Source organism: Varroa destructor, unplaced genomic scaffold, assembly GCF_002443255.2.
Source record: "Varroa destructor unplaced genomic scaffold, Vdes_3.0 BEIS01000007.1, whole genome shotgun sequence".
NCBI classification, from domain to species: domain Eukaryota; kingdom Metazoa; phylum Arthropoda; class Arachnida; order Mesostigmata; family Varroidae; genus Varroa; species Varroa destructor.
The window spans coordinates 27,235,140-27,307,228 of record NW_019211460.1 but is presented as its reverse complement, the minus strand read 5'-3'; the positions used below and the strand labels follow the sequence as shown (position 1 = coordinate 27,307,228).

General features: G+C 40.0%; 1 protein-coding gene and 2 long non-coding RNA genes across 20 annotated transcripts; 2 read left to right on the top strand and 1 right to left on the bottom strand.

Annotated features, from left to right (window-relative positions):
• Positions 1-16,804: 16,804 nt before the first annotated feature.
• LOC147754521 (uncharacterized) lies at positions 16,805-27,667 on the bottom strand. 2 transcript variants are annotated; one of them, XR_015317045.1, is made up of 4 exons: positions 27,527-27,667; positions 25,076-25,273; positions 20,906-21,090; positions 16,805-16,992 (listed from the first exon to the last, which is right to left on the bottom strand). It is a non-coding gene; the product is annotated as an uncharacterized LOC147754521 (long non-coding RNA). The 2 variants fall into 2 exon arrangements; XR_015317044.1 differs by lacking the exon at positions 16,805-16,992 and having other exon boundaries at positions 19,244-21,090.
• A 357-nt stretch (positions 27,668-28,024) lies between these two features.
• Positions 28,025-48,647, top strand: LOC111254542 (uncharacterized). 17 transcript variants are annotated; one of them, XR_015317033.1, is made up of 5 exons: positions 28,025-28,414; positions 28,869-28,987; positions 30,012-30,099; positions 32,074-32,193; positions 32,415-34,974. XR_015317033.1 is itself a non-coding variant. In XM_086974794.1 (4 exons), exons 1-3 carry the CDS (start codon positions 28,186-28,188, stop codon positions 30,060-30,062), a joined length of 399 nt encoding a protein of 132 aa, XP_086830920.1. In that variant the 5' UTR covers positions 28,025-28,185; the 3' UTR covers positions 30,063-30,099; positions 32,074-32,408. The 17 variants fall into 17 exon arrangements, 6 of the variants coding, with proteins under 6 accessions (XP_086830920.1, XP_086830921.1, XP_086830919.1 ...); XR_015317037.1 differs by lacking the exons at positions 32,074-32,193; positions 32,415-34,974 and adding exons at positions 47,550-47,705; positions 48,376-48,630 and having other exon boundaries at positions 28,038-28,414; positions 28,869-29,000; XM_086974794.1 differs by lacking the exon at positions 32,415-34,974 and having other exon boundaries at positions 32,074-32,408.
• Positions 48,648-51,117: 2,470 nt separating this feature from the next.
• Positions 51,118-53,919, top strand: LOC147754520 (uncharacterized). The gene is made up of 2 exons (XR_015317706.1): positions 51,118-51,279; positions 51,529-53,919. It is a non-coding gene; the product is annotated as an uncharacterized LOC147754520 (long non-coding RNA).
• The last annotated feature ends 18,170 nt before the right edge of the window (positions 53,920-72,089 follow it).

The window sequence follows — 72,089 nt, the reverse complement described above, 5'->3', positions numbered from 1 at the left end:
AGCTCCTGCCTACGACATGTCATGCACTACCCGCTTAACGCAGTTGGTGGGAAAAAGATATATATGTACATCAAGACGGTCGGGAAAAATGTCATATTAATGCTGATCTCGTAAAGTTTAATTTTCATTCGTTGACGACGTGCTCCATCTTCAATTCATTTCAGCGTGGCGCAGTTGCAATAGGATGGCAACAGTGCGGCAGACCCGAGAACATCCAGAAAGTGGCTAGCGAAAGGATGCTTAAAAAGTGGACATTTCAAACAATGGCTCTTTAACGTCTAGTCGCAAGCGAAACGCTCCAGCTTCGTACGGCTGCCTTCGTATGAAAACAAAAGGCGATAGGGAACAAAGGCATTCCTTAAGCACCGTAGTTGAAATGAACCGTACCTCCCGGAAACAAATTCATTCATTGCGTATTCGTTCTGGAACGTTCTTTTATTTCGATCAGTTTGTCTATTAATTTGTCAGTGAGCGAAAAAGATTGTGATTTGTCAATGCGAGGTTTAAAGAATATGCTGGCTGCAAAAGAACCTACTGAAACTGTTGGAGGGCAGCCTTGACAAGTTTTGCTGCGTGTCGCTTGGAATTAAAGAGAATGGTAGTTGCGTCTTGTTCATCGAGTCTTTTCTGTTGGATAGCTTTGTTTACTCTATGCAACCAAGCTATATACAGACCCTTGTTGACAGTCTTAGTCCTATCAAGTATTCCCGTGTGCAGAAAACTCCTCCGGTCCTGCTAAAAACAAGTCACGATTCTTTTTGGGTAAAGATCTGAGTTAAATCCGGGCTTAAACGTACCCCATTTTTTTTTTCGTTGTTTCATATCAAAATGGAGACATAACTTTTCGTTCACCCGTAACCGTTGTATCTAAAAACATATCATTGTAGCTACGTGTTACTCGGTGTCGGAAGCGACATTCAAAGACAATGGAATGCTGTGTTTCCCTGTGCTTTTCACTTAGTTCATAGGGCACCCAGGCTCCCAATTCCCCAGAACGCCCCATAAATTTAAGGTGCCTGCCGATAGCTACATAAATAAAGTTCATCTTCTAACCCCATTCACAAGTCTGCCGGCGGCTTTTCTCCAAAAGCATCTTTGGGTGGACTCATCGACCTCAGAAAACCGACGGGGGCGAGGTGCATTCTGCTGCTTCAAGAACATAACTGGGTTTTCCGCATCACCTTTGAGCTGAAATCTATAAGAAATAAGAACGATTGAAAGAAAAACCGTCATTTTTTCTGTGCAACGCAATATATGAAATGAATCTTGTACCAAATTAGTATGTAACTGTAGAAAAACAGAAACAGACTCCAGCAGAGCATAACCGAAAATCCACGACAGGGAACAAGACAATGCGAAGTCCAAATTTAATCGCCGCGGTCGAGAAGTGCATTTCCAATAATCCTTCTGGTTCGATTAAGGCGTAAGTAAAAACAGAATGTGTACGAAGGCCACAGGTTGAGAAACTCAAACAGATGCTCTCTAAGGACAATGAAACAGAGAAATTTGGCCGATGCTGTTTGCTAGTCAGTTTTCTGTTGCCTGATACAACAGGTCGCCTTAATGTTTTCTCTGTTGAGAGTTCTTTTATTTTTAATGCAAAAATAAACTACAGAAATAATTGTTGGCTCGTTCACAATTCAGAGGATGTGCCTGTTGTGTGTAAAGGCAAATCTTCGGCCGAAGTTCATGTTCCGAGTACGCGGCATCTGATAAAGGAAATGTTACACCAGCATACTTCTTTCCGAAAGCCGGATGCATCGCTAAAGAAATCTATATGCATGTTTTACAAAGTACTGTGTAATCATAGATAGCTAAAGTATTTGAAAGAAGATTATACGTCTTCCAACAAGACGGTGACATCCATGGTAACACAAGCTGGTTAATGCATGTTTGGTTGCTTGAAAATACAGTGCTAGAAATAAAGCGCAGGACAAGATCCCAATTTAGGTGTCCTATATACATACATATATATATATATATATTTGAAATATTATCTAAATATATGAAATCTCCGGCTTTATTTAGGCGTTGGTGGTTTAGGTGAGACTAGCTATAGGTCTAAACCTACCGATTCTCGTGCCGTCTACTGGCCGGCAAACCAGTCAACGTTGTAAAGAATATTTCACTATCAATGCCTCCTTTTGCAGGCAAAATGTCCTACTTTCGCTCAGTTGCACAAAGTAAGCTTTAGCATAAAGTAGTAATTTTGCGTGAAGGACATACAAATAGTTCCAGAATCATGACCCGGCTGCACTACTTATCAGTTTATTTTACGTTGCCAAACGCCCATTTCCTATCTAAGAAACTCCGGCTTCCCCGCAATCCGTCCTCCTTGAGAAGTTACTTTAATCCTATTTCAATGGCCAAAGCGAAAAAGATTAATTTAAAGTATTTTGTTGAAAACGATGAATATACTTTAAGAAAAGCGACGCATATGATATGAGAGCTATTTGGAAAATTCAAATAGGATCTTGCCGCCTTAAGGATATTGCTATAAGTGTAAAGCCGTTCTGGAAACCGCTAAAAAAACAGGGACTCTGTAATTGCTGACCTAAAATCCAGCCTTTAAGCGGGCTATCGTATTTTAGTGTTTCGACAAGGGTAGATACAAACGTTAGGGCACGCTCATTTCGTAGATATGCCTCTCCTATTTTGTACTTAGCAAGATGTTTAAAAGGACTAGGATAGCGTACCATAATTAGGTGTATTGCTTTGCTCGACAATGCTTTGCTGTCCTCTAATCATTATATCTCCCTAATAGACTTCTATTACTATAACCTACAGATTCGTATCTTCCATTAAGCTGAGCAATTTTATCACTTAATATTATTCGATAGTTCAAACATCGCTTCTAGCCAATATCCCGTAAGTATTGTTATATTTTCTTATTATGTCTGCTCGATAAAGCTTTCGATATTATCTTTGTTAAATCATACTCTTAAGTATTTCAGTTAGCTACTACTTAAATTGAAATGTAGTCAATTTGCCAAAAAATACCGTTCGAAGCTAAATTGGCTACTAGTCAAATAGTTTAGTGTCTTCGACCAATTTGAGGCCTATGTATACCGAGTGCAGTGGCAGTCGGAAACCTGACAATGGCTAATTTTTGACGACTAATATTTTAAGGCTTGTCTTATTTATTTTTGTCCTCGTACTTATTTATTAAATGTTATCAATGAAATGTTTTTCCAAATCCTATTTCGAAGTTTAGTTAAATACAAATACACTTATAATGCGTTAATACACCATATCGGAAGGATTATTACATACGATATATTAAAGAAAAACAGAACCTGATTAAGCGCATTGCTTCCATATAAGGTTGAATGTAATCGATGCAAGCCAACATAATATCAACCGCAAATAATCAAAGTCCGATGTTTTCTTACGAGAGAAATAAGTTCACTAAATTAGTCTCCTACCCCCTACTAAACAAAACAGTTAGTTAGGGCCGGTGCAATTTTATTTTGCCCTTTTGACAAATTCGACTGTCACAAATATGCAGGTATTAGAGCTTACTGCGAGGTTAACTACGGTGCTATAATTAACGTCGGCCCATTTTAATTTTGACACGTAATTCATTAATGTGATTGTTTTACATTGAATTTGGATTTCACAAGGACAGCGCGCCTCCACTCTTGTGCTGGACGTAAATTTTCCCTTGACCATACCGAACCCTTTTTGGCCCGGCGCCCGTTTAGGGCAGGGCATAAATACAACACATTAACCATTTTGTACGCTTTTGTCTTTCAATCATATTGTGGTCCTGTTTAAAGACCTTCCAAATTATTCTCCTTTCTTATATGGTAAACATACTTGGATCGTACGCGATTCGGATACGGCTTGCTACATTGGTGGAAACCCTATCCGCAAGATTGCATCGATAATGACGAACTTGGAATAAAAACTTGCACATGTCTTCTCAACACATTTAAATTCGGGCTTAAACTCGATGGTCTATTCATCTCCTGGCTTTACTCAACTTTGCCTTCAGTTCTTCTCCTTTATCATTAACATCATTAAGTGTTTACGTAGGGCTCAATGTAATGGGTCCACAATGATAATCAAGACCTTTGCAAATCCGCTAACTCAAACGTACTTTGAAAAGATATTTCTGGTTAATTTTGTTCAACCGCCGCTGGATGGCTTCAGTTATGGATGGTTGGTAATGAAAGTGTGGGTAATATTCGGTACATTCTCTTCTCAGCCACGTTCGTTTCAGTTTTTTACATGAAAATTCTAGAAGGGAACACTCAGATCGTTCTCCAGAATGCCTACAGTCGAGGCCCTGAAACAAAAATCGTGACCTATTTTTACGTCTGCTCCTCTGGGGGAGGGCTAGCTCTATTCAACGGTGGGGCCAACGGCCTAAAATATATCGTAATACATGAGCATTTCAAGGATAAGTTGACCGTCCTAATATTTAAGCGTTGCCTTTCTAGCTTTTAGGTTTTTCTATCAGCATAAATCTTCATCTTGTAATGATTCATTGATTATTTTTAGCTATCGACGATTTTATTGATTCTATAACGGATAGGGCAAATTTCTAATCCTTAGTTTTGTTCTTCAAGTACAATTTGATATTGACCATCAAACGATCGATGCTTTATGTCATCGTGTTAAAGCAAGAGTTAGCCGGAACACCCTTTTTCGACGAATCGGCGTACTAACCAATCTACGATCTCTTAAGGAGGCAACAATCACGAATTAGAAATACCACCCTGTAAATACAAACTATCTGTCGGTAACTTTTCACTACTAAACCCAAAAAAATTCTATGGTGCAACTGCAAATTAAGTCTTAAAGCAATGTCACTTCAATGCATTACGTGAGTAACATGATTTAACGGGCTTTCCTTAGAGCTTCGATACGATTTCCAATACATTATTGATAGATAGCATCTGAACTCTGTCTACCAGTAAGTACTCTGGCTTGATCGACTGCCAAAAAAGGTGCTTTTTCTAACTTTTTGTGCCTCACTTAATACGTTTTGAAGTATGTCTTCTCCAGTCAAGTACTCTTTGTTTTTTCGGTTGTGAGTGGGCGGACAATTAAGGTGTCTCGCCTCATCAATCCCAGGGCCGCATCGCGAGCCAGGCCGACTCGTTAACTCTGGCAGTGCGCGACATTTTATGCAGATTTGTCTCTACGAGCGATGTATGTATCAGGAGGTCAAATTTGTCGATCACCAGCTGGTCAGCGTTCTGCACGTTTGTGGCAAAAGTCTTATACGATCCGGGGGTAAAAAGGAACATTCATGTCAATCCTATAGCTGTAGGTAGTGACTCCAGTCCGACAAATTCGATAGTCGGTTCGAGGGTTAGAAAGCAGTTGACACCGCTGTGGAAAGCAAACATTGAATTGACCCGTAGCAGTAGTAGAAACACGATGATACGAGAAACCCAGTTTGACGCATGGGTCATCTGGTGAATATCCGACGAGGCAACGAAAGCCTGCCAAAAATGAACCGAGAAGATACAATGACTGTAATTCGCAAATATTGTTTGCAGTAAGAAAGCTGATATACCTTCACAGGCCGATGCTGACAACCACCTAGTGCTGGTTCTACACGATGCATTGCTAAGGAAAAAAAATTATCATCAAGGATATTTATCGATCTGCTTTAATGAACAGGGTAGAAAAGGAGCTGGGTAGGGGTAAATATAAGCGTTCGAACATCGACCGCAATGAGAAGCCAGAGCCTAACGGTAAAATTCAGCGCGGGGACGACGAATGTTGATCTTGTTGCGCATGGAGCTAAAGGCGGTGGAGCAGCACCGATGATGATCTATAGTTCGATGGCGGCCATTCGGATTCAATGGACAAGAAAATTTTTGACTGTTCGTATCATTATAGAAACAGGAGAATCATTCTCTATGAAAAACGATCCTGTAATTTGTTTAATATTCATTAGTAATCTTGTCAAAACGGACTTTACGACCCATATAAAGTGTATTTTAATAAGAATAGACCAAGTGGTTGACAACGCCTGTATTTAAAGTTGGCCTCATTTTGTTTACACCCTGCAATTATATATGCATTGTTTAAGTCTTTTTATACTTTTCACTATGAATGAACAAACTCAGCTTTGCTGTTTGGCTTGATCACTACCAAATTAACGCAGTTTACTCGCTTAGGACAACGACGGGTTTCTGCAATAACAAACGTCACAATAATAGCACCGGCTATAAAAGTTATAACTAACGTTGTGACTAAAGTTGAAACATTCTTATAGCATTAAGAAGCGAGGCAACGGACGTCAGCAAAAAAGGTACGTACTACGAGCTCAGTTCTTGCACGTCTTATGCTCGTGTCATCGTTGCCGGCAAAGTCATATTTGCATCAACATGTATTAGTACCTCTGAATTGGAATCTTAATATGTGTACTATATTTATGTAACTCAATTTTAACATGCTAATAGGTGTAACTTTTTGTAAATACATATCATAACATATACACACACACACACACACACACGATAATTGCGGAATAAACATAATCCATTAATAAAAACTGTGCATAATTTTAGTAGTAGTAATAAAAATTTACTGTTATAGATGCTTATTCTCTATAAATTTGAAAAATCCCTTTGATATGTAATAGAAATTTTTTAGTTGATTAATTTGGCTAGTAAAGCATCAAACACCAAATCTGTGTTGGTCTTCTAACATAAACCACCTTTAGATACTCTTTTATCTAATGATAAGTGTCAAATAAGAATCTGCTTTTTTATTTTCAGTCTTGCTATTCATACTTTAAAGCTAACTCTATTTTACCATTGTACGTGAAAAAAGTCTATGTCAAAAATTATTTCGAAATATATTGCTCTATCATGTTTAAAAAGTCAAAGATAATTTCGTTCGACCCACACACAGTCGTGTTTGCTATTTTATATAGATTATTATAATATAGTGTATATGTAACCAATAGAGTAAATGATAAATTCTTAATTTTTTTTTGTTCGCTCGATAAGAAGCAACTGTTTTTTTGGAAATATTTTTCTCATAGTTGTCTTTTCATAACCTACGACTACTCGGCGCTTATGGGAAGTTATCGTTGTTATTTTTATACTGCTTCATTTGGTCATCCTATACTAAAGTAGAAAGATATTAGTAGAATGTTAGATTCTAATGAAAGCTTTTCGGCAGTCTTCTTCAGTGGATGTACGCGGGACCTTTATACACGTGACACAATAAAGTCTAGCATTTGTCCCCGAATCACATGTACTTTGTAAAATCCTCATCACTGGGGTTTTTTTTTTCATACGGAAAGAAGGCAGTACGACATCATCGTACTAGCTTAGCTAGAAGAAACAAGGTGGCCGAAATTAGATAGATTATACAAGGTACCATATATAAGACTGTATTTCTGCATACTAGAAAAGACTTTAAAATAACGACGTGCCAACGCTAAGTACATAATCCGAAATAATCAGGTGTGGGTTTTAAGAAGCTGTACGATAAATTCGTGGAATATTTTGGCCGCATGGGTTCGTAGCGGTTTATCTCATAGATAGGCTTCACCGTGACGTCAATTTTGAGAAAGTAACGAATCAAAGATCGAGATGAGCGCCTTTATCAGGATATGTGTAACTCGCTATTCAGTATAGTCGCTCTATTGACTTGCTATTTGAAGCACCTATTTTTCCATTATTCCAGCACTAACCTGCGTCCTCTTTACAAAAATACCTAAACAACTGTATATTTATATACCGTTCCCTTCATAAAACGTCAAAATTACTATATTTGTTTTCCATATGGTTGATTGTCGGAAAATCACAAGCAAGTTTTACTGAATGAGAATTGTATTACTATTTACATAGTAGGCATTTTATATGGTACACTACGACAATGTGCTGGCTATAACTTGTCTCAAGAAGGAAAACGCCTCCCAAAACAGGACCTTCGGTAACTTAATGCTAAACCAATTGCTACTTGTTGTATACCTATTACAACCCAGTCAAACTGATCTTTGAAAGTAGTTATTGTTTCAATTCAAGTAGACGCAGATTGCCAAGAGCCTAAAGTTCGACGGCGATGTGATGACGTTTACACACAGAATTTTGCAGAAGGTCAAAGTAGTAGGTAGAGCTAGGTTCAGTGTAGAGGTTCCTAATAAATATATTATTATACCCTATATGTACTCATGAGCTGCCGTTTTTATCATTAAAACAGAAAATACAACAAGCGAAGGAAAATGTGTTAATCTTTAAGTATAGCACATTTACTGCCTTAAGGCTCTGATCAACCCTCAACATATCCTACAACTTCAACTTACAACAGCTTGAATATTGTGCATTGAATCGGTATTCTTGGCAGTTGTTTTTTAATACAGGGACGAAATTCACATCTTGCCATTCCTCCTGACTTCACAGTCCCACATTTAGCGTGGCTTTTGTAGGAGTCAATAGCGAACAAACATCTGTAGCTTTTATCGAAAAAAGGAAGTTCTGCCAACTGCGGCTCTACTTTGCAGCTGATATTAACTGGCCGGTGGTTCTGCCCCTGTGCAGGGGGCAACAAAGCCGAAGACCAATGGTTTAAGAAGAAAGTATACATGATCATACATTTATTGTTGGCGTATCATTACGGTAATGACAGCTACAGGTTAATTACTACTTCATCCGTTAGCAAACCGCGATAAATAGTAAAAACAAATACGGACCAGTAGTATAAACTGATTACCGTTCGGCCTACGCTTATTGCGTTTACTTTATCGCGGCACAGGTTCTGCTTGGTTTCCTTCCTTAGTCAACTGGTAGATAGACCGTGCGTCTAAAATGCTTCCATTAAAATAAAAATGGTAAATAAAGTACAAAGACCTAGAATCAGTTCGTAAACGCTGACAAAAGTTGCGCCACGAATACCTATCCCGTGTCCTGTGATCTCAATCATAGGTCAGCACTTCCCGTTTTTGGGCTTTATCTTCGCTTGTTAGAAGCTTTCTTTACAATAGTTCGTAGTTACTATTTGTCTGACCCATATGGGGTTTGTGCTCCGCGCTTTGTAAAACCTCAGCAATATACCCAAAGCCCAACATTCAGCTTGATGAGGAAGAGCAATTTCATGTCACTTGACCAGCTAACAAATAAGACAATCGTCGACAACAGTTGACGGCCAGTTGTTGTCTTATGTCCTTACACTTCTGGGACTTCTAAATGCTGATCCACATGACGCGAACCCTTAATGAAGCCCCTAGTGGTGTTATTTATTTCTCGGAGTCGTCTAGTTTCGAGTACATTGACATCGAAGGTTCTGACATAGAGAGCAATAGCAGTAATTCAACGGCGGAAGACACCTAGAGTAAACAAATGAATGACCGGATCTCTGCGAAGCCAGCAAGTGAACTAGATAATGAAAAGCATCACCACACCGTGGCAGTGGCAACCAGGAGACCAACGACGAAGACACTAGTCTTCGTCGTTGGTCTCTAGATGGAAATGAAGACAAACTTTAACACGAAAAAGACCCATATCGCGACGAAAAGCATGATGAGAATGAGTCCGGCTACGATCAGTCCGGGTATAAATTCGAACATGAGTTGTCTGCTGTCGATAATATGGATTTAGAGTATTATGAGGGCAAGTCCATTAGCCGCGAGTACAAGAATATCATTGACGGCTAACGCATAGCTGGTAATCGTGCTCCGACTAATGGAAGTGCCTCCGATCGTCTGTCATCAATGGAAAAAATAACGTCGTTATTGATGATAATAGCAAAACGTAGCAACCTGATTCCAGTCCCGCCTTTTTTTTCTCAGCTTTCCCAGCTATCAATGCTTGCCCGAACCCCACACGACGAACCGTGGTAGGTAACTCACGTACAAGTGAGGTTGAATATAATTTGCTTTATTTGTAAATTTACCTCGACGATCCTATTTCTTGCTAGCGGTCGCTTGCAGCTATTTCCCAGCTTGCATTTAATAGTTAGCACGTTCTTATAAGTTGCCAAATATTATCTTTTAATATTATTCGTTAAACTTATAAAAAAAGAGAAGTTAATGTAAGTCTATTTCGATTGGTACTTACGTTAATAAGAATGAATATTAGTAATTAAATAGGAACAAGTGCAGAAATCGTGCGAGATTCAAGAGTAATCTGACAGCCGACTCTAGACAGCTCTGACAAAACGTTTCATACCCAAATTGAGTACATATTATAGCTTTTTTTTCGTGGAAAAATCCGTAACAACGATCTGAATCAGTTCTTAGTTTATGAGTATTTATTCACCTTTGCCGCTATATATAATCTCGTGTCTTTACGCAGTGCCAGCACATAGCAGCAGAAAGCGACTACATTTATCTTAGAGGTCTACATGGGCTTAAGGCTAAGGTATCTTCATCGGCGCGATGTACGCCCACTATGTTGTGGCCCTTCTAACTTACTATGAACTACGCGTTCAAAAATAATGGAAGTAAAATGATAACTATTCTGCAGTACATGGTAATTCTCATTATTAGTTACTCGATAGCCGACTAGATCTGTGCCCTCATGAACTCTGTAGTTACAAAGCGCGATCGCCATAAACGAGTACGAGTTTGATCATGAAACGCGCACCTCTTTAATCGCGTCGCTAATAGAGGTTTTTTGTTGTAAATAAAAAGTGATTATGATAGGTATTTTGTTCTACGTTTATAGGTATGCATGTTTATTTAGATATTCTTAAGTGTGAAAATAGGTTTTTGGTTTTTTACTTTACAACAAACAAAATAATAAAGGGATTTTTTACTTGAGTTTAATGTATTCTTCTGCCATCGATGCTCATCTCAAATTTAGATAGAATGCTAAGTTTGTTATCGAAAAAAAAATACTGCAAATTTATTTTTCGATTCGATGGTTTGAAGAAGTTTATACAAGTTTGATTCCAAACCAGAAAGAGTGCTCAGTTAACTTTCGTATTTTTTAAGTGTTTACTTATTCGTTGTAACTTATTTTCCATTGATAACTTTAGTGTCATTCCGAAGCTTGTTTCCGAAGATAGCGGTCTTTCATCCTTCTATCTTTTCTGTTTCCGCCATTCAGCCCTCCGTTCGGTAACTCTGATTACCCTCGAGTCCGCTGACCTCGTTTGTCTGACCAAGCGTTGCGAGGTGGACGCATAATGTCGCAAAGCCCTACTAACTGCAGCACGGGTGGCGGAAGCATCACTATGACATTTCATGGACGAACGACTGCACAAGTCTGAAATGCCGAATCGATCCGGCCGCTCCAAATTCTGGGACCTCAGGTGGGTTCAATAGAAGTTCGAGCCTCCAGGTTCAGAGTACACAGTTCTATTTCCCGTTACGGTAGTCACGGTTCGGTGCAATCCCGCGCTTCTAGGGTAACTAACATAACATAACACCTTATTTAATGCATTATATTAAAGAAATATAATTTTGCTACCGTATTTACTACATATATATTTAGTGAAACTGTTCAGCAATGCCACCAGGCAAAACTTGATCAGGCAAATGTACGTTATGTATGACAGATCGTAGGCCGCACATTATGAAACACGCGTTCCTGATCGGCATGAATGTTAAATATGGAACATTCCAAAGTTAGAGATAAGATAGTCAAGCACAATACTATTTTCTTTTTCTCTCTTGGAAATTAGTCCAACTTAGCACAGTTCACAGTTGTAGAACTTGTCAGCTTTCATAATTCTTTTCTTTTTCACAATATTCCGACGTCCAGTCGCGCTAGTCGTCGGCGAACATGGCCGTCCCGGTTATGCTTAGTCGTGAAGATAGCAAGTAATCTGAACAATCAGTATATATTTCTTTTTGGTAGATTATCTTTACTTAAAGTCTGTAGTATCATATGCTTGAAGCAAAACATCAAGCACTCGCCTACCACTGAGTTATCCTAAGATGTATCTTGCAAGACTTATTTTGGATTCTCAAAACAAAACAAAGCCCGGCATCGCTACCATATAAGCAACTATTGACTTCGATAATAATTCCATATTTTTCCTTAATTAATTTTTATTATATCGGTTATTAAGTTCTGCCCGTTCGTTCACCATAATCCTCAAGCGGTAATGTAGCATTCTCTAACTTGACACAGCTTTTGCCCGCCATACTTATATCTACGATAATTCGAGGTCTTTGGCTGACACTACTGTCTACGTTACTTCCTGATAGCCCTAAGACGTTATATTTGTGGAAAACCACAGACCTCTCCTCAGAATTTGTTGGTTTTGCGACTCGATTTCAGTCTAGCCTAATTAGCATGTATAACGCAATAAAAATGACGTCTTTTACACATGGATGTACATTGACATTAATTAGGATGTCCCATTTACGAATCGTTTCTTCCACTTATCCAGCTTTTTCTGTATGAACGCCCGAATATTGATTGCTGACCTAATCGTAACGTGTTTGTCGGCACATACGTACAATAACAGGTACTTTTGTGTTCTTCTCTATGCAAACTCCAGCGCGACGTGCCAGACAGACAACACCGCGATATGATTAAACGTAACTGTTCTCTTTCGCTGTATCGCCAAGGTGATCGCCGACCTTATGCATGCATTGTCATATACTTGGTACGTTTTTATGTTGAAGGTAGGGGAGAAACGGGTCGAAGGGTAGGGTGAACAAGAGGCGGCGGTAGGATAACAATGATTGCGAACGCTAGCGGCGTCCTACGTGTTGTCTCCTATGGAGACAAGCTTCCCTTACTATTTTCTCTACGTCCATAATTTTTGCTTCTCGACCTTCCTAGGCTATTCTTCCTCGGCTCTTTTGCTATTTCCCTCACATCGTGGTCTAGCCCAGTCGTACTGCACGCCCGGTTCCTTCTTCAATCTTAGCCAAGATACGCTACAGCTAGTGGGTGTTACAAGAGAAACGTCTCGAGGTACCTCGTACTCGTCCAATTGCGGAAGTAGCAGTAGTGGTATCGCCATGCTGCGTCTGCCTAATCCCATATAAAGAACATGGCAACTTACGCAAGCGACAATCATCTCCATTTGTACCGCTCCACTTCGATTAGGTTGGTCTATAGTGGCTGATTTTTCGGCTTAAATCCTAGTCTCGGCCTTAGTCTACCACAGAAACCTAGAAAAAAAACTACAGACCAGCGACTGATAAAAAAAAGTCGGGAGACATTTTAGTCCTGCCAAGTAATTCGTTTCACATCGCTTAACGACCTTGGCGAGGCAGCATGTCCCCCATCTATTATTTCATATCCGCATTATCTCACGTAGATATTTGAAGTGTGTTTAAACAAGCGCTCGAAGAAAACTGAAGGGCTGTCTTTGATTGTTTGATTTGATAGTTGATCGATAAATAGTCTCAGAATAAATTATTCGTTAGATACAGACAAATTAAGAAGGGTTACAATAGCATACAAATTGGAAATTAATGTAACGAATAGAATTGATGTTTCTGCTAAATAAAAGCGAAGTAAAACGAAATTATTCAACTGGTTGTTCAGGGAGACTCTTTCGGGCTTTCTATGCATTTGAATGGTATGTTTTGGGTAACTGGTAGAGTTGACCGACAGCTTTTTTTTCGTAATCCTAAAATTCGGCTCAACGCAAGCTTGTGACCAACGTCAACGAAAGTTCTTTTGCGATTATTCTGCATGTTATCTTATTTTAATGCATGACAAAAGACTCTTTATAAAAACCCCATTTGATATGGTTGTTGTATCTGCGAAATGTGTCTTTTCGAATGTTAATGAAATGTAAAATCTTAACGGATCGGAATAGTCTATAGAACGAGTTATGGCCTGCCTTACACCATAGACAGATTGTTACCCTTGGATCACACTGACTCTGCGCTCGTTCAATAGAATTAACATGTTTCCTCATAAAATCGCCATGATTTGGAGCAAAATACGATACTTTTTTAAAGTTTAACACAAAATTATATATTTTCAATTATAGAACGGTTAAAAATAATATCAACGGTTTCATTGTTAGCTCTGGATCTTTCTTTAGGTATGCGCATTTATCGTTAGGTTGCTCAAAATGAATTTATGAAATTGTTTATGAGTGCATAAGGCTATAGCCTTTTAAACAGAAGTGGTCATGTCGCCGGCAGCACAACGGGTGGGCACATTATTTACCGCTCGCTCAAGTAGTCAAGAACATTGTCGTTGTGAAAAGGACCATGCAACTTCAACTTATAGATTTAAGGCGTTCGTTGAATCCCGTCTGAAAAAAACATCCTTTATATTCGAAATAAAATTGTAAATATAAGCCGAGATAATCCCAGTTACCGACCATTATCATTAACGGTTGTTTTGCCGTTACTTTATACCTCCCGAACTTACGTAAATCTATAATAAATCTATATAAAAATAATCGATAACAAAAGGTGGTTTCGATGCTAAATAAGTCACAATATAATCTGGCTTTCCATGGCTTATTAGGACCAGTAACCTTTGTGGTCAATTATTATTTTTTGAAGTAAGCGAACTCTGAATGCGTGAGCTACCGAACGGTAGTGATTGGCTTTGACGCTTTTTTTTTTAAATTGGCGTAATTTGTAAAAAATTAACGTTAAATCAGGAGAAACTTCTCCCTATAGGACCCGGCCACTATCATGCAGAGTAACTTGATAAGAAAGTATGGAAAGTTTCAATAAAATACAGAAGGGTGGAAGTACAGTCTCCATGGCAACAAACACAAAATCGACAGGTGTCTCAGCTTTAGCCGGATCATTAGGGACTAGATAATTATCGTCTAACTATAAAGGTGCGACTGCTAACATCTATTCGTCGGTTTGCGTAGGGAAGGGACTGCTTCAGCGGGAAATCGTTACCGCAAAGGGACATTTTTTTTTGGAATTCTGCGCCGCTAGAAGGCTTTCTGTAAGAGAAGTCAGCTGTAATTATTCCAGCTTACGGCGCGCGACAGAATATGTTGAAACGATTCGAAACACGGTAAATGATACCGTGTGGTATTTTGAAATAATTCTAATTGTCGATTGCAATTGTAGCTGCTCTGAAAATCATTTCAGCCCTGGCAGAAAACTACCCCGAAAGTGGCTTTTGTAGATCGGGTTTTACCACAAGCGCGGTAACCATTAGTCGTTACGTTAACCTAGTACTAGTACGCAATAAATATAGTCATATTTTCAGAAAACCACTAGTTAAGCAATAATATAATCTGAGATTCTTCCGTTGTTTTTTTTTTTTTTCTATATTTACCTAATAAAATTGCTACAACACTCAACTTCCAGTAAAATAGAGGATGTAGAAGCCATGATCTAATTGTTTTCGTTCGCGCTGAGTGGCAAAAGCGAAAACGCTTAACCTGTATGATGAATAAATTCGAATGGGACTAATTAAAAAGTGCCGAAGAACCAAATGTAGTCCGGCATCCAGATGCAGAAATTGGATCGGTTTCGAAATTCAATTTGTCGTTGATGAATTTCAATCGTGAAAGGAGGCATAGAGAGAAATTCAAATTCACAGGCTTTACACGCTTGGGAAAAAGATGGCCCAATAAATTGGTAGGAAGCGCCCGATATAAATGCAGCTAGTAGAAATAATGGGCGAAAAGGAAAACGAAATAAAGGTCGGCAGAAGAAAAGTCGAGAGTTTGCCTCGTGCGCTGAGTCTCCTAACAAAGAGCTGGTTCGCCGTCGTACCGGTGAAAAATACTCGACATGTTATAGGTATAAGAAAAGAAGAAAGGTGGCGAGTTTTAAAAACAAGCGGAATGAGTGTTTAGGTGTTGGAAGGGAGACAGGACAGCAGAGAAAACGAAATAGGATTCGGTCACAAACTGTGTGAGAGGGTCAAGGCAATGATATTTTGTCTACAGTATGTTGTGGTTGCATATCTACGTGGAGCACATGCTGATGTGGGCAGTAACGAATATGTGCAGCCAATGGCTACTTCAACAGGAAAACAGTCTCAGGCTCTTATTGATCAGAAGGGTATGATGCGAAGAACTATTATTTGAATCATGCAGTCACGACGTAAGTCGGCAAGTATTATTGTGTGAAACGTCACTTATAGGTTTCAGTTGGCTTTTGCTAAGGTTAAAACGATGTTTTTTCTGCTAATTACAGCGCTCGGATCTGGACTTCTGTTAGATTAGACGAATACGAAAATTCGTATTCGTTTTTGCCATTTATTGGGAAGAAAAGCGGATGCATAAGCCTAGCGTGGTGGAATGAAGCACGTACGTTATTGCTAATAGGGAAGCAATCTATTATCCTATTTGAAGCGTAACTGTTAGAGAGGGGCAAAACAATGGTTAGGCATAGATGAAGACACAACCGTACGTAGTATAATAAGACGTCAAATACATCAGCTGATATACTTTATAGCAAAATTTTACTGTATTTGCTTGGAGTGTCCTCACATGTGCTACTCATAATATATCTTGTAAACTGCTTTCCAGCACTCCCCGGGCGATAAGTTCTGTAGATTCTGACTGCCATAGACCTTCGAGCAGCACGCCTTAAATACAGATTCTACTCTTTATAAACACGCTTGAATAAAACTATACGACAGGCGAATTGCGGAACCTATCTGTTTCAATTCTTCTCTAAAACGTCTCGGCGGTGTCAGTATGTGTTACGAATTAAAATGACGTTTCAGTCAAAACATCGAAAAACTGACCAGACGTATTTTGAAACAAATGAACGACGCGCAAACGCCTCGTGCCATAATAATTAATTGTGCTAATAAAGTGCAGCCTGCAAACAATCAGGTACCTGTACTAAGAATAAGCCTTACTTTAGATATATCCATCAACGGCTACGTTGCACTTGCGACGCACAAAAACTGCGACAATTTGTTACCTCAAAATACTAAAAGTCTTGAACGAACGTCTTGAGCAAAAAAGACAATGAAGCGACAGAAGATTTTATTATTACTCAATCTTCAAACGTTGGATGCCGTGATATACTTGAAGCGAGCGCGGTAGTTTGTCTGCAAGAAGGAGCCATCGAAAACTGGCTTTGTTAGGAAGACCAGGGGTGAGCGAGACTGAACATTATGCACGTTGTCGGTTTTGTAGATCGTAGAAACTCCGGCTCTGAAAAAGGGTAAAAAGGTGTGAATTGACCACTTGGAAATCAAAGCCCACCGGATAAAGATATCGGTTTTCCCTACACTGCTACATAGCCATATTCCTTGAACTATTAGTAGCTCCACCGCTGCCACTGCTGGCGCCATTGTTACTATTTCCGAAAGAAAGACAGCACGTAAGTCGTACCGAAATATAAATGTCAACATTTCATAGGCCTGGAAAGACTCGCGAGTAGGCTAACGTAGAAGACATTGGATTGCACACAAATTGATGTGTGTTTTTTGGCCATTTTTATACATCTGTTAGGAGGCTGTACTTAGCACTAAAGCCCAAGTACTTTTTGAAGTGGTAAAGTTGCAGTGAGGCCTTCCTAATCGTCCCGCTCCGTACATAGAGTGATCTGCTTACCACAATGCATATCATGGAGATGTATAAACAGAAACTACATACAATTGATTAACCGTTAGAAATAGCACAGTTTCATCATGACCAGAAACGGAAAATAGAACGGTACCCGTCGCTAGACAAGAGGTCCATAGACTAAAATAACATTCGTTCGGTCAATATTTGATTGAACTTTAGTAGGGGGGGGGGGGGGGCATTATTACATTAGCTAATGTTTTATATGTATATGATCAGACTACAGATAAAGTTCAACAAAACAGAAGATATTTTAACTTAAGTTTTATAGTTTTTCTCAAAATCTAGCTCCTCAAAAATTGAAAACTATAAACGAACACTTTATTAGGTAAGGGGCTCTTATAGTCGAAATGAGATATCTTCTTCGTTATACCTGCACTTGCATATAGCTAAACGGTGTGCTTTTTGGGCGAGTCTGCACATTCAATCGCTAGTCTTTTTGTACTAAAATGAATCCCTACCTCGCCACAAATTACAAACATTAAATGGCAATATTGACGCCGCAATGTTTCACTCCTAGCAGAAAAGATCGTAGATGAAGTTGAATCAATTAGCGCCATTGTAGCAATTTCTATTGTCGTGGTATTCGTACGAGCTATATAATACCGATAATATCTCTATAGTAGAAGAAATAATAAATATAGAAGCTAAGATCTGTCGAAGTATATCGAGTTGTCTATTCTGAAGCGACAATATCTGGAGGCAAACTTTCACTGATAGAGTGAACGACCTCTAATGACGAAGCGTTTTGAAACACACTGTGCCGTGCAGCCTTTTAACAGACAAGGCCAAGAGAATGTGCTACTGTATGCCGCACGTCGGCCCCCGGTGTGCGAGAACTTCTGGCAGCTAAGGTTCTGCGGATCCATGAGGCATGAGAGCCATTGAGACACTTTTCGACAGAGAAAGGCTATAGTCAGACCTTGCCTCTTTTTCCTTATTTTTTTTTCGTTACTTCAAGGCAGGCCTTTTCCATGGCACTGTCGAATGGCTACGAAAACGTTTAGCGTCTATGAAAGAGGCGTCAGTCGTCGCAGCAGCGAACGTCGCTGAGTTTCTTACTGCTCACTCAAAATACTCACCCTCGTTGCTTTTCATCTGCTTTTGCCCACTCTCGCTATATATAAACGTGCTATAACCGTACTGATAGAAGCGGGTGATGTACGTTAGCCGCAGCGGCCTAGATGAACGAAAAGAATGATCAGCTCCCACCGAAAACTCATATCGCCTGACCTTGAGCTTCGTAGAGGAATGTTATATTTCGATCAATATTCAAACCTCTGAATTAATAGGAAAAAGTAGGATTTCATATTAAATAAAGCAACTGAAATGGTTTTTTGTCAGAAGTAAACGTACATTAGAATGCTGCAGATAAAGGGGTGGCAGACATCGTCCAATACGGAATACTTAGTACTTGTAATGTCTGCTCCAACTAAAAACATTGGTTAAATATTACCCTTCTTCCAATCGTGGGTCTGATTTAGTTGCCTGGATCGGTTTAGCCAAAAGTTTACTTCGTTCAATAACGGATTTCTCTCGTATCATGGGTATATATCATCATGGGGCTCAGATAGCAATACCTAAAAACTATTTCAAAAGTACGAGTCAACTGAATGAATCTGGCCGCCTTCAGTAGTACTCATTGCCAAAAGCTAACAATCTATGAAAATTACTCGGATTTGGATAGTTACGCTACATAAAATAGGCTCACCGAATATCAAATGTTTCGTTTTTTAGCAGATTAAATTGAAAAGTATGTATTTTTTAATTTTTCATTCTCTGATACGCTGGCAGAGAAACACAGCAGGAATTAGAAATAACAACACAAATGACAAAATAATCGTGGAACACCGTATTTATACGAAACCCAAAATGCCCCAGTAAAATACTGACTACTATTCAGCTCTTGTTCATTTTGTCGTGACGCTCAGGTTAAGAGACTTTCCAGTTCTCAGGTTGATGCAATGGAAGGTATACACTCCGCTCCTGTGTATGCTGCATAAAGGACACCTTCGAACTGCATTCCACCTCTGTCACTCGTCCAACTACTCCGACTTGGCAGAGAGCGACACACAAATGCACACTTATTATCAAGGTGGTCATTTTTTTCTACATTCGCCAAGTATCGTGCGTGTGACCTGTGTACATCTCAGAAATTCTGTGAATGCCCCTATCTTTCCACTCATCGTTATTGCGGCATATACGCGCTGCCGGGAGTTGCAGGAGCTTATGAAAAATTTGACGGGCAAATTATCGGCACTTCTGCCGCGGTGTACACGAGTTGCATTACATGTGATATTTTCAACAAGCAGGGATCCCTTCCCCCAAGTCCATTATTCGCGCGCTTAGTTATAAGCTTTAGGCTTAGTTATAAGCTTTAGGCTTCGCAGTACTAAACCCAGCAGAAGTGATGATCGCAACAGCAGTCATTGTATCAACAAGGGCCTTTTGAGTGTCTGCTTTGTTGGGAGGGGGACGGGGGACTCAAAACGAGACAATGATGCGTTTGTGTAGCGTCTGTCGTAAGCTTCTGGTGCATTGTGCATATAACACATGACGCCCCGTCTATCCGTCGAGTTGTTTTAAGGGTGGTATGCGTATGACGAGCCCCAGAGCAAACAACTGACTGCTTGCCATGCACTTATTTTATTTCTGAAATAAGAACTGGAAAACATTGGCGAACTTCAAGCTTTGCTGATATTCTTGGTATGCGTAAGTTAGACGGGGGATAGGGAGAAGGAACATGTCGTAAACATACCTGGAGTAGGAAATGGAAACTTGTCTCACATCTAGGTGGTTGAGAGCTCCAAAAAAAAGCTGACATTTTTCAGTTTCCATGAAATTCGGGCATGTAATTCTGTTAGATAACAGACTTTTAAGCCGTTTAAAGTGCGGGAACTTCAGACATTCAGAACATTGTACTCCTCATCATCGATCAAAAGACTACTAGAGAATTTGAAGGTGATGTTATATATGTAGACTTTTCACGGCAGCTGTCACTATATCGTGATGTCAGCTCAGCGATACCATTCAAGCCGTCGCTACCAGAAACACTAACAAGGACTAACACCAACAGACTGCATCATAGTGTAACAGTGTAAACTTCTAGACGTCGTTAATAACAATAATAGTTAATCCTGCAGTCTCACAATAAAAACATAATGGTAGATTATGTTGTTGTTAAAATGTGAAACGATTATTATGTATTTTAATATTTTACTAAGAAATAATTTACTAGAAAGTGAATTACGCTTTTAGTATCCTCATTATATATTATACTATTATATAATGTATATACACTATTATATAATATGAGCATTGACACGTAAACATTCAAGGTCCTGCACAGTTTGCACAACAAAACCTCATAAAATGAGGCTAGGTTTAGCAACATAGGATACTTGTACACAAACATATAGCGTTAATTTTTATGCCTGGTGGATTCATAATGGACAGGGTGAAATATTAAATAATAAATTTGTGTGCAGAATTATATCACCTATGCGTTCTCTCAGTACTGATTTTGTCGTTAAGGTTGCACGAGCTGTCCGTACAACTAAAGATTAACGTTGAAAGGCGCTTCTTCATAAGCCTGGTTAATACAGTATCGTGTCATGAAAAGTAGAGTCAGAAGAAGAATAACCTCAAAGACACGTCAACGTTGTCGATAAAGTCGCAAACCTCCTGAAAATAATTAGAAACATAGAAATTATGCATGAAACCGGAAAAATGATCAGTTACAATATTTCGATAAACCACGGACCTACACAGGTCAGTACAAATATCAGACGGCGCAATTACCTATTCATTCAAACTGATGCCACTCCGGGCCCGTTGGGAAAGCGTGTCAGGATAGGTGTATGTCACGTTTGTTCCTACATTGTATTTAGAACGAAACTTTAATACCTTGCACCCATGCAATTAGCCATTTGTTGTTTGTTTGTTTGATGTTTATAGTAGAAAACAGAAACCCTTAAGTGGGTTCCCGTGCTGCTCTTTAGATCTCGACCAAACACGACGCTAACGCACAAACTCACAGCGGATAACCAATTCAGATAATACAAGTGAGATGCGTCAGACAAACTTATAGCCTGTTCTAATTAACCATATCTGAAAGCTTTGCATTGCTGTTATCAAAACTCAACTACAAAAGTAAAAAAGAAACCATCGTAGTTTATATGCATGTCAGCGTTCTACACGGTACAGCTTCTCGGTACCCCAGCTAGAAAAACATCATGGTATTCAATAATTAGCTAACTGTGGCCACTGCCTCATAGGATAAACACTTCATATAATTAGACCAATATACGTTATTTATTAGGCAAATGAGTCCAAGTTGTCTAGGACCTCTTAACTGACGGCATCTCGTCTTGCAGTGCTTAGTCTCCTAATCAAAAACTCATTGTTCTTTCACTCCAACGCGGTATGCTACTTCTCAACAGGCGCACCATGCCATTTTTCTTGCGCTGTCAAGCTTTGTAACAACGAAGGTGAGCGATTTTAGGCTCCAGGCCACTTCAAATAGCAGCATTAACACATTACGATGTGTAGCCGTTACCTGTAGAAATGTAAGTGGTCGTAAATGCACTGCAGGGGTATCACCGTAACTGGGATGAAGTGCTGTGAGCAAACAAAACACTTGACAATTGGATACGTTTTTTATGGCAAAGGCAAATTGAGCTGCACATGGAAAATGTGTATGTATATTTCATGTAATCCTATGGACTATCAAATTCCACTTCGAGCCAAAGCAACGTTGGTTCGCATATAGAACCAGCGAACGTGATCTTAATTAATTTATCTGTAGAAGCTAAGAAGACTTTCCGTTCCAGGTACTAACGTTTGATCCCAACGATCAACCCTCACCAAGATATTATTGATGAATAGAGCTGAATATAAATGGGATAAACTCTCTGAAGACTATACTAATTTTTTAGATTAAGTAAATGCTAGCTCATTATCGCAATGTATAGTAGTTTGCTAGTATAGTAATTTGAATGTCAATTTTTCACGCGAACGCGTATTTTTTTTCTAATTGCTATCTTTTCGAGCCTGTCTATTCGTTGCGGTAATGGATTAAAAGATAAAGCAACACTCAAAACATCATGGATCTTGAAAGTGCACTCACTTACTAGCTTACAACATGGATAATATAAATTTCGACGGGACCATGGCTGCTTGCAGATCCGCTGATATGAATGGATAGCTTGCTTTGCTTTGTGACGCTTAGCGTGAAGGCGATCCAATCCTGCTAATGTTTGAAGAGAGCTAGGAAATCCTCGATGCGACAGTATGTACAAGCTGATTTTTTTAATTCTTATGCGTCGTTGTAGGCCTTGAGTTCCCGTTCTTTTCTCTTATTACGTTCTTCTCCATGGCCTCAAACCGTTCATAGGACAACTTTACCGCCGCTATCAGGCACAACGGGTATCTAATGGGTTTCCAGCCAAACGTTGAAGCTCAGTGACCTCGAATCGCTGTACAAAGGACTGCTATCACAACATCGCGAGCGAAAGGCTGATGACGAAGGAAACGGAAATGCAGATTGAGGAAATGCATACAGCAGTATTGAAAGGAACAGTACCATTACCACGGAAGAAGTCTACCGACCGAACCAGTTGTCGTTTTCTCAATGAACTATCTTTTTCGAATGGAAACTTCGTCTCAATACTGAAAAGTGTGCCGACACCGAGCGCGACGGGCACGCAAATGCGGTATAAGAGAAGAACGATAGAGAGAGAGAGAGAGATGGAGGTGTCAATAGAGTGCACCGTTGCAGGGACGATTTTCAAACAGTTATACAAAGAATGCGCGTGGTGGTGGTGAACGTGATCTATGGTGATTCGATGGGCGGACGGGGGTCGGTAAGTCGTTCCTGCTTCCGGTTCTCTTTGGTAAGGCCAGAGCCCTTTGCCCCAGGAGACAGCCGAGATAAGATTGGAATAAGTAAATAAGTCGAGTTTTTCCGAGAAGTGGGGCTACAGAAAGGCGGATAAAACGACATACGTTGTTTATAGTAACAAAAGGTACACATGGTAGGTAGGATAGCAAAGCGTGTGCGAATATTCAAAATTAAACATTATTTGACGGGCTACGTCACATGTTGAGGGCATGGCTTACGGCAACGACCGCCTGACCCTTTAAAACTAACTTTTTTGTGATAAAAGACACTAGAAGAAGGGACGTTTCAAGACGGGATGTCAATTCTCTAAAAGGTAATAGAGTTTGAAAGGACAAACGTTTTTCCAATGAGTTCTTTTCTGCCGCTAAATGTCAAAATGTACGGCATGAAGGATAGGCGAATAAGTAATTGCATAATGTATATTGCTTTATTAAACAGAGAAAATTCATAGGTGCCTAATACCCGTCGTATGTGGGTAAATAAAATTAAGCAGTAGTACTATATTAAACTAATTGTAAAATTAATCAAGCTTGATTTGTTTTGCTCTTGAAGTGAAATTATTCAAAAGCTTCCCGTTTTGATCGGAAGCTTTTGTTAGTGTCTGCGTCAAGCTAAAACCTCACTCTTTCCCTTCTAAATCATCCAAAACGCCAATAAGATTAGACACAAGACGAAAAGAAGTCGCTTATGGTATGTTTTGTTGCAGCCATTTTCCCCAAAGATTTTTGCAACCAGATCTGCAAAACGTCAAAGAAGGGCTTAGTTTGTGAACAGCACTCATTTAAAAACAGTGAAATACGAACTTGAGAGATATGACAATAGAGCCAATCGGACATCATGCTCATTAGGGTTATGGAAAAATCCGGAATTTTGTGCCACGTAGGAACGCACAACAGCATCAGTGGATTAGCTTTATGTTCTACCTATCTGAACTTGATAATAATAACTTCAAAAACGTCTCTGCAAATATGCGTAATCCTCATGTACTTTCGTCGGTATCAGGCAGCTCATCGGTTACTTCTGATACCGCATATGATATTACCGGGAAGCACAATTAAAATCACTACTTTCTAAATTTGAGCAGTACACTCAAGTCCATCGAAAAGAAAATATGCTACAATACGCCATTATGCTGGAGATTTAGTTAATTTATTTAAAAGAAGCGGGATACTAGCTTAGATAGTTGAGGATTCGAACAAACTTCCACAACTATCTTTATGAACCTATTCCAAGTTGGATATGAAGAACAGTAAGCGTCCAATAATATTTGGCGCTTTCAAAGGTGTCTTTTTGAAAATGTTCTCTTCCTTTTTGTTCAGTGAAAATTATATATATATATATATGGTGACTTCCGCTTCAATGAGTAAATGACAACGAGACATAGGAGTGTGTCCCATAAGACGTCAACGTTTAGTTAAAATCCCAGCGGCGACTGAAATTGAAATCCAGAAAATTTGATACGTTCTATATTACGTGAATTATTTTGTGTCCCTTATTTCAGAATAAGTGTCACTATCAAAACATATACTTAGAAAAACAACAAAGGAAATGCGTAACTCTTTTTAATTAAGCTTTGATATATGCTCCAGAGGGTTTCGTAACTTTACGATCACCCTAGATAGATCATTATAATATAACACATTAGCTTCATCAGAGACCGCTATGGAGCAAGCCAAAAATTTCGTTCGGACTTTTTTACTTTAATCTTGAGAGAACTTTTCCATTAAAAATATAGCAATCGATCTAATCTAAGTTATGTGAACTTACGAGGTCCGCACGTGCTGTCAATGTTCGACTTGTATTCCGCCGTTGTGAAATGTCTCCTCCGTACGAGACCTACCACAGCGGGTACCGTGTTTGTTCGCTTCAGTTAGAGAGAGACACGTATTAGTTTAGGCTTGAATTCGAGCATAAACATACTTCATTCCCTGCAAGAAACCGGCCATTTGAGGTAATGCCTAAAAGCTTAAGTAGCAAACAAACGACATGAAAACGTTTTAGATAACGTCGAGTTTTAAGTAGTTACACAATTATTTTCTAGGCCGAATAACTAGAATGAGACTGCGTATGATTAGACCACGTTACTACAACAGGATCTATATATCGTACATCAGAACGAACATGGTCATCTCATTCTTTATTCCCGCTTCTAAATAATTCTTTCACTTTAAGAAAAATGCCATTTTTTTCTGTCCTGAATGGTAGGTTAATCCAGTTACGTTAAGAATTTTTGATGTTTTGTTTTATTGTAAAAATCATCTTTTGCAAATGTCCACGATGCCGGACTGCCTTCATCTACCACTTGATTCCGAACACGAAGTAACTCGTAATGGTATAAACATTCATGACTTTACAGAATCGAAGATTTTCCTAGGTCTTCGCCATGAATGGCGCTAAGACTCTAATCGACTGCGTCGATCATGCTAGCCTAAATTCTCATAATATCGTTAGCCGTACGAGACCTATCATAGAATCCTTCCGGAGCATTGCTTGATGCCAACGCAAAACATCTACACCCAACGTGCCCATGTACGCTGTTACATAATAAGCGGTTGGATATATAGGCAGTCAGTTCGGCGGTAACTTAACTGATCTGACATTTCCATAAAGTGTATTTCAGCCAACTTAAAGCGCTAATAACAATAAGCACGTCTACTTTTGAGAATTCCGAACTGGCCAAAATTTGGCTTCCTTAGCCGTCCTCTAGCCGTCTGTATATTTATTTAATTTCGCTTCTCACAACTAAGCTATATTCAATTTATATACAATCGTTTTATTTAATACGACTGCATCCATCTACGGTTGTGAGATATTAAGCCGAATAAACCGCGCAAAACCTTACAAAGAGCTTCGCACTAATTCAGTATAACAATGCCGTACCTTAGCCGGCTATGCACAAATGTACTAAAACCAAAATTCATTGAAATTAATTTAGAGACACGTGCCTACAAGCACACATAGCTCTTCGATATCGGGTACTGCGAAACATAAATGTGCATCAGGTAGTGGGCTAGATATATTTACTGCGCACGCGCAAAAAACGGACTAGAGCACACAGCCGACATATATTATACGCTATTCGAACGTAACCGCCTACCTTAAATAAAAGCCATTCTCGCTGGTCGGGTTTCTGTACTTAGGTTTCGACCATATTATACTGAGATGCATCATAATGATAATCGACCATAGTATGGGGTAGTAAAATCTAGCGTCATCTATTGTGATACTTCTTACGCTTGCGATTCGCGTTACTTTAACGAAGCAGAAGGAAATACGCTCGTCGCAATTTATATTCGAAACTTGTCGAAGGTGACGACAAAGGAAAGCGAGAAGGACTGCGAAGCAATAAACATGGGCGTATTACTATCTGTAAACAAACCACAGTAACGAGCAATACTAAAATAGACACCTGCCAGACCGAAAGCGGGCGAATCGAGCTGGAGTAAGCTTCGACAGCTTTTTGTCGAAAAACGGCATGATTTATTGAGTGCCGATTTCAGTCCTTATACTTATTTCGGCCCGCCAAGTTTCAAATATGTTGTGTCATCCATCCGCCTATTTATTTGTTCCGAATAACCCGAGGATCAACCTATTTTCTACTATAGAGCCGCATTATTTAGATGGATGACCATAATGGTACTTTGCTAAATTTATGGGATTCATATTGTGCTGGTATTCACTGTTGAAGTAACTATCTCAGATCTATCTTCCGTGGAATACTCGTCGTCAAGGGCTAAAATATAACATACGAAGAAGGTATCCCGCACGTAGTAGATTGCAATAAATAAGAGAAACAAACGGCAGTGGAAGACGTGTGACTTTTTTTTCAACTAGTAAACACAAAGAGGATTTGCCCTGAGATCACAAGCTATTGACTACAACAGGTTTAAAATGTGCGTTACATGCTAACTTTCAAATGTCACAGGAACAACTTTACCTACGATGCCCCTCTTACTGACGTTTGTCGACGTCAGTAGAACGTATCGATTAAACTGAAACGTATTAATGAGAACGTTCCTATTGGACCATTGACGCTTCGTTGGCTACAATTATACATGTTTGGTATAGACGACACGATGGCATAACGGCGCCGTCTCTACGATGACAGTGTGCCACAATAAACTACACAACTGCGTCCAATCGTTTAAACATTTTTCACACAGCGCCGCTATAAAGCGAACGACGCTGAATCGAGGCTAGACGAGAAACAACACGTACCACATAGTTCTATTTCGTATCAGCAGTACTAATGCTAATCGTTCCGGCGAAGGCGACGATGCAGTCGAAGGCGATCACGACAAAGTAGCGTAACGTAATGGAGCGTTTTTGCTACATCACAAGCAATCGCATTGTCTTTGACTAGCCCAGACATCGTTTTATCGGGATAGTCATCCAGTGGCGGGCAGCCGACCAAACCAGCGACCCAGTTCAGCGTGCTAGCGCAAGCGACGATGTGAATGAATATTGCAAAAAAAGCAAGACTTCCGTGATGCTTCTTGTTCCGATACACGGGGCCTAATTGCGAAGCTACCTTCGTGTGCAAATAATTGAAAGACCAACGATATTTCGTTCCCTAGTCGGCGAGCGGATAACGACGTCACAGCGACTATCGCCGCCGATGCCGCTACGGTCAATGAAAAGCGATAAAAGAGGGTAAACGTACGGCCTTCGCACAACTATAACATCAGTGGTCCTAACAATGGCTGCAGCAACACGGGTGGCTGAAGGATCGAGAGAAGGTGAGAAGAAAGGGTGGGAAGAAAGACCAGGTTAGGACGACAAAGCACCGCGACCAGCACTCTTGCGCATATAAGCCAGCAGGGCGCGGGAATTGCTTCGTTGGCAAACAAAAAGGAACTACGTAGCGTATCTTCGAAATGAGAGAGCAGAAACAATGTACTAGACCTTACACAGTCAATGCTGCTGCCACACGGCGGCAGTCCATTCTCATTCATGTCTGCTGGTGCTATTCGAGTCGCGGCTGCTCCTGTTTTGTTAAGTGGAGAACTATCTCGTCCGCCCCACCGTCGCCGGTGGATTGTGGCGGGCACTGGCGACAGTGTCGGCCTCCAAGCGGACCCTACTGGAAGAAAATGCCTGAAAGAGGTTTGTGTTGGTACAATATGTACGAACGCTTGACGTAACCGTCAAATGGCCTGCTCTCACTTTTATCGAAACCGTTCCTGCCCTTGATGCAGCTGTATGATGCAGTTTAAAGTCATCACTCGTTAGCTGTTCCCGTCTCGGCTTCGGAGGCCAGTCGAAAAGAAATGGGTCAAAAAAACGAGGCAAGGAAGAATATAACTATAGAACGATTGTAAGAGTTCCAATTCGACTAATCTCATTATGAGGCGTTCTCATAACTTGAAGAGAACGGATGTCAAGTCCAAGCATTGTCATATAGAACTAAGCGCGAATGACCAGCCATTCGCACAGTGCGTAATTTGTGCGCAACGGAACGTGGTTTGATTTGGTGTATTTGATTTGGAACTTTTATTTAAATTCTAAAAATATGAATCGATCAATCGTAACAAACGTTCGGATGGTTATTTTGTGTCAGTCAATCATCGAACACATGGCCAGGAGTGCTCGAGCTTCTGTTCCAGTAAGGAGCGATGTCAACTTGAAGGGAACGACCATTTAGTGAAGGCGAGTAGTTTTCAAGAGGCCAGAGGAATAGTACGTGTAACAGGTATAAGCGATTCAAATCTTTACAATATCAAAATGTCGATTTGTTGTTCCCTTTTGTTTTACTAGGTAAACCGCCAGCCTTATAAGACGATCTATTATAGTTATAATCTCCAATGTATTCTGGAATTTTTTTTTCTTTTGCCTAAGCTGATATATGTTGCTTAGATATAGTCCGTATAACTCATCTCCTTCAGACCCGTGGGATCCACACGGCGCCGACGTTGAAGGATTTCCTTCGCAGCCAATAGTGATTCTTAAAAAACATTTTCTCACGATCAGCATCGCTTATATTGATGCAAGATAGGATTTCGCCTCGTGTCGTTTTTTTCCACATTCTCCTTGTTACGATAGGATTTAATAGCTCTATTCTAGCACTAATTTACCTTTAGAACATTTTAATGAATTGTTCTTCAGCATATTTATGCTTAAGAACAAATTGCGCTTGTAGAGTCTAAGGCTGACACGTCCAATGTAAAGATGTAGCTGTAAATAATGTATTATAAAAAGTCCATGTGTTTTGCCTAGCGTTAGGGCATTCTTATTTCGCCAAACTACCTTTTTTTTGTTGAAATAAACAAAGATGATAAATATCAACTACCTATATTATATGCGACTAAATGAAGACAGTTTTGCTGAGTGAGCCACCTTAAACAGCGGCATTTAATAGATAATAATAATAATAATAAACGCTATTTGCATAGCAGGCTGCAATGCTTTCTTGTCAATTAAACATGTCGCATGTAGACACACACTGATATTCCGTTTTTCTTCTTAAAAATCAGCTCGCGATTTCTAGCATCGATTGTGTTTAAAGCTAACTTACATGCAGTCATATAGGACAATCTTTTGAGGAGTTGAAAAATACACAGTATAAAGAAAAGGTTCTCTAAATCGATCCGCCGGTCCTTAAGCGGGCTACCGTAACATAGACAGGTTAAATGAAATGTTAGTCATTTATTTTACTGCAACCCAAGATATTAAAATAATTACTTGATTAATTCGTTTCTTTTAGGTGCGGTTGGCTTTCGGTCTGTTTGAGAAGAAATTGCTTCCGAATAGATAACAACTGGACTGCATCTTCATAACTCAAGCAATACAATGTAAAAAATATACACCTGGCTCAAGTTGATCCTAGTGAAATTTATCAATCCGAATAGCGGCAAACTTTAAACTAACATTACTCTCAATAAGGTTGATGGTCTTAATAAGTTTGCAGGTATTTATTTCCAAGGTTCTTTCAAAGGCAACAATGTTTCCTGTAAAGCGCCTCATACTTAGAGCAGGTTGAAACGAATTAGATACAATATCTCTGTATCCACACAACTTTTTGACGAAGCAAGGCTACTTGCAATTTCTGTTAAAACAAACAGAAAGTACAGCTGCACACTTTTAGGTATACTTCCCTGATTACCAATGTCAAAGTTTTCCTACACGTAGAATATAGTTGACATATCGGCAATTAGATTTTGTATGGTTACGCGAAAAGGCCACGGAGGTACGTAGGGTCGATAAAATATAGCTTGCCGTGCTGACTACTAGACATCCAGCAATTATAGAGGCAACATAGAAATACGTTATATTCGGCGCATGACGCCGAAACAGGTTCAGTCGAGGCATTTCTTTAAAGCATGCCCACGGAGCACAGACTACGAGGTCGTTCCATCCGTTGGAAAAGCGTTGGGCAACAAGTTGGAATTCATGTAGAATCACCGTTTTCGGTACGGAACGATGACTCGATTCGTCTGTGACATAAAACACTTTGAAAAGGTCACCACAGAAAGGTCACACCATTTATGCGCTGCACATGGAGGCGTGGAAGTTCACATGCGTCATCTTATCACTATTTCATTATTCGGTGCAATGATATGCTTTTCATGAAATTTTATCTTACTATAGATTGCACAGGCAAAATGAGCGTGCACTATTAAAGCGGTGTATTTACATCCCTGCACGTTGCACGTGTACCTTATACTAGAAAAACGTCCGGTAGCTTAGGTTAAACTAGCTGATATTTGCATTTTACCCCCGAAAGTAAAATAGTCAACGTGGATCAACATTCGCTATGAATGATATTGTCAGTGGCGTTGTCCCGAACATGTTTCCAGTGTACGTAGTACGTCGAGTACTATTACCAGGCTAAATAAGCAGAAGTTCGCACTCGCATATTTGTTCGGTTATTCCCTTCGTTCCACGCTGTCCAGAATATCCACACACAGATGAACTCTTATCTCAGCCTTCCTTTAATACCGATCATGATAAGCTAGCTGTCAGATAGCAAATGCTTATATGACACAGTGCCCCAGCGACACCCGCCCCGAAGCCTTTCCCCACCTCCCGCGATCGTGCCAGCCCCAATTACAATAATAATCAGTGTAACAATGTCTGCACGGCATGAAATAACAATACAGTTGAGAGATAGTTGAACTGCGCCCTTGTCGTACGGAACAATGTAACGTCAAGTGCATTGTAGACAGCACCCCCACAATTAGGTGAGCACAAGGTAAATGACAGAAGGCTATGGGAGCAGACGTTCGTGCGCTGTGGGAACGAACGCCTATTAACGTAGGCAGCATCTATACGACGGTAGTCTATCTAGAATACTAGAACGACGACATTGTGGTCAGTGACGAATAGCAGCCAGTAGAGCTCGGTCCACAATGTTTACATGTTGGTCGACTACATACAAATATACACACAGCCCTGACGCAGAAAGGATTCGATGAAGGCAGACAGGCATGCATAAAAGGAAAATTTGGGTAGCACAATTTCGCAGTTCGGTTACGTAAAGCTAGATTAGGATAGAGCAAGTCTCTGTGATAGTTTAGTAGGTAACGTATTTGCCTAATAACTCCTGGGACACGTTGTGATCTAGGTTCGAACCTAGAAACCTAGATGTTTCTGTCTGAGCTAATGTGGTTCACACAAAAACTTGCGCATAACAACAGTGCGTGAATCAAGGAATACAGGTTCAAAAAGCTGGAATGCGTCAAAACAATCGTTGTTCCACTCCTCGACCACACAATTTAGCAAAAGATGCCTTATCGTGCTATAACGTTTTAATTCCCATTGTTCAGGTCGAAAACGGATTTAAGTTGTATGTGATAGCAGCTGACTTTGAAGGCATACACCATCTAATGTGTCTCGTGGTTCAACCAAGCTATTCAAAGCAACATGCTGAATCCTAGATGAAATCGGTGGGTCGATTTGCCCTTTTCTATACTAATCTTCGTAGAAATTTTAAGTGCTTTAACGGGTCCCAGCTTTGGACCACGGATGCATTGCATAGAAAACCGGAATTCCTACTAAGCACTAAGATCTCAAATACAACCCGCGCCATATAGTTTTCGTGGCTACAGCTCTAATAGTTCATATCATAAATATACTTTCTATTATCTTGGCTATGGTTTTATTGCAGACAGTATTAGCTGGCACCCATTTTAGTGAGGCGCTAGAATTCACAATCGGTGACGACGAGGCCGTTGCATGAACTGCGGATGGCTTGGCCTTAGGCTTCCGCCTCGGTGCCTGTGATGACGGTGATCGGTGTGATGACTACTGAGAAATAAATGCAAACGTCTACTGGGAATGTATGCACCCATCTGTGGCAACTTCTCCCGATTTCCATAACTGCCGCCTCTGAGGTTCACCGTGAGGGGTCATTTGCATGCATAGGAGACCTGGCGCCTGCCCTAGTAACTGAAAGGTGGATGGACAAACGGCGCCCGGGCTTTGTTCTCCAGTTAGGCAGCTTGACGTATTTTCTTAGCTACCCCCTCGAAAAATGATTGAGACAAAGGCTACATTAGTTGAAGGGCCTTTAACTACAAAGGTTCAGCTCGTCCTCATTCGTTCTGTTGCTGCTAATCGAAACGCAGGATCTTTATAGGGTGGGACAATAGGGGCAATATAGTTAGAGCCGTAACACTCACCAATGAAGTTATAAATTTAAAAATAGCTTTTCTTCGGATGATACCTCCTAGCTTTTCATTTTGTTATGTAGCGCCTAGTAACATGAATATTTTTGTTTAGATCTCCGAACAATACGAAAAATAAATAAAAGAAACTTCTTTCCCTAAGCTTGTCCTAGCTCCGTGTCACCAATCGTATTGAGCTAAAACCTGATCGAGTTAATTAGCTAAAGGTAGAAGCATCTGTAATTGGACACACATTTGGAACAACTTTCATTACAAAAACCTAATGAGATACATAATGCTAGCCTATAAAGGTGCTAGATAAAGTCAATCTAGACGCCTGAGAGTGGTAGACGAAAATTAAGTCAAATCTACGTACATATATAAGATAAGAATCAACGTATGTCCTGATATTGACTAAGCCTGAGTCCCATATGATATTACATAATTAGCGTACAAAAGTAATCATCAGTAAAAAAAAAAAACATGGATTATAAATCTAGTTTTTCCGTCCTAATTCAGCTCGACTTCTCACACTATCGATGCCACGGAACCGCCTGCCGCTATAAAATAGTTCTCTTTACGTTTTTTTGCAACAATAAAAAATACGTATCGTAAAATTGTAGGGTTTGGGGTGTTGGCCCGCTTTTCCTCTCACCAAGTTTTCCCTTCCAACCTCCAATGTTTGCGTATCTAAATTTAACTCAGATCTTATGTTATCTCTGGCTAAATATCCTTTATATATTCTTAAGGGGATCCAAGAGCTATTATTTTTAAGTGGCGGTCTTGATGAGATACGCGCCTTATTACAGGCAACGTACCTACTGCTTGTGCAGGAAGAGCGTTTTTATGGAATTAGATGGATAAGCGAGAACGCAAAATGCATAACCTTATACATTTATAAATGTGGGCGTTTGCGTCTAGCCGTCTACATACGAACATGTCAGACCGAAAATTTAAAAAAAAAAGACCAAGAGCCGAATCACATCACCGCAGCTTACGTTGCATATATATATATATATAGCGAGAGAAACATAGATATCGCAATCTAAGGTCTCTATGATTTTTCGTAGCTTTCAAGATTGTTCCGGCCCTTTTCCACAGAAAAGTTACTTGTAAATGATTCACTAGATCTTATCGATATTGTCGCAATGTTACAGTCCAGTCTTGTCCAACCTAGATTCTTGCTTCTGTCGAATGACATATGTGTAATATTCCATATATATATATATATACACTTTGTTAGTATTATTTACCGAGCGAAAAAGGTCAATGACATTAACTATAAGTAACGGTATTATTACATTTATTAGAATAAGCATCCATAGTTATAAAAATTGGACGTTCGATTTTTGGAGCTCGTATGTGCAACCAACATTTTACTGAGAGTATGTCTATATATTATACCTAAGACAAAAAACACAATACATCTATAATCCTTTTTTTTCAGTTGTAATATTATTTTGTCTAATGGCGGCCTGCAACCGTGTGCGTGTCCGCCATTTTGTATTGGCTAAGAACCTCATGATCGCATTACAATGACCCGACATTCAATAATCGTACGTTTTCATACCGCAGTAGCTAGAGCGCTTCTCAATCGCACGCGGCGTGCAGCTGTTTTTGAATTGATGCGCATCTAAATACGCTAACGAAATCTATTATTAAGTTGTTCTTCGAATTGGTCCGGAAAAGTTAAACGAGACAGGCATGGACTGTATCGCCTGATGTTTGCAACGAATTCAAGTAATTCCACGATGAGGACGCTCTGTACATTCTGAACAAGCCACAGGTTCGTGGCTTGGCATATTCATCGATGCGGCACGCGTCTGTATGTATTCCACAAGCTACATCCTCCTCCGCCATGTCTCAGCATGTAGCTTTTCACGGAAAGCATCAGCAGAATTAAGATCCTGAGGAACATCTACATTATACAGATACGACTTCGTTCATTATATAACTATAAAATAAAATTTCTATCCCACTGCCCTTTCAGTGCTCAATTGGGCAGTCTTTAGCTACACTTATTGTACTAACGTTTGTACAAATAAATTTTTATTTAATTTATTCCTCCGCTTATGAAAGCTGCTGTTTATTATATGTGGTTGCTCTTGGCACCTCTTGCTATTCGTAATTATGATCACTAGTGATTGACATTGATTAAATCATAAGCGAACATAATTATCGACACCTTCGAGCATTTAAAATGTGCCTTAGTTCGTCGTTGGCCCAGGCTAGTCGACGTAATAGGGTTAGAGCTTTGACTATCCTGAGGGATTCGAATTTATTCAGGAGATCTTTATGCAGATTACGAGGCAGATCCACACTCCTCGGCTTTTTCGTTGGCCTATCGATAAAGCTTCTCCCCAAAGCCAGGCCTCGGAAGTCACTCTACTCGTGTAAGGGACTGCTTAACGTGAGCAACAGAAGTTTTTCAAAGCGTACTGATAACGACTACTGGTATTCATCGGCGTCCAATCTCAGCCCCTTCGAAGAGATAACGTGGCGGACCCGCCGAAAAGTTCAGCTGTTTGCTGTAGCCGTACGAGCGTACTAAACATGTATGGTTATTTAGATATTGAGTACTGCGGATCAGTTAAGTTAAACGAACACAACTTATTGTTTAAAACTGTTATATAACCGTTTGACTAAAGTTATTTCGAACGGAGAATATATAAACAAACTACGGAAGCTCGAAACGAATCATCCTGGACTTTCATCACTTATTGCAATCATCACTTATTGTAACAATCCTAACGAAATAATTTCTATGTAACGTATTATTATTGTATTCTAATAAACATCATAATTGCATTATAGTTAACGATCGACTGCTGGATATATATTGCTCACGTTTGTGATTTTTTTTTTATCTTTTACCGAAAAAAAGGTCAGGCCTCTGGCTTTTGATCTCTTGAGAACTGTGGAGGAGGTCAGAATCACGTAGCGCAGCTATTAGCATTCCAGTGTTGCTTAAATTATACCTTTCCTTCCTTATTTTGCCCCGGCTTGCGAGAAGAATCAAAAATAGCATATTTCTTTTTCTATTGCAAACTTGAATTAGTGGGCCTCCGCTGAGTTTCGGTCAGGCGGGATTGCCAGTATTTGTGCAACGGTGCGGGGGAACGATGAGAATGTTTAGATCGACCGAAACAGCCGAAATCAAAAGGAGTGGGAGTCGACTTGCTAACCACGACCAGAGATTAGGATAGCACTGGCAGCGCTGTCCGCCCGCCCTGGCCAAAGAGCGTGTGCTGGCTGGCTGACTGACTTTTCTAGTCCCTTCGCTTTGAGTATGTTGTTCCGCACGCTATCTGGAACAGCGAAGAGAAACCAAAAGGAACGTCTCATCTGTCTTCAGCTGTTTTTGGCTGCAAACCGAGTACTCAGATGGAGTAATTTATTGTGACAGGAAAGACACGCCGTAATGATATGACTCTGCATCGAGCGGCAAAGCATAAGGGAAGTTATCCCTACCTTGATTATATCCCTGTTTTTTCATCTGTGTTTTCGGGGATGTGGAACTTGAAAACCGAGGAGTCATACATATCCGTGAGAGAGGGATACAAAACGGTGTCTGGGGTGAAATTGACTCGTTTGCACGAAGCGTCTCTATTTTTTATACGATGCGCTGACGAAGCTATAGAGCGAACTTACGTATATGATATACCGTTCACACATTGCGCCAATGTGCAATTATAGCTATGGGCTGAGAGAGTTAGTACAACAGAGGTTTCCATTGATTTTCTGGCCTTTGACCTAGCTTGTGCTCTCAGCTAGATTTTAGAAATGAATGTAAAGTTACTCGGCTTGCTCCGTTTATGATCGTACGCGGTGCTGTTCGATTTGGGAAGGACTGTCAATAAGTGTTCCTCGATTCAGCAATAACACACACGTTCAGTGGCATACACGTGAATCGCGGTGTTGCTAAGTGCTTAATCTGCAAATAGCGATGCTTTTAAAATTGTAATTCATTGAATATTAGTTAATTGACCGCTGCGTGCAGCATGAAACCATAGGGCATTACACATACATGCACATGTGCCATGGACGTATTTATAATATACAGTCGGATGAGCGAAATTGGTTCTTTACGTCGCGTTTGTCGAACAAATAGAAATTATAACGGTCGTTCGTTTCCAGATATTACGTATGGACAATCGAAATTTGTTTACAGTATACGCTTGAAGCGAAGAGGCTGTTATCGGAAAAAACCAAGCCCGAACATCGACACAGAGGAGCACCTGCCTGTCTAGTGCCAATGGTCGCATACGCTTTTCATTTTTTTGCGTGTTTTCTATTTTCTGGCCCAATCTGTTGAATGAGTCGGCTTAGATTTGGAATTCCACTGTATTCCGTTCCTACCTTTCTGGACGCATTTCCTGAACACAAATATCCGGCCGTCCTCCACCTTGTCCCTGCAACCCCTTAGAAAGAACAAATAGAACGGCGCCAGCGAGCTGGTTAAGGCAGCAGATAAACGTGACCGTACGCACTGTTTTTTACTGTTTTTTTATGCACGCCGAAAGGCATCTAGGTTACCGTATTTGAGCTCATTCGCATATTCAGCTTAACTCACCGGCATTATTACCATTCCGAGAGTAGAATCGTGCGCGAATGGCGCCGGATGTATGAATGAAGGAAAATCATACCCTCCAAGAAACCAAAAGGCCAAACAAACCCGCAGTCTCCATGAAAGCTACTAAGGAAAGATATAATCTCCACTTGGGCAACTATATCCTTCAAGCATGCGTAGATACGCTCGTAAGGACATGCATCAACGCTGCCACATTTATAGAGGCATCTAGAATTGCTTCCTGTGCACGCGTACCTCTTGATAAATGCTCGTAAATATGGAATTACGATTAAACCTTTAACTTCCCTATAGGTAATACTAAGCACATGTATTCAACGAAACACTCTGTGATTTGTTAGGAGAGGTATGATATGTACGCAACTGCGGCGCAGGCGCGCTGTGTCGGAAGTGTACGTGCACGAGAACATTTGTACACGTTTACGATGCCACGAATGTAAGTTTCATACAAAAATATAACTACTAATCTCTTTGTCGAGAACGAATTTGTTGAAAATGATCCGCACAGTTTCCTGCTTAAAGGGCAATATCGACTCGATATCAATTTTTGCAGTTATGGTTTATTGAGCGTATCAAGTAAATTACTAAATCTCTAGAGAACGGAAACTTTTGTGTGTTTTTCAAGGAAAACAGAAATTAATTTCCCACATATTGCCCATTCCTCTGGACAAGATAGTAAATGTCAATATCTCTGATAACATTTATAGTGTAGCAAAACGCTGGCTATCTAAATAGCAGAATTTCTTCAACGATCGCGTGCATTTTTACGTGCGTATTTTCAGTTGAAAGCGGAGCAAAGATGACTAATTGGGTTAACAGACGCAATTAAGATGCTAAAGTTATTGCTGTTAAGTGTTTGTAACATTGCTGACAGCATGATAACAACTAGAAAATGATGGAACCCAAAAATAGCATGGCAGAGCTTGCAGCAAACATAAATAATAATGTCAAAATCAACCGTCTCAACCACTTCCACTTACTATGAAAGAGCTGGAACTTGAGAGGTGCTTTACCAAAAAATCGGCTTATACATACTTAACAACGGATTTAGCGGGCCACACGTTATTAAGATGCAAGAGCTAATTTGTCACTAGAACGACTCGTTACTAGCGACAATAGACGGACACGAAACCGCTTGCTCCATCTAATAGGAAAAAGGAAAGAATTAACCCACACAAAAAGAGCATATACCTATATATATATATATATATATATATATATATATATATTTTTTTTTTTTTTTTAATAAAATAGCCGTTGAAGAAGCCAACACTAGAGCTTCTATGAGCCACAGTTGTCTGCTTCGTTTTGTAGATTGTACGGAAGCCTCTTGACAGCTCGTTTTCACAGGCGGCTTTGTTTCGCCAATTAGTACAACCACAGAGACACCCAGCACAGGCCTAGGCCTCGAATCACCAGTACATAGTGGGCAAACGGAAGCCCACGCTATACGACCCAAAAAGGTGAGTGTTTTTTCCTTGTTGTGTGGCCTTCATCCATACCAACCTTCTTCATTCACACCAGACTCCTACTTACTTTTTTGTAAAAGCCAAGCCCTGTTGGCTGCTAGGGTGCTTGCCGTTGAGGGTCCGACAGCGACATTCCCTGCAACCCAGTGGAGTGCATCGACGACTGCTGCTATGCAACGATAACGCTAACCCATGACTTACCGTCAGCATTTCTAAGTGAGGAGGAACGGATACCGGATGAGTGCATTGGTGGCTCGTTCCGCCTACTCGATCGCCGGAATTGCCGTAGATCGAACAGCATCAGATAGATTAAGGTCATTAAGGTCAAACTTGTCGTTAACTGAGCTACGAACCCTTACGTCGCCCTTGAAGGCGTGCGGAGTTTATGCTAGTGTGCACACGGGTACGGTAGCTGCCTTTTGAAGGTAGACGGATGAGTGTCTGATGACTCGCACACTGCTTTGGTAACCATTTTAGAAACTAGCCACTATTTAAGTAAAAGCGATCATGTTGATTGTCGTGGTACAATAAGGCAAGAGCGAACCGCAGAAAGGGGGTTAGACGAAAACGGGCGCAGGGTCACTACCGTGTTTCCCGAAGATGTTACACCTAACGCAGCAAACTATCTATAAGGAAAAAAGCTAAATGAAAAATAATACTATAGGCACTGCCGTTTAATTCATAGCCCAGTGTACAAAGTACCAAACTAAGCAGCTAAAATTTACATAACATAGTAGATCATGTATAATTGCGAATGGCTTGGGCTGATTTAATTTTCAAAGGAAATGAAGATATATTAGAACAAGATCATTAACAACTTAACGCATAAATGCCATTTATTAAGACAACAATGCGATAAAGTTTTTTTATTTAATATATATTTGTATATATATATATATATATAGGACGTTTCTAACCGGCGATAAGGAGTAAAATAGATTATATCTAAGAATTATATAACTTACATAACCAACAACCAATTATATAACAACCATGTGACTTTAAGTGACATGAACACAGTTTATGGAACTCGGTTATAATACCTAACATAAGAAATATATTTTACCAAATTCACTCTGCTAGAAAAGCACATTTTCCAGCGAAGTAAACAGGTAATCTGCCATGACCATGAAATGTTCCGATAACCTGATCTTTTTGGAATCACCCGTGTCTTTAGTATAGTTAAGTAATCAAAATATGTAGCAGAAGAAATGCGACTTTTTTTTCGTCATATGCATTAAAAAAGTAATGAACCATGAGTGAACGAAGAACGGACGAAACAATCATTTCAAGAAAAAGACGAGTACCATGTGTGCCTGCGCGGCCTGAGTGCAATAGAATCACTTCCAGAAAGATTGGAAGCAGAAGGTATGTGCGTTTCAAGAAGACTCTGCATTGACAATTGCAGCGGGAGCGACAGTGACGAAAAAATAGACGCATCTCATTTGTGTCGATGTGGATACTTTCATCATGGTGAGTTCAGGGTGTGAGAATGCCCAAGGACGATTTCTATGCGACTTACAGTAAAGCGGGCCAAGTGGCTTCGAACATGTTCGCATCGCCACTCGTGCCCCGCTCTCTGAGTTTTTTTTCTGTTCTCAATTCGTTCGTGCTTCAATTGCAACGTATACAGAACGTAATTGCCATATCCTTGAATGTGACGTTGTTGTATCACTAATTATTCTTCCTGCGATCATTATGAATGTTGTTCAAGTGGCACTAGCAAACGCCGTGGCCTTTTTCAGGACATAATAATGATATGCTTTTCTGGCGTGTCGCCTAAGTAGCTCGCATTGGGAACATTGATTATCTTCATACGTTAACATTTTTCTTATCGACAGTAACTCGCCTAAGTCTGACGCTAGATCGGGTTCTTGTCTGGGTTAAGCAACTGAGAATGCCAGCAAAAAAAAAGAACGTTTTTGCTTGTAACAACAGTCCTCTAAGTCCTCGTTATTCTTGTTTAGCGATATAAGCCCTGTCTTATTGGGGATCTCTCTGTCATCTTTGTCTTCGTCGATTTTAGGAGGTTGTTCCTGATTTTGTTTGATTATCTCAACGTTCATCTAGTTTCGGTCGATGCTGCCGTTTTGTGTTTTTATTATTTTTATATATTATCTATATATTATTAACGGCCCGTTAAAGCGGTGCAGTCTACTGAGAAGTAGGTTCCGCCTTTTCTGGATTCACCCCGAACATTATGCAGCGGCGTCGCTGTGGTTTCAGGTGACTAAAACCAAAACCGCTGCGGTCGAGAAAAACATTATTCAACTTGTTAATACTGTTTGCACTTAGTCTGAGACCATACTGATATATCCTATGACGTATTTCTATATACTCCATGTAAGTGCTACAACGAACAATCTGCCATATTTCGAAAGAGTAATTCGCTTCGTTCGATTACAGCTTTCAAATGAACAATTGGGAGTTCTTCTCTGAGCAGTTTCCATTTGTACAACAAACTGAGCATGCAATTTACCCTGTTGAATTTTCGCGCCTTTTGCCCCTCTATGTAAGATTGACTATAGGATAATTCTGTGTGTCAATAAATAGGTGCGTTTTCTACTCTATCTGTACTTCCGGATGCCACTCGGTCACTCTGTCGGTGAAGCCAACGCATATAGGCGCCGAGTATTTCATATATATGGATTCTAAGAAGCGACGATACGTCATTGTCAAAATAGCCGCTAACCGCAGCAGTTTTACTATAATAATTATCATAATGGTAATAACAATTGTCATTGAACGAGGACTCGTATTCGTATTTGAGTTCTTCACTCAGTCTTTGTAACGTGTCATAACTTTCCCTATCAACACAGTTGTGCAATACTAATATTCATCTAACAATGCATAGTCACGTGCGATGATGTAGGAACAATTTAATGAATCCACGAAGTTCGTCTACATATTCTTTCCTAGATTTCCCCTAGGCACCGACAACTTTCTAAGACCGATCCTGCTATTTAAGAAGTAATTCTTCGTCTCCATTCAACTGGTCAGGGTCCGCGTAGAGTTGACGTAGACCACAGCAGCTCGAATGTTGGCATCGAAGCTCATTGCCGACAATACAGATGCTTCCATGTTGATGTTTCGCACAACACCAAGGTACTGTAGCTTTTGAACAAATTGCACTTCTTCAGTCATCAACGTCATAACCGTAAAAAGCTCCATCGGGATGGCTTTGGGATTCGTAGAAACATGTGGCCCACATGGTCTTTCAGCTAGTAATCGAGAGATGTACAAGATTCTTGAAGCGAGCTGCTGCGATATCCGTCGCGAGTTTCTCATCTAAAATCCATGGTGGGCTGACAGCTTTTCTTCGTGATTCTCCCGCAAAAGATCATTGATCGCGCCCACAGCCGTTTCTGCTGGAACGCCGATGTCTCCGCTAGTGCCGACTCGATCCATGGGCACATTTTGACGCTTTGCGTGCTCCGTCAATTGAAAGATTTCGTGCATTAGAATGCTAAAGGATGGACTGGCCGTTTCGTGATTTAAACATCGCAGATCAACACTCATGGCCGGCAATGTCCTCCAGTTCGTCGTTGACTTCAAGCGGATCTTTCATGTTCGGCAAATGCTATCATCCTGGACACTGTTCCACTGATACAGACGAAATGAACCTCAGGAAATAACTTGTCGAGGTGATCGACAGGCCGATGTGGTAGGGGTGATCTACTGGATGTGAGTTTCGAAGTTGCGCTTTGTCGCCGCTGGCTTCGCTACCTGTTGCTATTGTTCAGTTGACAAATGGCAGAACACGCGAAGTTAACATACCATTTAACATGACAAAGCGAGCATTCCTCTTCTATTGAAAGAAGAAGCACCGCATTTTGAAGAGACTTCCAAGTTGCCGCGGTTACGACGCCAAAAATATTTTGAAATTCATTGGTGTATCGCGGATGAGTAACCTGTCATACTGATTCGAGCAAATGGCAAAAGATCTGATCAAGATTGCTTTTTCGCATGGATTCGTTTAGTTCCCTATTTATAATATTTGATTTTGTATTAATTTAGGTGTTTTATTAAGCCAAACAGAATATTTTTCAGGTCAGTGATGGATAACTTACATTTGACGTAGCTAATAATGAAAGAACTCCGTAAAACTATCGAATTGGAAAGGCACCGCATATTAGCTGAAACAAAATGAACGTTCATTACTCCTTATCAGCGATGATCGCACTAATAGCCCTAAATCGATTAACCTTCAGTAGTGCAATAGCGGGATGAACAGGGCAGTTGTGCGCAAACCTGAACGACAATTTGGCCGGTGTCGAATCCCGTAGGGTTCAAAAATCGAATTTCATTATTTTTCTATACGCCTTGATGACGGTCTCGGAAAGGGGAGTTATTTCTTCTTTTTTTTTTTGATAGGATCATGCATAGAAAGCCGGTAGAGATAAGGTTCGAGAGAGAGGGAACTTTACTTCATCGTGTCTATGTACAAACCCCCAACTGACATATGGGATGTATGTTGAATAGCGGGAGCGAGCATGGTGCTCGAGTTGGAAGGCCAGCCATTCGATAGCGCGTCTAACGGCCGACGGTTCGGAACGTAAAACTCAAAGCATTGGACCTATCTCATTAACGGGTAAATCTAATGCCGCTCTTGACTTCCGCTAGAGTGCCGTAGGCAAACAGCGACGGCAACAACAGTAACGTCCGCTGAGACTGTACAAAGTGTAGTTAGGCTGATATCTTACGGCCTCAATAGGCCAGCGTGCGCATATGGATGTGGTAAAATACCAAATGATACTCATTTTCACTAGCTCCAGCCGGTAAAATGGCGTCCACACAAGCATATATATCCTAAAAATTTCCTTACTTTAATCTTAACATAGCTATCACTATAGTCACACGAAAACGCAATCCTTCTGCATGTATTGCCGCAGGATAGTACCCATGTCAAGCGCGAAATGCCAAGATAGAAAAAAATATATTTAGCATTATGAATATCCAACGGTCGATCACAGCGCAGGAAGTATATTGGCGAAACGTTCTCCGTAAAACGCACGGCAACAAATAAGGACGACCACTAGGTTTCACTCCTCGTTTATGTGAAACTACACATACAATAATAATAATTACTCTTTTATTACTATGGGGAAAACATATTTTCCAGTTGAATATCTTCTTAAAACTTTTGATAAAGAACCGAGATGATGGGAGTTCAATGTGATAGTTCATTCTTTAAGGTCTAAAAGGCAGATCCAGGCACAGCCAGCGGTAGTATGATTTGAACTATCCGAGACGAGTAAGCTCCTTCTTGAAGGGTTCTATTAAGATGAAAGCAGTAGAATTTCGAGTACATATTATTAGTCATGTCATATATCAAAAACAATTTCAGCGTACAGCGGCCCAGTGCTGTATTACTTTTTTTCAGGTAGTCGAGCTCCAACTCTACTACACACCAACTACCGTTCGTTTAGTTTGACTTATGAACAAAATTACAATGTTCACTGAGAGGAAACTCTGCCGACACCGACATCAACTTTTTTTCTGTTCTGTTGGACAGATTTACGCTCTGGCGTCTCCATTCTTTCCTTACTTGTATCCCTTTACAGCGCTCCCGTCCTCCCGAATGAAAATTGCAATGTCCCAGCTCAACGTTCGTCATTATCGTTGTACATTCTGCGCTTTCTCTATCCCTACGCTCGTTCCAACTCTGAACGACCGCTCGGGCCACGTTCTGAGCTTTGATCTTCGTTCTTCATCGCCAGCGCTAGTTCGAGTCAGTCAGACCTTGCCCCCCGCACACACATGAGCCCTACGCCAGCTTCGGGACTCTTTTTGCCTAGCAGCAATATCTTTTATATATTTGTGTATGTGTGCGTGTGTATATCGTAAGCATCTAAATTCGTTCATTTTCCCTTCTACTCTTCCTTCTGGTAGTTTTTTTGTATAGTTGTGTGCGTTTCATCTCATACATGTCCCATGTTCACGCTCCTCTTACCATTGAAACGGTAGTGGTGCTACTGACTGCAAAGAAAGATACTACTAAGTGCAGTTTCTTTAGTAGTCCTACAGGCGGAAGACCTGTGATTCCGTCTGAAGAGTTGTCCGCATAGAAAGATAACTGGACGTTACCAGCCGGAAATAACGTACGATAGTACTATGTGCCCAATGTGACGAGCCAGGACACAACATGCGATTGAAGCAGTAACAACACTGCTCTCTGATAGACACGAAGCTCGCTTGCGTGGATCAGTGCTGACCCCTCTATCTCTTTTTTCGTTATGAATCAGCGTTCAGTTCTATTTAGAGGGGAGCAGAAGGAGCGGGGTGTTGAAGATAGTTGCGCAGTCCTATGAGCGAACGGCTGCTCGGTCGGCGCTCTGAAGAGCTCCGATTTGACAGAGGTGGCTGTGGCTCCGTACAGGGAAGTCGGACTGACTGCGATGTCGTCGTTGTAAGTCGATGGTTCTCAGAACAGAGCATTTGGCCGATGCGGAGCTCTACGGACCGTCATCATGTTTAGTCTTATCGGTTCTCGTTTACGAACGATTCGAGGATAGACGAAAAAGACGAGGAAAAGGCAAACGAAATAAAAAACCTCATGAGTGGGCGGATTACTAGTGGCGATTGTTGTAGTAATACAAAGAGAGGAAAAGGAAAGGCTATTTTCTCAGTTACTTATATATACACCTATCTACACAGACACATAGATACGTACGTTGAAATCGGCCCTCGTAGAATTATTAAAGTAATACGGTCGGCGGGTGGGAGCTAGCGGTCTTGCTTAACGCATTTGGGCGAGACATTTAAGGGAGAGGGCGGATAACCGACGAGTTAAAATTTACGGTATCGTATGTTAAACAGCCCGAAGAAAACTTATTATTAGGGACGGATGAAATGTGCGCAATATGCGATGACGCTCCGCTGTTATAGGACACTAGCCCTAGTTACTGGTCTCAGATCAGGAGAGGTGGAAGATCGCGGTTGTCAGCGTGGGTGTGCCAAGAATCGAGGACGAAATATTGGGTGTGCATGCCAGCTAATTGCCTACTGCTTTTGGACGATCAGAGCTTTCGATGTGGATCTGTTTTGGGCGATGATGTTTTAGCCGCAAGAAAACCATACCTCGATTTAGGTACCCCGACTCAGGTCGTACTATTGGAGCATTCTCAGGAGCTACATGGCGGTTTCACCCCTGCTTCTTCGATAGACATAATGGTGTGTGCGTTCGTTCCCGGCTATATCATTTTTGCCGGTTTTTTGTCACTAGGTTATGGAAAGCCGACGCCCAGTTTGTTGAACAGAATGGCATAGAACTTTCTATTAAAGAAAATACAATTGGAAATATAGCGTTGGCTTTAAATATTTATCGTCATCTAATTGCGTGTTTGCGAGTGACCTGACGTACTACTGTTGATATTACTATAACTAACTTAGATAATTTTTAACGAAGTGAAACCGTATGTGATCGTTTGTGGACTACACGTTTCGGTAGGATAATTATAGTTTCATCACAGTTAAAACGTTGAACTAGTTACGAACAATCGACACTTTTGCCTCACTGGAACAAGGAGGAATGGTTGAAGAACAGAAAAGATGAAACCCTTCTCTGGAAGTGGGGGGCTGCTTACGCTGGCATCGCACCGACAACATCCAGTAATAACAACTTGAAATAACCTCTGTCCATATCACAGTAACTGATATTCGACACAACGTATAGCCTGCCAATACGCGCATCTGTTTTCTACTTGAAAAACAGACGTTACTTCAAACAGATGTACTGGAAGTAATTAGGGATGCTAGTTTAAGTTTTTATGATAATTTCGAGTCAAGTGGCCGTTTGCCCTAAGTAGCATGTTTTTCATCTGAAATATTTTACTTCAATCCGTTTGTGTATATATATGGAGTGTACGTACAATAACATGGATCGTTCAAGCCTCAATGGTAAAAAAGAGACTTTAATCATTTGACGGTAAGCTGAGCCGAATGCAGAAACTATGCGGCTGTGGTAAATCTCTACGACTTTTGTAAACTGATAGAATAAAATTCCGCGCCATTGAAAAACTATCAAAGTTTCGAACATCGCAACAAATTTACATCGTACCTACCAATTTATCTATACGCGCGCACTAGAACCTTGTGGCCCTTATAATATGTAGCAACTCTTACCTACGAAAAGTAAATACTTTTGCAAATTGTAAAACGTAAGGTAAATGTTGCAGATGAACTAGCTTCTAATTCAACAAAATTATAATATTAATTAACCTAATTGATCATTTTCCATGTACTATTGCTACATCACTTCACTATATCCGTCTTGAAAGCTAGGCAAACAGAACAATATGTCTAATGGCATTGTCTGATTGAACATCATCTTATTTAAAAGGTTGACAATATTGGCCCGGCAATTGAAAATCGAATAAAACATTTGCTACTCTTCGCGTCTGATATGGGTTTTGCAGCTCATGTGCATTCTGGAAACTCTTTTCCAGGAACTGCACAATTGAAATAACAGAAACAGTTTTCTTCCTTCAATTTGTTTGGTAGGGCCATAGAACAGGGTGATATATCGAGTGATTTGAGACATACTAATGAAAGCAATTCCTTTATTATACTTATTTCAGTTGGGCTATCTTGTTTCTAGCGGTACTCTGAAAACAATAAAAAGGCACGGTTTAGTTGTATAACTTGAAAATTCTTGGCTACATAGGCCCGGATGGAGATTTATCGCTGTTCACACGCCAGTTTGAACGAGAGTATAGACAAGAGTTACGAACCAGGTAAGGTCGTAGTTTGAACATTTCCTCAAAGCTTGTCGTTGCCATAACTGCAAACGGCCCGCCAGCCTACAGTAACTTGTAACTTGAACTCAGCCATGCAAAGGCGCTACACAGATACGTGCGCTGGATAATAATACTTAGTTGAATTTTATTCACTATGTGTCATTTGGCTTGGACCAACTCGCCGTACTCCATGATGGCGGTCACTGATCTGGCTTACTAAGCAGACGCGCAACAGACATATAAAATTCACAGTTACAGGAGCACATGGGCCATTTTATGATAACACTTAATTAGAATCTATTGAAAAACGATCTACGAGCTTGCGATATCACAGTCAACTTTAAGATTTTACAAAGGCTTCAGAATTTTACCAATACCCGAAAAACAGTCATGTCCTGTTTTCGTACAATAGCTGCCTATTTGTTTGCCTACTTTTAACGGAACAGGTTTTGTGAAGTTCGTATTCAATATCGAGCAAGCTGTTCATTGAATAAACGATATCCAACGCAGATCCTAACAGGATCTTCTCAAAACAAAGGTTACAAAGTAAAAGGAACCCAATAAACGGAATTTAGCTTCGATAAGTTATGCCGTAATACTGTGATGTTTATAAAATTAATGGAATGTGTCCTAACACGTCACTTGGATGTTGGCTTCATTTTTACAGATGCAGATTAATATTTCCAGCGCATTCGAGCTACGATACAGAGGCAAGAAAAACCATCACTTATTGACTCGTAGCAGCAATTCTTAAATATGACTGCCTAATTTCAGCGTACGCACGCTTAGGGTAATTTAGGGTAAGCTTTATACAAAACCAATGCCAGCAGCCTAGCGTGAGTCATTGTAAGAAAACAAAAATAGTTTTCATAAATAGCAAATGATGCGGCAAAGTCACGTAACACTCTGATTGATTCTTTTGTTATTATTTTTACTACTGATCACCCCTCAAATGCAAAAAGTATCTGTGAGGTGAATGTGAGAAAAGGAAATAAATAGATTTTTAAAGCTTTTTACATTTAGTGTTGATTGTATTCTGTGTCAATTAACGATATGGGTTAACAAATGTATCAATTAGAAATTCAATGGATTATACCGGATACTTTGCGAATAGTATATACATATATATATATATATATAGCGCGATAATCTCCGATTTGGATTCATGAGCTGGGTTGGTGATGTCTGTGCGTCGTAAGATTGAATTGTCACGTAGCTCCTTGCTGCTATATTAGGTAAGAAGGCATAATTCAAATCCATGGCAGTTATCATGAATATCATCTGCTGTGTATACGACTGGCTGGTGCCTTTGTTTGCTTGAGTGTGAGCATCCCCTAACAGGATGCCTTCTAAAAAAAAAAAGCAATATACTACTTTGCAGGTACATGTGAAGCGTTTTAGCTGAAGCGAAGAAGATAAGCGCTTTCAGTGTTTGTCTTGTTCACAGCTAACGCTGGTTGCGGTACAATCTATCCGTGCATGAATTTACATTACACCAATCAACGCAGATTTCATGCGTGTGAATTTGATCAGTTGGCTCTTAAGCAGATCAGATTATTGTATCAGTAATCGAAAGCGTGTACGAGGCTATGTAATGGACTAAGAGATTTTGTTACAGATGAAAGTGGACGTCGTAACATTGACCCCTCCCTACGTTTACTACGCTTCCATATATTGCCTACGATAACTCAAGTCAAGTTAGAAGCATACGTGTATGGGCACATATATTCGTGATCTCACAGTATGCATAGTTATTGAATTAAGGTATACAGCTTTAGATTTGTAAAAATGCATAAAATACAGATGCCGTCTTGCTCCATTCTAAATAATATACCTATTATAGTCAGATATAGAAAGATTACCTTTTTTTTTTCCACCAAAAGACAACAGGACAAACATTTGACCTGAATCTCTAATACAGTAAATGTACCCTAGATTTTTCGGGATAACAAGTAAGCGGGCGCATGTCATCAACGATATGATACTATGGAATGAAAATCCTTTCATTTTTCCCGTAATGCGTGCCTGCTTTCGAACTTTTGAGTGTACGGTTAATGTGCATTCTTTTAGTTAGCTTGGCAAAATTTTCCCACTGATGAAATCGATGACTGAACCTATCTATCCATTACAAATAGATAAGTAGGGTAGCTCTAATATACATTTAAGTTACTAATTACTACGTTAAATACTTTTCGCGTCCTGTGGCTGTTATTACTGCTTAATACATGTGTAAACAAATAGGTGGTTCGAGTTGTGCGCCCGGAGCTGCGTTTGTATTTTTGGCTATATATGAAACAAACATGTTTGCAGCGCGAAACAAATGCACACAAGATTTCAAGACTCGAGCTCACGATTCGTACTAGATCTTTTAAGGATTACTAAATAGAGTTGATACACCTGCGCTGTCTTATACATACATCTAACTTATGGCATCATCTTCCACATTTTCACAGGGTTCGTAGAGACACTTCCATATACGCTCCCAAAATGGACGTACGTTACATGCTACGCGTCAGTGCTTATTGTAAAACATCAATTTAACCCAACCCCGAACGTATCTTCATATGTTTTGGCATACAACAATAAACAGATAGAACCAATTCATAACTAAGAAGCCCGAATGCAATATGTGTTGAACGCGTTTTCTCTCGGATGCTATAGCCCCATAAATGCTCCTTAAAGATGTAAGCATATATTAAAACCCGCCACTAATTGGAGGTTCAGTTCAGTGTAGGGGCGTAATGAAGGTCCTTTTCCTAATGGTGCGGTGCTGAATAACGTTCGAATACCTGGGGTTAAAAATCATTTAGACTTAAACTCGGCTCTTCCATGTTTCCTGCTTATGATGCTTACGCTTTAAGTCAGATTTACTGCGACTATGGGCATTTCCAGCCCTGCTGATCTCTGTTCTGAATATGTTTAAGGAGCGAAATTGTGTTATCGGTCAGGTTGGACAAAGTCAGAGGCGTTGTCATTCGTAACACGGCGCGACAAGGAAGAAAGCAATTGGTCCTGTTTTGAAGCCCCTCCATCGTCACCGATTATGTCACAATGACCAAAATCTTCACAGTGTAAATCATTTAAATGTACCATCGCGCTTGTAAAACAGACACTTTCACTGATTACGACCGTCGATGCCTTGGCCCATCATACATTCAATGGAAATAATTTAACATCAATGGCGATCTGTTAGCGTAAGTTACTTCCACGGGCGGTAACGTCAGCTTGAACGTTAGTTATACTTATTCGCCGTAACTCACCTAATCGCGATGCCTTCATCTTTTTTATTTACTCCGACCTGCTATTAATAATGCAATGCAACGATTTATCGGCTTTATAAATTGGTCTAAAAAACGTTAAATTAAAACTAAAGGTGGTTAATTTCGATTGTGCGCCCGTACAGGGAATTGTCAACGTACCTCTGAGCCCAACTGTGTGTTGTAGAAATAACACCAGCTACATGGAGTATCGACGAGATAATGCCTGTGTTGCCTGCATCTGCAAATGCCCCTCCAAGAATAAGCCTATCGAAAGCAGACGATTTCAGTACGCGCTGCGAAAGGGACCTGTGGTATAAATAGTGCATTACGTATTTATTATTATTAATAAGGAATGAAAAAATAACAATTTACACAAGCACTACGTCTTAAGACGATTATGGTTATGATTGCTTTAATTTCGACATTTTTCGTTCGCTACATATATTGTTGGTGTGGCTTCTTTTCTCTGCCGTAGTAGCTTCTTGATTTGAATTGTACCATGTCTGTTTTAGTGCCCACATTTATATACAAATCTGATCGTTTTGTTCATTATTTTTCAGAGCTTCAGAGCAAATCTCGCACCTCACACTGAACGACACAAATTACTGTGTCAAAGGTTTAATAAGACTATAAAGAAAGAAAACTGCTTAAAGCGAGCGGTTTTTCTTCAAAGTAGATACTTCAGGAAGCTACGACCAGCCAGGCCTGTCAAAATTCCCTCGAAGGTTCTGGGTCGAGTGGTCTGGGAGGCCCGTTTTTTGTTATGCTCGAAAAATGGTCTAAGCGTCTGGCTCTCGATATGGTACTTGCCAAGCGTTCTGCTTTGGGATTTTCTATAATTTAAACGGATGCCGAACAGATTACAAATGAACAAAAATCTAAAAGTACTTAGCCAAGCTCAGTCAGAGCGCTCTAAGGTACGGGAGACTCATGAACTTCTGGTTAATAAAAAAACGTATAATCGGCGCCTGAGGCTCAGATTGCTCTTAATGAAGTAAAGAAGCTATGGGGACATACGACATTCCCGCATAGCAAGGCCCGCATAAAAACCTCCCGGAACCAGCCAAGGCTGCGGAGATTACGGCGACTCCTGACGGAGAAACTACTTCAGCTGCGAGTGGAAACGTTATCGCACACCTCAGGCTCCAGCGTCTAGAATTCTACCAACTATTACCACAAGGTTATTGTATCGTGGAAACGTTTCAAAAGCTTGACATTCATATAGAGATGAATTACATCTTGTTGCGACAGCTTTTAAAAACCACGTATCGAACAAATTAAAGAAAATATTGCATCTCTTAAAATGACATGAATGTGAAAATTCTGTGAAGTAATAGAAACCCTATAATTAATATAAGATGCACAAAGTAACTTTTGGGTCGTATACGTACGGTTGAATCTTTTGAACAACCTATTTAATATAATGACTTGTTCATATTCATATTAGTCCGATGTCCGATTTCTAATTTCTGCACACGGTCCGTCTGCTTTGATACAAATCTTCCGCGCTTCCGAATCTGACGTAGATGAAAACTAACTTTAACGGATACTGACGCATGCTGTGTGGTACATATACTTAGCTTAGTTGTTATTAGCGAAATAGTATCAATATATATCTTGGAATATATGTAAAATTAGAGTCGATTGGAAAAACGAGCTATTAACATTGGTGATAGCTATCATTAATTGTTATGGCTATAAATCTGATTAATGTGTAATGCTCTATTGAATAGTAAAACATGTTCCGAAACAACGCTGCCGTTCGGCATTTCTTTATAGTCAATCTATTAATCTTCGTGCTGCATACGTTAGACTGATCAAACAATGTAACTCGTTTTTTCACAAGTATATTTACTTATTATATTTTTATTTGACGCCACTTTTTACAATCTTGTTTTACATCCTAATCAATTCGTTAGCTTCCCTTCCCCTGTAATTTTCTGATGTGGTGTTGAGCAACAAACCCAACCAGTTGTGAAGACCGTATTTGCTATCGAATGCACTGTTATCAGCTTGTCAGTAATCGAAAATAGGATAATTCGTCAGAGCGAGGTCTTACATCTGAGCTGCTGCGCCTGGCTGTGTAAGAATTACGTTGGCTTGTCCACCAGGCGTTTTCTATAAGGTGTCTCCGTTTACTCAATGTGCGTAAGAACCCCTGCTGACCATCTCACCGTTTCTCAAGCAGTTCACACTACTAAAGACCTTTGCAACAATGGTGAATCGCGATATTTTTAAGCGGAAACCTAGCCAGAGAAGATATGTCCAAATCCTAGTTTTCTGGCTAACGGCCGCTGGTTCAAGCTGCCGCACCATCAACATATACAATCAAACATCTGTGAATGAATTAAGGAAATTATTTCGCGGAATTTATCTTTTTCTTTTTGTCTGATTAACATTGATAGAGAGGTACCATTTCTACCAATCATTGTTTCGAAATCCATTACCGGCACATAAGTACTACACAGTTTGTGTACACAGGATTCAGTTAGCCATACAGTAGAGAGGTAAAGGTTAAAAAAAAAACATCTAGAGAGAATGACCACTACTTTCTGCCCACGTAATGGTACAGCTGTCTTGTAAGTGGCGAGAGGCGGTTTTGTCAATAGGTAATGCTCTGATGAGAAAATTAACAGCTCGTGTATTATTGACTGACTCGTGTATATTGTACTGATTTCGTTCGAAAAAGAAGAGAATATTTATAAACAAAAATAAGAAAGTAGCTTTCCGCCCCATTTTGGAGTATTTCAGTCGCTGCAACGAAGCGAACGAAGTATATTAGCGCAAGTACGAAGTTACCGCAATGTCAGCAAGTACCGTGGATAATAAGTTAGCTGTATAATCTGAGGAAATGAGCATTTTACTAACATATATAATAATAATAATAATAATGTGCCCATGAAACAATAATAAACAACCGAAAAATAGTTTGCTTGGTTGGCTAAATTGGATTCTCCCCTTGTATTTATGTTGTGAAAAACTGATATCAATTATTTTCATTTTAACGCAAAATAGGCCTATTTTTCATCAGTCTTATGCAGAAAGGCTAAGCAGCCTTTAAGGAAGCTTTACAGAATTCCGGCTACCTTCAAGCCAGCAACAAAAGCAACTACATATTTAAATAAGCCAATAATTGTGTTAATAAACGATTTCCGAACATAATATGTATGAACATGTTTGACCTGCAGATAGCTACGATTGCAAGACATAAGAAGAAAACTCTTGCAGTGAGGAACCTTAAAGAATCAAGTCGCGTTAATGCGCTCGTCTTCAAAGGGGCGTTGAGATTCACACACTCGGAGCTAAAATTGCCAACTAGCCGATTTGCCACTGTCGTCCGGGGATCTATGTCAGCGCTTTAAGCTCCCAACAACGAAATCCCTCGAGACGTATTTTGGGAATTAGTAGCAAACATTTGCGGATACTGATGGGAATCAACTGAAAGGCACCAACCGAATAAGCAGGCATGTCGTTATTTGCTTTGTTATGCATGGGTTCCACCGTGAACTCTGCCGTAGAATCAGGCTTCCATGAGCCTTACGATACGAATAGGTGCCTCATGTGGCAGGAAAATTTTTATAATACCACCCGTTGGCCTTTGGTACTATCCTTGAGACGTCCGAAAAAATCTCTCGAACTAGCTTATACAGTGAGCAATACTTATGTGTTTTAAAAATAAGCAAAGCGTTTTAAATTGTTTTGTATATGCCTTTTGATATTAGGATGTTGTGTTATCCAGTGGTATATATGAATTTTTTATTACTACAAGTAAAGGTAAATAAATAAAATTATATCAGCCAATGCTACTTCAGCAAACGTTCCCGAGCTTACTAATACAATTTACACTGTAACATGTGCCAAATCAATACTATCAATTTATGACCACGTCTGTCCTACCGAGCGTCGCAGTCAAGTCACGAGACACCTAACAATCGACCTGCACACATGATTTGGGTTAAATGCCTTTTTGGCATTAAATTATTGCGATAATTATAATAATAATAAAGTTGCCCAAGTAACTATTACGTCACGGTCATGGATGAAATAAATCACCTTCGTCTACAAGCTGTGTCAACACAAATAGGCCAAGCAACGCGTTCATAAAAGGACTTTTGCCCTTTCCCAACGTCTTGTAAGCAATTTAATAGAGGGAGAATATTCTCTATGATCGCTGAGATTAATATTACTGTGTTCATCAATATGTTTAATTAAGTTTTAAAAATAAAGATCTCGGTGAAACAATCATAAAATAGCTAGGTTGCATAGGTTGCATATATATAAGACCATATTTTTGCTAACGTCCATAATGTTCTAGTTGAATAATCTCGTCTTATTGTCCTTTCTTGTTTCTGACATCGGGAAAAATGCACAAGCCACTTTTTTTGGACAAGGAAGGCCAAGGAGTCCAACGAAACAGCACAATTATTCGGATTCGTTTCCCAAATTTCATCAAAGAAGAGCACTTGTTTTTTTTAGCGTTCGTTCGAGACATTACAATATAAATAAATAAATTCTGATTTTATCTAACTACCTATTTACCAATGGCTGTGGGATGTCCAACGTCGAACTGAGCTTGTGATCGGCCACACGTTCTAGACTCTCCTTTCAGTCGCGACGTAGCTAATGATTGTCCTCAGTTGTCTTCGAACAGGGTCGCAATTGAAGTTAGTTACATTTTATGACTTGTGGTAAATTACTCAGCTAGTATATTATATCATAAAACTTGTTGCTGTATTGACGGAACATTAAACTATTCCCAACGATCAGCGTCCGAGTTTAACTGAACCATTGTATGGGCTATTTCTTTTACGCTCTTCTTGCAAACTGTATTATGAAGTCATATTGACTCTTGCTATACTCTTCGCGATGCAAAAGGGAGAAGGTTCATTCGTATTCATTCAGTCTTCCCTCTGAAGATTAACTAGATCTAAACAATTATAATTGTATTTTTTTTGTAGTCAATACATTTGGAGCTTGTGCAATTCCAGAGAGAAAATGTTAATGGCATAAAAATGTATGCGCAGCTTTTGTTGGTTTATGTTACATTTACGTAAAGAATTTTACGGGGGGAGAATTTGGTGGGCATAGAACTAGCTACATTTCCTAATATAATTATCCATATCATTACTGACGGGGCAACCCTTCTTCTAACGTTGAGCCTTTGATCTGTCTCGGATTCTACGTAGCAGACGCAGCATACGTATTTTATTATGAAATACTATTGTTTTCCGTTTATTGATCATTACAAACGAAGCGCACCTGTCTGCAGTCTCAATTACCGCTAACCTTCAAGCGGCCCATCTTGTTCTTGATCGCAGACTAATTGGCACGTTCGACTTTGTCGTTTCAGAGTAGTGTATTCTCGTTCGCTTCTGATATTTAGCTTCCTAGCAATAGGTCCCGAGGTGCTGGTCTATAAAAAGTTTCTAGTATCAACCTTTTGGTGTTCTTAATATCCATCCTCCGTTATTGGCCTTTTCCACTATGGTCAACCCGTTATCATTTTGATACAGGTCGACTCCTTACGCTGTAACGGTCACATGTGGTCCTCATATTGATGCCTTATTCCGCGGCTACAGCTCCTGTGAATCTTCGAAAAATAATTTCAATGACCCAATGTCGTAGTGTTTTTTTATGTACGTCGATAAGAAACATCATGTTCCCTACCGTTCACTCAGCTTTTTGTGTATTTATTTTATCATATCATTGTAACAGTTAAAATAGGGCACTGATAGTTAGCAATATTGAAATAATAGCCGATTTTGGTGAGGCCTTCGGATTACGCGCCATCACACACTGAGGATACTAGCAATTTCTCTGTTCTTTAGATACCGTTTATTTAATTCTTAAGTACATAAACTTCTACTAAAATAGTTTGTTCAGTAAACGATACAGAACAAAAACGATAATGCAGACTGCAAAAAACCTGTATAATTGTGATTAAATGATGTTGCGAGTATACGCTGCATAAATTGAGCTAAAGTTCTAACCTGATTTATGCAAACTTGACAACAACAGAAAATGCAATAAGTTGAGCACATGACGTCAGTAAATAGTTTTTGTAAGTGGTAGAATTTGAATAGTTTATTTGGAATATTTATCTATTGGTTGTTAAAGCCTAAGATATCGAACACATATTTAGAAAAACTCATTTGTTACTCGATAATAATAACAATGGTAGCCGCTGCTATATAAAAATAAGGAGAGTGGTTCGTTCTTAACGTGTACTGAGTGGGACCAGTGTTTTACCGATTGTTTTTGTGCTGAAAACGATATGCCTACATGATAAGCAATTCATTTTTTTACGATAAGCAATTTAAGATGTTTTTGCTTGCATCAGCTACATAGGCGCCTGTAGACTTTCCCTGCGGTTGTGATGATTAATCCAAAAAAAAAATTCAGACAAAATCAGCATTCTATTTGTCTCCGTCTCTGTGGCAGCTATAGTTTATTATACTGACAATATTTGACCTATTGCTATATATGCAATGGGTGTTTACGTGCCTAGGTTCTACTTTGTTGTATAGAAAAAAAAGCAAGTTAACTACTAATACGAAATATTCTTACGCTTTGTATAAATAAAGCACTTACCAATAGGCAGTTGCCCAACTAAATGTCGCATCATCCATTTCGTATTAGTTCAGCATTTTTACAAAAGGAAGTTCTATTTTTTATTGTACCAAATTAAATTGAAACCGAATTTTAATTGAAAGAATAACTCCACCAAACGTTTGAAATTATGAACGACCCAAAGAAGTACGGCTGTCCTACACACTTAACCCTCTTATAGACCTTATGTTCACGAAACTCATAATTAAGGGCGAAAGGATGCGATAAAAAATGGTGGGCACTATATAAATATATATGTATATATACATATTGGCAACCATTGTAGAACCTTTGTAATTTTCGGACGAAAAATTGCAACAAGTAACTGTTGCATCCCATTGTTGAAATTAAATTAACACGAATTAAGGGTCCGACCTTATTAATAGACCCGAATTAAATAGACCGAAACAGTCTAATGACACAAGATACAGTTTACACGATGAATGGGTTATGATTTTAGACTCAGGTTTTTGCCAGACAGCTAAAGATGTGTGTGGTGTGGTTTTTTCGATAGCATGTTTTAAGTTTGTTCCTTGTTAATGGTAGACATCTGAATCTACGACAGCTCATAATGTACGATTCCAACAGGATGTTATAAAACCGTAACATCATGGCGTCAATCCGGGCGTTATCACAGATCGTAAAGTTCTTCTTTGGTTATACGTTGCTCTTTTTCGCACAGTATATTATCCAAATCCTATCGTGCGGGACCTATCGCTTTGGAAATTGCCAATTTCTTTGCATGTACGTAGTATTTGACGAATCTAAGTACGATCAAGTAAATTGTTTTGCCTCCACTTGTGTGGCACCTAAACATTGGGCTTTTTTTTGTAGCCGGCGTTCTTCAAACGAGTTGAAAGAGTTCCCTGGCGGGCCTACTCACCTGCCGACCTTGTTGAACTTTCGTAAAAATTTCATCAACATTACAAGGAAGTTGGGGGGAGGGAGTAAACATTTTTTTAAAAGTATCGCAGTGGACGAGTAATTACAAAAGTTAGCCGACCACTGCGATAGACATCCAAAATCCTAAGACCAAAGCAGTAAAACCATTTTCGGGCCGATTTTTTCTGGTAACGCGTTTTGGCTAAAGTCGGCATACAATTTTTATGGACTTGGTGCCTTTCTCTTAATGAAAGAAGCGAAATTTCACTTATCTTTAAGGCAATTTATAATAAATTTGGATATGTCTCAAAAATTATAGCACATCTCATTGGTAAATCTCAGCTTTCAAATAACATCAACTGTTAACTTATGGCGCGAATCATATTACCATGTAACTTGTACAGTTACCACATCGAATGGAAGATTTGAGTGGTCAAATTGATAGTAAAATAGAAATGCAATTGGGTCGTTCCGGAACGCAGAGCCCATATCCATATGTAATGCTTATGCCGTCCTCATGTGAGACAATCAGTTGTACTTGGCTGATTTTTACTTTCTACTGATTTTTACTATCGAATATTCATCCTTATCAGACATAAGCAATTTTTAGGATATACACGTTTTTCCACAGATTTGTTCCCTACATCAGTGCCGGCAATTTTCTAATGAAAGTCTAATTTAGTCAAAATATAGATGTATGTAAACATCTTGGTTTGATAGAATAACATCGAAAATTCAGTACATAACTTCTGCTGTCTCTCGTTGCGCGAAGATTAAAAAAGATCAATACTGAATCTTAACTCACGTGGTCGTCATGTCGTATTCAGTATTCGTTCATTAGCCTAACAGGAGTACAGTTAACAATGGCCACTGCTAGTTTGAGAGATTTTCAATTTTAGCCTATTGCAAATCACTGTAGGGTCAACTGTATCATTGGGAATGGGTCACTGGGAATTGATTCGGTCGGCTTACAATTGACTGAAAGTAGACCCATATGAGCCTACGACAATCTAGTTCGGCCCATTTATAATTCTGTCGTATCAGTTAGAAGTGTTGTCCTTACAGTCATATTATGTTAAGAGGTTCAACCGTTCGCAATAAGAAGCCCAAAAATTGATACTGCCGAGCATACAAGGAGGCCTTATCGACTAGAGATCCTTAATAGCTTTGCCCCTTATAAGCAAAATGAACGTACACCGCAGTATTTTAACAACTTTTTTCTATTTTACATAATCGGCGGTTGTGCATATAATCAAATAGAGTTCCTGATTACGCTAACGGTGCTAACTCTTTCCGTATGGATCTCCATGGTAACAAAGGAAGTTCATTCTCGTACTCCCCAATAATTTGAAAGGTTATTCTACTTATGTTTCGGTCTTTAATGCGACCAGTCACAAGATGAAATCTTCCTTAAAGTCTCACAATTTCACAAATCTAAAAGTAACAATTAGTGCCGCATTGTACCTAAGTGTTACTTCTAATGAAAATGTAATAGATTGTAAGTGTGCTCAACCTCCCTGACTTGGTCATCCAATGCATCAAATCTACGGTAGGTCGCTCGCGTCGTACGCAATACGTAATCTGGAACTAATTTTATAAGATAATGTTTCTCAATATATCCTTAACAGCCACCACCTGGCACGTCCTATTTCTTTCCCAGGGAAGCGGAGGTTCGACACACTTCCGTACGGAACCCCGAAATCAGTTGAAATGAAGCTAATGCTTTAGCTCTAGCCTCTTTTGATGACCTCCAGTATAATCAAGCAAACAAATCCAGAGAAAACGCCAGTTCGGAATGGCTAATAGCATTTTTTCCCCTAGTGTTTTAGGAACTCTGAGCAGGGGAGAGATTTCGTCATGCTTCATTTGAGACAGCAGCCAGTTAGGCTCTACTGTATGGTCTCGTTCGTTCATTCTGCTGTATATGATCATCTTGCGTCGTCTTTTACATATTTTCCACAAACTGTCGACCGGTTCTCTAGCATTTGGTTCATCTATACGTGCTGATTATCTGAACACGTTTTCTGAACACGTCTGAAGTACAATCGGGTGTCGCGCTAAAGTGGTCCTCGCCATTGCCGCCGGCCGGTGCAACCAAATCTAAGGCGACGGCAACAAGGAAATATATTGCTTCTGTTAGGCCTCGGCTGGGTTTCTACTATATGCATCTAATACGATTTTGGCTAGTATCTAAAGTATTTCGTTTCATCCTTCGTTGCTCTACAGCTAAAGATAATTCCAGTGGCCGCAAGGGCCATAGATATCCCTTGACATAACCTCTTCAAGCTTGTCTTTTGTCCTGTTGTTATGCCAGCTGTCTTTGCAAACGATCCCCGCTTCGTTAGCTTCTTAGTTCCTGACTTTGCCAATGGCGGTGATTACCTTTCGTTTGCGTTCATGCGTACAATGTACGACAGTACTATATGCGTAAAGTTGGGTAGAAGAATGGAGAGCATTGATTCTTTTCGGCCTGATGTCTCTCAATCACTGGTCCGCTCTGGTTTGGCTCGAAGTGCTTTCTACGCAGCTCACAGGAACGCTGCCGGTTGCGAAACCCCTTCTTTCACTTCTCGCCATGAATAGAGGGCGGTCGACAAATGTGCCACGAATTAATGAACCTGAGTCACGTAAGGCTTCTACAAGTTCCAGCAGCTCAGGCACTCGCTGGTTGGAAATATCTGCCGTAGTATGAAGAGAACTAATGGAATCTAGCTTTGTTTTACCGCAATTGCTATCGTATGCCGCCCGCTTTCGTAATGTCCTGGATTACTCACCATCGAAAGGCAACACCAACGAGAAAATTCCAGCACAAACTACTTAGGAATAAAGTTAATCGGCGAACGGCCTGCTGCTCATTTGCGCATGCACCAACGGAAGTGACGGCCATAGAGATAACTATGAAGACTTAGCACCTCATCTCAACCTTTGATGCCCATGATGATGGAGGTGGCAGCAACAGCAACAGCCTCAACGAGAGTTGGAAAAAATAACAAGCGGACTTCTAGTAGTAGTAGCATGTAGTAATTATACACACAACGCTCAGGGTTCGTAAAGCCATAGTTATTCCTTGGTAGTCGGGGCTATGGTGGTTCAGTGTATGTGGCAGATATTCAAGTATCTAGCATGAAAGATCGTGTTTCGCTTACTACTACAGCAAAGCGTTCATCTTAATAGACCGCGGTAACTGAAGCTCACCCGCGGGCAAAAGAAGACGGGTACACCTTGAATAAAAACAATGAAATCATCAAAAGAGCGGTTCAAGGAGTTTTCTTTAGATGTACTTTTTCGATTCCTACTATGTCCTCCGCGCCACGCTTTGCATCATTCAACATAAATACGATATGTCGTAATACGAAACTGAACTGGAATAACTTTGAATTGTCTATAAGTATCATTTTTGCCAAAGTAACTTTCATATATTTTGCCTATTAATATGTATATATATATTATAGGTATAATGGTAATCTAAGACCTAGGTACATTGAAGTATGAACAGTAAAATTCTATAATTCAAGCCTAATCATAATTACTCATAAAAAAATCTTAGATTAGATGTTATATGTTTAGGCACCGGGCACTTGTCAAATAATTTCATAAATATACAACGTATCTCCTGTACTAGTTGACTGGAAGGTAATTTCTAACGCAGATGATACGTTAGAAATTGATGTTAAGTTCTAGATGAAAGGCCATTCTAGATGAAATACATGAAGGTCATATAAGCTGTTGCAGATAAACAAGATTATCTGAAAATAGCGAACATAACCTTGTAAATGACTCAAGAGCTGTCGTTTCATCTTGTATACCTAAGAGTATTCGAGCAATCGTTCGCATAGGCAGTCCGTTGCACTTTAAATACAAAGCTATAAAAATAAATGAATGTGGTTTATAGTTTTTGGCTTACTGAAGGAAGCACATGCGACATACATGGCGAATCAGCAGCTATATATTATAAGAGTGAGGTAACTTTCGCAAGCCGCTTATCAGAATGTGATACGTTGGTGGGCAAAAAAGGAAAGCTTAAAATTGGATAAGAAGTGAGTATGACTGGGGCAAAACAGTCAGCTTTTTCAGAAAAAAAAAATGTTCAGGGATAAAACGCATAGTTCTTTAACTTGTAGTTCACCTTTTCTCAACTTGAGCCTAAACTTCCACATAATTTTACCTCGAATCATTATCCATCATAATTACCTCGAATAAATCGAACAGCAGTATTTGTCAGTATGAGTACAAATAGCTTATGTTGTAAATAAAATGCTTTTTTCTTACAGCATGGATATTTTGGGCCGCCCATATAGAAAATAAAAGTATCTAATCGCATCCGCCGTAATTCGAAGACATTGCTTTCTTCAGAGGCTGCGCGTTTTCCAGCGATTTGAGTTATGCCAGACACAATAAGCTTTCCCTGCCCACAAACTATTTCCTGCCCATTTTCTGCGATAAGCGTTTAACGTTCCATGAATGTTTAGAAACTCACAATGCTATCAATCAAAGCAATTTAAGAGTTAACTTCTACTAGTTGGAAGGGTAAAACGTTTCCGTGATTATTGACGGCTTTTGTCGCCAGACCACTAGCCAAGAAGGAAAAAGAAACGATCCAACCGATAGATATAGTAAAAACGATAGAGGGTGGGCGATATCACACCTTAGTGGTCGCCCTTTCACCCCTAAAAAGCGAGCCATGCGTAATTTCCATGGTGTATTTATTTATGTGTACAACGAAATGCCTGCTGCCTGTAGCTTGGTAAGTTTTTGCAGGGTCCGCCTTTAGCGAAATCTGAATGCGGTGCTGAAGCAACGTCAGCTGTGCGAGTCAGGCCCACTTCCTAGGCCTTTCCTTCCTTTTTGCTGTACAAACTTCTTACAGAGGGAAGCAATGGAAGTGGACAGTTCGCTTTCAGCTTGCTCGTCTGCCTGTCCTTCTTTTAGGTGGTTACAAACATTCAGCCGGGAATCGCGCTAAGACGATTCTAGCGTCAAACAAATGCGACGTGAGCAGCAACCTAGACAACGTCATGACAGCTCGAACGACTCGCATAGGCAAATGAGCACAGTGTCTTCGCAGTCTGGCGAGGGCGGGGGTGGGGAGGGGTAGTTAGAGATAGGAAACGTAAAACGAAACGACGCTGCATTTCGCTGCAATTGTCTGAACTGAACGGACCCAGCCCAGAGGCAATATGCGGGAGCAAAACAGCTAGCGGCTAAGAGAGGTATGTACATTGTCAGGAGAAAGAATGAAAAAAGCACGCGCAAAATAAGAGTTCTAAACGGTTAACGCTTTGTTGGTTCAAGGAACTCGATTGGGTGGCAGGATAGTTTGGATGACCAGGAGTTCCGCACGCTATAGGGAAACGGGGGTTGAACAGGTTCCCTACAGAATAATAGGTACTCCGCAAGCTGGCTGTTGAAGATCAGCTCTGTTAACGGTAAGGTAGCTTCCGGAGCGCGAGGTTACGCTGTGGCTGGTGCTTCTAAAGTGATGTTAGGTCTGTTTCGACGGGGGAGGATAAAGGGGTAGCGACAAGGGGAAAACGTTATTCGAAACTTACCGAAATCAGACAACTGACTCTGCGCAATTCGTTGCAGTTGTCGTCGCCCACGCTTAGCGACGACAATGCAAGCCCTTGACTATGACGGTGGTAATCGTGGCCTTGAAAGCGACAAGACTTGGCACCTGGCACTCAAAGCGACGTTTCCGGGTGAGCCAAACCTTGTATAACTTTAAATAGCTTTAGAAGTGACTCATAAGGGATCACGAACGCGCGACAAAATGTCGTAAGTGGATACGAGCGATAATAAATGAAACAAGCGACCAGTAGTAGCAAATTGAACACTTACGTAGAATAGAACGTAGGCTTTAGTTCTCTAAAACAACAACGTACTTAAATAACACTTCGATTACACCTCGGACAGGAGGAAGTTGTGGCAGACAAAAAGAAATTACGTTAAACTAGCATATGTGATAAATTTAAGAATATTTACGGAAGCGTTTTCTAGTTAAACACATACTTATGTTTAGCTCTCATCCCGAAGACCGTAAGGCTAAGAAAAAGGTGGTTGACTTGATAATATTACGGAATGTGCCACTTTAATATGCAACACTATATGGGACAATGGTATATGGTGGATATAGGCGCTGCTAGATGCCAGGAAAGACCCGATGCAATTATCAGCATAACACACAACTTAGAATAAGGAACAGTACATAACTGTTACATAGTTAAACAGTACTCGCTATCATCTAGTAGGATACAGGTGCAAACATCTTTCTTCGAAGCTAAGCTCACAGGATCAAAATTGAGCAACTATTTATAGCCAACAAATGGTCTTTTCCTATTCACTCACCATTTATATTTTCACTTGGCAGACGAGTTACTTCATTCTGACGTCGACTTATAACACACGATTTGAAGATGTTAGCTTATATTGTATTTTATACAATATAAGCTAACATTAAATTTTTCCAAACGTGTCCAGCATCTCACGGTGTCAAGTCATCATGCTGCTAAATTTACCTATTTGATTTTGTTTGTTTGTTAAATTGTTGGAGAATGACGTAATTTATCTCTCCTGGTTAGAGCCTGCTTTGTCAGCACGTCGAACGTGTTGGAATATGGACATTATGCGAAAAAACTCTCTGTTTTATTTATCGAAGTCCCTTGCGTACCTGCTGCATATTGGAAAGCCTGAAAAGCACAAAGGCTTTCACGCGGTAGAAGCGCGTTCTATAAAGTTCTAACCGATGGGTGCCTGTACGAAATAAAGAGATAGGTTCCGGCAACCGGTAGTTGCAACCAGACAAAGCGAAAACGGACGCGTTGTAATCTTCCCTCCATTCATTTGGATCGTTTCGAGTGAAACAAATTAACAGCTGTACCTAAACAAAGGTTCATTTGCATATTTTCTACTTTTCCTGCTATCTGGCAGCAATAGGAATAGAGAGCTGCCAGCACCTATTCGAGCTGCCACATTTCTTAAGGTCCTTCGAGGTGAGCCATTTTAAATGGCAGAAGGCATTTATGGAGGCCGAGCGTCGTTATAGAAGGCAAGAGTTCATTGGAAGAATGTAAATGTACTCCAACGGTGGGAATTACTAAATTAGAGTAGAGGACGCTATGAAGGAATGCGCCACGTGAGAATTTGCCATAAGCCTTCAAGGATTTTTGCAGGAATATTTTAACAGTAGTCTAAGCAACAGGTTTTTTTTTGGTTTGTCTACAAAGCTGTAGCTAAGGGCACACTTCGCAAAAGGCTGAAACCTTCTAGCATTATCACTTTCGTTAAAGACTGGCCAGGTACACGTTAAGGTTAGGACTATGACTTTAGTAGTATATCATAATACTAAAATCTTTCTTTTCCTTCTCCAGGAGCGACTTATCCTTCTTAGAGGCCTTGCCACGAATAGGCGACTTCAACAGAGTTAGTCGAACATGAAAAGTGGTAGCTAAAGACTATGGATTTGAATAAAGCAAGTCAGCTTGTGTCCGGCAGTGTCACAAGTAATATCTACAGATGTGTCCGATACCAGTATAATAATCGGCCAATAATCATTTAAAGTGACCGTTTAAATAATTTCGCACAGGTTTGAAAACACAGTTTACCAAACATTAACCCAATACAAAGTCCACTCCATTTTTGCTACGTCTGTTGCACACACAGTTGATCTCAAACCTGCAAATTATGCTTTATGAGACAGACGCACGCTCTACCAGAACCTAGTTCCGAAAGGGAAGCATTTTTATCCGAAATATCCATGCCTGTTCATAGCTTCTATTTACCTTCTTAACCTCTATCGAAAACTACGATATCAAGTGGACAAAATGACCCTATGTCTATTTCCGAATGCCCACTTTAAACAACTCTTTTAATAATGTACAATGATAGCTTTTGGTCTGGTGCTTGCTTCCCCTGCCTTTTCCCTTTGCCAACTTCCTGTAAGATGAATATGAAGAGTTTAACCAGTCAACGATGCAACGCCGCATTTTACCGTTATTAGTGGAAGAATCAACAGCAGCTAGTTTAAGGAGTCACTGAACTATGCTGCTTCGGTGGGCGGAGATGCCTCCGCCACCCTAAAAGGCCACTTCTGCCTCTATAGGAACTTTTACTGCATCAAATACGAAGCTACTACTGACCTTCAATTAAATTCTTGTTGCTCAGTAAGCCTTGTTGGCATTTGACAGTATTACACCTTTCACATTGTGTCCATTCTGCCGTAGCAATAACCAATATTGATATGCAGACCACGTCAGGCAAAGCCAGGCCATCCCGTAAACGTTTTTGCTGCTGCTTGTTGGTTTGACTGGTTCTGCTAAGTATAGGGAGCCATGTTCGGCGTCTGTACGTGTCCTTATAGTAATAATAATGAAGACAGCATTACTTTACATATACGAAATAGCTAGCTGACTGCGCAGTGTTTGAGCATGTGAACGATATAGTTCGTTAAGCATTGTGGGCAGTGAAGCATGCGATTGGTCAGGCTGATTATTTCCAGATGAAAATAGTGATATTCAGTGTAAACATGAAATTGCCTGAGCTCATCCACGTTTAAGGTCCTGACAACCGTTTGTCACCATAGGCCCTTTGCCATCGCTCAATTCGCATTACAACACGACAATTAGCCATGAGACTTCTTTCCAGAACTTTAGCATTTCGATACTTAAAAAAGGTCCGTTCCATTTAACGCTCGGATTTTCTTTCTTTCATTTTTCAACTTTACGGGTATTTACAGTAATTGTGAAAGGGAGGCACGCGGTCCACATACAAATAATTCTTTTAGACTCAGGGGGTTACGCTTAGGAATTATGGGTCTTTCTAATTTTTCTAATCCAAAATATAAAAGTAGCACACCAACTCGTTGTACATATACCTTGGGCCTTATATATATATACGTAAATTATACATATGTACCACTTGTTGTATTACATTGTCATGACATTGCATTATATGGGCACGCAGAAGGCGGAGGCTTAGTTGTCATACATACACAAGCGTTAGGCTTCTTTCTGTGGCGTGTTCGGCTAGCCCACTTAGTAGATATAGATCCCACTTGGCCGTGTTTAAGGTAACCACATTGGTCTATCTATTTTACAGGAGCTTCTTTGGCGCTTCTTCTCTAATCAAAACATATGTAAGGCCGAACTCAGACACATTAGTGTTCGTCCGTATCGCATAATGTAGGTATGCGGAGATACTTCAATGACCGGCCCCTTCTGTCCTTGATGGCCGTTTACTCCTTAACCAAAACAGCCAATACTATTGGCTATATCAAAGCTTCTGTTTTCATTGTAACAACGAAGTCGTCGATTTGTTACCCATTTCTTGCTGATTAACTACTTCGTTTAGTTTAAAAAATGCAGTCGACTAAAGTCCGACGAACGCTTATACGTGTCCATCATTGCATATTTCCGCTTCACAAGGATTATGTGATCCAGAAATTTTCACTTAGATAACTCGAGCAGCATAAAGGTAGCGGTATGGTAAATAAACATGAAAATAATATATTAACTTACTTACACCGTCAGTACCCAAGCGTGTTCAGACATCTCCTTGAATCAAATTAGCAACTACATTAACTTCTATAACATATCGATGCTTATTTCGCTGGACATAACAGCAGTAATTTTCCTGACTCTCGTTAAGCTTATATTGTATCCATGCTTGGACTTCCGCCCATAGCAGTCTCTATCATTCTTTTACGCCGACACTTGTTTTGTTTTCATCACAGCTCACCGAACTTAATTCATACGGGCTTAAACGAGTCCAATGCAATAATCCCCCTACAGTGCGCAGACCGTAACATTATGTTGCAGACTGCCAGCCGGACTTCACAGAACCTCAGTTAACGAGTTCGGCCCCAGAGTCGAATCAGCTGGCTTGATAATGCGATGGCCCGTGCGAACAAGCTTCGAAACTCGAAATCGTCATTATGGCATTATTGGCATCATCACACGCCTGCTTACCACTCAGCACTTGCTGACTGTTATCGTTGATCACAAGCTGGTTGTTATTGAGCGTAGTCAATTCACTTGATGGCCATTTCTTTGAATTTCAGTTCCACCACTTTACGAGTGTACCTGTTCACCGAGCACGCAGGCGTCCAGCACTCTTCCAGCTGGTGCGCCATTGTCTCGAATGGCTCGCCCTGAAACAGGCATAAACCTTTCTGGGTTCTGTACTGAGGTCGTATGCTAATGATAAAACATTCCATTGAATCCTAATAAGCGCAGCCTTCCGTACGTCGGTTGTTAAAGAAAAACGCCATAGACAGCTGTAAATTAATTCCTCTAGCTTGTCTTTGACCGCTATCCGACGCACATTGCCGACTCACATGAGAGGGGCTCTCTTGAACAGATGGTGGACCAGCTAAACTTTGGCTGCAGTATGAACCTCTGCACCTTCAGCTAAATCGAAAGGAGCTATCTTGCAAGCAGTTCTCCTCAAGCAGCGTTAAAAGGTACAATATATGAATGAAAATACATGACGTAGTTTAATGAGAGTAGTATGTGATGGTCATGATGGATTTCTAATCATATCGACCGAACTCAGATTGTGTATTTGTTCATCGTAGGTAGAACAACCTGACAAGAGTTGACTTCAGGCAACAGGTGCTCCCTACGAGAGCGACGTGTTTCAACGTGCAGCGCAGTCTTCGATGTTTATCCAGCTATGATGTAATCAGCCGGGCTTACCAATCTACCTCAATAGCAATATTCGTCCGAAACGTATTGATCGAAAGCACATAAGGAATATAACGCTTCATTTAGAAAGCATTTTTAAGTCGCATTTCAAATCAAGCCATGCCGCGTTCGATGAAATAAGTACTCATATAAAATAAATATATTACAGGAATGCCATTAACATATAGGTAAGAAACCACCAACATTGATACGATTACACAAGAGTATTGAGATAACGAACTCGGCTAGCACAAATTGGAATAGCAGAGAACGGAAAGAGGTCTCAAAATGTCCGCAGTGACCGTCACGTGTACATATACAAAGGGCATATACCTGTACCGGATGCATTGTTCCCGTCAAGAGAAATTAGCAATAATGCCTGAAATTCTGTCCTTGTCGTTGCCCCGAGTTAAGCGATTTCCGCCTTATGCGATCTTTCCGTCGTTGCTAGACTGTTCGTGTGATGAAACAGACAGGAAACTTTGGAAAATTTCCAATGAAGGTCTTGGCTGTAACGCGTAGTTAAAACATGACCTATATGCCGCTTGCTGCTCGGCCGCGGTAGCAAATATAAATCAATGGTTATGCGCCTATGCATGGGCGGCATCTATATGCGGGCTTGTTTAAAAAAAATTCCAGCTACACGAAAAGTGCTTCAAGTTATAAGGCTATTCTAGGGTATCGTAGGGCGGTCATTGTGAAAGGCTGCCTAGGCAGGTAGCTCAAGGGAGGTAGAATAATCCGTTCTTGTAATATAACAAATAGACCTGCTAAACTTAATACAAACACATTATTAAACAACTAGCTTTAAAATTTCCATCGTCGCAAAGCAAACGTGTGGTGTTTACAGTGCAAAAAATATTGTTTGATACTTTGTTTTGTTTCAACTGAGGCTGAGACGTCTTATTATAGCTACTCCCGCTGCTCTAAAAGCATATGACCTATGGCACGATAGAAACCGTTCCGATTTTAGACTAAGCACATTGCGTCTGCGCTCGCAGAAAAAATAAATTAACCTCAGCAGATACTCGTCTGTTAATGATCATATTAACAATTACTAAAAGAATTCACTACAATCCGCCCAATGGTCACCCCCCGGCCCGATGCAAGATCAGCATGTGACCAAGCACGGAAGAGGAAATGACCCTGAGTTCCAAAGGAACCCGTTCTGGATGTAAGTGGAATCGTCATGCAAGAAGTAACTCATATATTAACTTTTGAATTTCTTTCTGGATTGCTTTTTTTTTTTGTTAAAAAAAAATAACATTTAATAGAGTTATATCGGAAATCAAGGATGATTTACCGGACCTATTCGGGTGCGATGGTTCCATTCAGGTTATAATTGCATGATCGTTTTTATAAAACTCGACTAACTGAGCTAAACGGAACCTTTTTACTAATGGGTTATTTTGATCGATTATTTTAAATCGTATATTTACACAAATGTCCGTAATGACCCCGAATGATGCATTGAGTGTAGTATTTAAGCTCCTTTTTAATTGTTCGTGCATTGTGCTTTTATGCATTATCCGAATTATTACGTTCGGGAACCTATCTCGAAGGAGACCCGGGTCACTATTGCCCAGTTGCTACCATAAGAATCTTCGCAACACGTAACAGGCTCACCCAAGTTTCGTACCTTACAATTGCCATCTAATTTTCAAAAAGCCAGATCTTTATTACACAGAATTAAGCCAAAGATGCACATATCCTGGTCTTTCAATCGTTATAATTAATATTTTTATTATAGAGTATTTCTTCTTTTTTTCCCGATAATTTTCGACCGACGGCTGATATGCGTATCTGTAAAAAGAAGACTTATCGGTTGTCATGAAAAAAAATCATTGAAATCCCTTCATATTGCCTATACGTTAAGTCAGCAAATGTAAAGTTACTATTGCCCTGATTGGCGTCAAACTACATTAGCCCAATAACTTCGCTGAGGTGCCTTAAAGCTCCTTGCACAGGTTGAAGGCCATTCGTCAAAAAAGTTCTTATAGAAATTCTTTTTATTTATTTCTTTTTTTTAGACAGAACCTTTTACCGTTACTTTAATATTACTCCGTAGAGAACTGCTGCCGAAAACTCAAAAATACGAATGAATCACTAAACTATAATTAAGGTCGAACACCAGTTGGGTTCTTCAACCAGCTGCACTGACAGGTCGGCTCTTCCGCTTTTAGTTTGTAGGTCCATTTTAACAACTCACTCAAAATTCCTTGATCGTAATCTCAGAAAAAAATCAAAGCTAACAGTGAAGGAGTAGGCGCTTCTCAACTTCTTGCGTGTCATATATAGCTTTTCAGTTTTCTCACTTAAGGACCCACGGCTGATAAACTTTTATTCCGATTTGTACCACTATACTATTGTCGTTATATCTGCGAGCTGACCCAATGGTATCTACTCGATTCATACGAACATAGCTGTGTTTCTACTAGACATTTAGCAGATTAGCGTCCTCTTTCATTGTCGTGTTTCCTTGGGGGTAGTCTCTAATGCTTACACAGTTATCCTGAACGAGAAGACTTCGTCACCATCAACCAGGTCTCGCTTAAAGGTGAAACGATCCGTCTCCAAAAAAGTATACCGTATACGTACTGTGTCGCCACATAGCTTGACGCGTTATGACCAAATTTTCCGTTTCAGCACCTTATGGCCGATTGCATTGCGAACCTTCTTCTAGTATGTTACTAATAAAGTTGTTCAGTCGGTTGATACATGTGCGATAAAATACCACTATAACAACCGTAGCACCGATACGTAGCTTTGGCAAAGACTGATAGAATAGAACCGTTTACAAAGCTCAGCATATTGAATGTCATTAAAACCTCAGCTATTGTTCGAGAAGAAAAGTAAAAAAATACTTGCTTCTTTTCTACCACTGCAGACACCTGGTATTAGGTAAACGGTCTTCAACTGCACCCCGTCACTTGAACTTAGCTCCCCTCGTC

Excerpts from the sequence above, each read along its gene's own strand:
- LOC111254542 (XM_086974795.1), top strand. The coding sequence starts at position 28,186 with ATGAGAGAGCAGAAACAATGTACTAGACCTTACACAGTCAATGCTGCT. Across the intron at positions 28,415-28,868 it reads GAAGAAAATGCCTGAAAGAG|TCAATCATCGAACACATGGC; the intron begins GTTTGTGTTGGT and ends ATTTTGTGTCAG. Across the intron at positions 28,988-30,011 it reads TTCAAGAGGCCAGAGGAATA|GTGCGGTTGGCTTTCGGTCT; the intron begins GTACGTGTAACA and ends CGTTTCTTTTAG.